Source organism: Aplidium turbinatum, chromosome 3 (assembly GCF_918807975.1).
Source record: "Aplidium turbinatum chromosome 3, kaAplTurb1.1, whole genome shotgun sequence".
NCBI lineage: Eukaryota > Metazoa > Chordata > Ascidiacea > Aplousobranchia > Polyclinidae > Aplidium > Aplidium turbinatum.
The window spans coordinates 30,837,325-30,895,410 of NC_137474.1; the positions used below are offsets into that span (position 1 = coordinate 30,837,325).

Genomic DNA, 58,086 nt, shown 5'->3' on the forward strand with positions numbered 1-58,086 from the left:
CCCAGGTGTACAAGTTCTCTCATTTTCGCAAACGATCATTTTTTCCCGATTAGTTTTCTTTTTTAAATTTCGCTTTCGCCTGAGTTGTGTGATGTTCTAGTTTTTTCCAATTTAAACGAGAATATGACGTCATATGTTAGAATTTACTATTATTTGCATCAAGAATTCAGGGTAAAAATGTAGGACGATTTATGCGGTTGTATATTAGGGTTGTTGTGTGCGACGCGAACACAACAGGTACGGTAGTTAATTGCGCCGGCGACGTCACGATTTTCCTATAGTCCGGCAGAAGTATGACTGAACCTGGAAATTTTATGCAAAGTTTTGTTTTTTATTGATTTTGGTAGCCTAAAGTCTACTCTTTCAGAATCTGCCGGGTGCACTCCGCGCACCCTTGAGCGTTTTGAGAAATTCAAGATGGCGTCCAAAATGGCTGCCGTTTCAGATAACTCCCTATAACTCAGTTAGTATTTGACCTAGGATGATAATTTTGGTGTCTAACCATATGTTTTCAGGGGCAAGGAATACATTGAAACTATTCATTTGACTGGTTGCGGATTGCATCATGTAGAAATGCAATAATGCCGCCAATAGGGCTGCAATATTACAAAATTCAAACAAAAGCAAACAAATTCACTTGTATTTGGTCTAGAATGATAATTTTGGTGTCTATCCGTATGTTTCGTTGACAAGGAATCCATTTAAGGGATTAAAACAGTTGCATATGAATTACATCGCAGGAAAATCCAAAATGGCTGATGATATATTTGCTGAATACTTTATAGAAAATCATTATTTCTGCGACTTTTGCTTGTGAAATACCATATAACATCACTCACAAATGTAACCATTAGTTATCACAAATGTTACCATTAGTAATGTAAAAGCCTCTCTCACAGTCACAAGACAGTCAGTTGTGGTTATCATCTCGTCATTAAGTCACCTAGTCCATAAATCTGTGATGTTGTCCAATTGAATTAAAATGCTAAGTAAGAGTCTGGCTAACACGCACCATAGTTAATAAATATACCTAGTTCGCAAGCTGCCGTTGTTTTAAACTCGGCACGTACGCCCTCTGTCGGTGGTTAACACGTTTTGCTGACTCAGCAAAACCACTATGGGAAAACCTGTAGAAAAATTGGCGAATTGATGGTTGCAGTGTTTGTTAGGTGAGTTTGGGCTGCTGAATGAGGGGGAATAACGCTAGAAAGAAGAAAATGTGCTACAGAAGTGCTAAACCTTCCTTTTAGGCCTTCACAGTGTAATTTTAATTAATTCTCTTAGGCCTAGGTTAGCATGAATATAAGTCATAAAATTGTGGTTTGAGTTTTCAATCTACTAAGCAATTGATAAGTTTAAAGTAGTGGTCTTTAAAGTTAATAAGTTGCAATGTACCAAGTAGGCTACAGTGACCTACTAATTGAAAGGTTTAATTAATAAATATTTGTGGAAGCTTGAACTTTAAGCTGAATTAGGCTTGGAATTACCGTAGTAATTGATAGATGCTTCTTAGCCAGCATCATTTACAAAAAGTATTGATTGATCAACTAATTCAGTTGTCAGTTATTTTAAAAAGGTGTTTAAAGTTGTTTTATTTAGTGATACAACAAAACAGTCATGGCATTCAATCTGTGACACTCAAAATAGCCACTCCCAAAATAATTTATAAACAAAAAGAGCATTAAGATAAATTTGAGTACCGGTAAGTATACTGTATAGGTTCATTAATTTAAAGCACCAATGTCATAACTAAGGTTAAAAGTCCTGAGATTTAACTCAAAACTAGTTAGACTGAATGAAGCACAGCAGAATCAGATAACTTGTTCCATTTTGGGGAACCCGCTTTGCGACATAGCATCTAAATTGGTTATGTACCGTAGACAAAGGTTATGTTTTGTCTATTTCCTTTGTGTTGTAATTTTCTATTAATTAGCAATTATATAAATATCTTTTATTGTTCAAAGTCTTTGCACATTACAGTTCATAATCAAATGCTGAACGCTATTTAGGATCTTGTGAATTATCTTAGTTACGATTATTTAGTTTGATAATGGCACAAGTTAAGCGTAAATGTGATGAACTAAACTGTTGTTTACCACAATGTAACAACACCACAAATATGGGATTTTGTTCCAAAGTGGTGAAAAGTTCCAAGTGGTGAAAAGAAAAGGTTTGCTGTTTCAACAGCACAGTGGGCAGAACAGTTTCATCAGGTAAGATCAACACTATAAAATAGTGTAATTTTATGTTGTACCGTATGCATAATGGTTGATGTTGGTAAATATTAAGAGCTTATGCCTAGTGAATCACGTAATGTGTCACACACGTCATGTTTATTTTTTGTAATTTAAGCAATAAGCATATGGTACATATGGTGCTTACTGCTAATGTACTCGTACCTATATAGAGAAGATTCACTGATCTATCATTCCTGTGTGTGTATAGTTAATATAATTAGTGATGAACACGTGTGCTAATTGTAACATACATTGTTAAATGTTATTTATGATATAGGTCATTGATTTTCAGATTTAATCGGAGATGTCAATAGAGAGAAGATGCTACTAATTGAAGCTTCTCTAATCGTCCCTGTCCTTACCAGCGATAAGTTGAGAAACGTTTGCTGCTCGCAGATTTTATGTACTTGCAAGAATAAAGCAGGATCCTCTTGGAAACTACTTTTCAAAGAGTTGCATGTGATACCATGCCTACAGTTCGAATGTTTAGCAGTACCTCCAAAACTTTAGATATTGTAAAGCAATCTGCAGTGAAGGGATCTAATGTCGTGAGTGAACATTAGACTAACCACCCCGGCATACTGCACTTTACTCGAGACTGCATAAAACAGTGATTGAAATTGGCACTTTGAGAATCCGTACCTACATTGAAGGAACTTCGTAGCCACAATGCATACTGTTATGCTAATTTCCGGTGCAGTCAACCTCACATATTACGTACGGTATGGGTTATGGACGAGAACTTTAATCCTGATGGTTTCTTATACTTTTTAGTTCATTCGGATGAATGGGAGTTATAAGAGTGGTTTACTGTACTTTCACTGCAACTACATCATTGCCGCATTAGCACCTTCTGTGTACTTTTTACAGTATATATTTAAGTTATGGTGTTAATAGAAAGCCTATTTCATTCTTTAAAGTAATGTGTTGTGAAATCAGCTTGAAAAGCATATGTACAATAAAAGTATGCTACGATTTTATTGTACAAAATAAAATACAACAGGAATCCTCCTTCAATGTTTGCTTTTAGAATTGTTTATACTTTTCAGAGTGCTACATAGTGCACTGTTTGGCTTATACGACTGTTTTGCTGTTTTGTTTCTACCATGTAAGAAGTCTTATAGCACTGGCAAAAAATATGACTCCTCATACGCATGACATATCTCTCCAGCACTTTTTTTTTATAAGTTCAGTTTTTTTATTTCTGACCATCACAGCAAAAACAATACACGTCAACATAGCAAGGGTCCAGAAAAGTTCTTCAAAAGCGCATTCATAGAGGGTTTCCAGTTAATAGATTGCCGTATACCTTGCACAGTCCAAGTCCGGCAATAAGCTTCCTTCACAATAGTCATGACATGCAATTATGCAGATTAAGGTTGTTGATTTCATTGCGCAACATGTCGGTGTAATACCACACTTTTCGAAGAGAATTTCCACCTTCCAAATCTTCATTCAACTGTAAAATACAAATAAATTCAGTAATGCACCATCTTCATCAGGTGCCATTAATCTGTCCCAACTTAGGTGACCATGTGATGCCATTGTTCTTTAGCATATGGTACCAGTAAAGTAATGCATATGCGTAAAATAAGTCACGTTCAATTGCTATATGTATATAGTATACAAAAAATGGCATCCAAAGAAGAACGTTTATTACCTCAAAATGTAAATATAGCTACGGAATTATTGAATTAATGCACTTCTAAAGTAGCACCATCATAATGGATTAATAGATTAAAAAATATTATTTTTTGTTGTAACATTGACTGATTATGTCTATCCAAAACTAATATGTAACAACAACAGAGGAGCAGTGCCAACATGAGTCAAGTAAGTTTGTATGCAAATAATTTGTTGTCTCATAGCAATGTTTTGTGGCATTATGATTAATGCTAAGAACAAGCTTATTTAAAACATATATATTCATTCAACTTACCTGATAGGAATTGTCTCATGCTCTTGGTAATAGTCTTGCGTAATAGTTCATTTACAACAGGTGGATTTAGCAGCATTCCTTTTGTTCCAAAAATGCAAAAACATCACACAGTTCAAAACACTCAACATGGGAAAGAAGACTGTGCACAGAGTCAGCATCATCTCCATGCAGCTTAAAGGAGTATCATATATACTGTGATTTTCCGGCAAACAACAGCTTTTGATTGTGGAAGTAAATTTCAAATCACTTTTGATAGAAATGCTGTATTGTGGCACACCTTTACATAATTGCATTTGCATATATCATTAGCTTCCCAGTACCAGTAGGTAAAATGTAGCCATTCAGATGCAATGCTATTGCTTGAACCAGCAGAGGTTGAGGTAGTATGTATTCTCCATTTGTAGCCAGTACATATAGTTTTTAGTTATATAAAGCTCAACTCAATATCAGATAAACTGGAATATAATTTTTTCTTGTGGGATACTGGTGATACTTCATTGTGAAGCACAATTCTACGCCTCTCTGGAACTATTTTGCATGGTATCAATTTCTCAGGGACATTCAAACTTGGCAGTGCACCAAACTTTAACCAACTTCTTTGTGAAGTTTTACAAATATCACCTTCATTGAAATGCATATTACAAACGAAAGCTTTACCATCATCAATTCGTTGCTTGAAGGAAAGGTTTGTAGGTGGCCTGTATTTGAACAAAACTTGCAAAAACTTGTTTTTACATCTGCAGCCCTTCCATAGCGACCATGATTTTTTTCCGTTGGGAACAACAAAGAGTGAAATGTCAGGGTATGAAGAAAAATTGGTACATCCTGGCATACAACAATATTTTCCAAGACAAGCCATAATACATATATACAGCTTAGCTAGAGAAAAATTAAGAGAAACTTTAATAGCTGTTTTTACCTAAGAATACACATCGATCAAAATCGCTCACAAAAATGCACTAAAAGTATCCAAATGCTGATATGCTTTAAAACTAATTTTTAATATTTACATTGCAAGTCACTCTTCGTCAGGTAGGAATCTACTGTAAGTATGCAACACTGCTAGCAGCTGAGATGGGCTATACTAAAATGTGTAAGACTGCATGGTGCAGGTTTTCGTGTGGTTTACCAGTAATATTGGCCATTTAAGTTCTTGGCCATAAAACTGTACTAAGTCGGCTATTCTGAAAACCACACTAGCCTTAGCCCAAAATTTAATAAAATGTGTATAGCTGTTAGCTATGTTGCTGGTAACCTAGCATCCTGCTGAAATAGTAGCTGTGGAAAGCTACCAGTGCCTTTCTGCCTATATGACTCAACTTGGTGCTGCAAGCATTCTGAGGAAAACGTGCTCATGGACTGTTATATTTTAATTAAAATTGCACTGTGAAGGCCTAAAAGGAACGTTTAGCACTTCTGTAACACAGTTTCTTCTTTCTAGCGTTATTCTCCCTCATTCAGCAGTCCAAACTCACCTAACAAACACTGCAACCATTTAATTTGCCAGTTTTCTACAGGTTTTCCCATAGTGGTTTTGCTGAGTCAGCAAAACGTGTTAACCACCGACAGAGGGCGTACGTGCCGAGTTTAAACGGCAAAATTCGTATTCAGTTGGCGAACTAGGTATATTTATTAACTATGCACGCACAGAATATTGCACATTTCAAAACATCCCTTGTGCAGCTGCAAAAAAGCGTTTTGCAGGGGTTGTCACTCTTGCATCCACATCTGATCATGACAGTTTCTGGGGTGAGTTCAACATTTACCGGAAGGAGGACCGGATAGCGTTTTAAGTTTCGAGTCTTTCACCCATCCGTACATTTCTGCATCAAGTTCAAGCGGATTGCTGTCTTCCAGTGAATGCCACACAATGGCTTGGTGATGGGCCCGTCTTACATTCTCTTTAAAGGCCTCACTTGTAGGAGGAAGGGAACAAAGTTTTGGTGGTACCACGGAGGCCTGACCCGTTTTGGATGCCCATACCCTCCAGCGTGCTTCGGACATTGATTTACTCGTAGTATATTGACCGTAACAGGCTGACATGAATGTGGTTGCCTGCGCAATCACTGATTCTATGGGAGAATCAATGACCCCTAAAAGTGACAGTGAGTGACCATCTTTCAGAACCTTCAATGCTGTACCTTTGCCAACCCCATAGCAGCATGCTACCGTATCACACCAAGTAAGAGCATGAGCTGGCAGGAGTTCATTCACAAAAAACACATGCTTTTCTACGGTTTTTCCAATGTCAATGACTGTTCGTTCTTTAATTGGTGATTTCATGTTCTGTAGTGACAAGTTTTTAGTGGTGTATCGCGTTGCACCCCATTTTCGACAGCTTTGAGGCTATTTTTACAGAAATACAATTCTCGAATAGACGTTTCCTGAAAAGTGTTTCTTTTCGGTCATTACATACAGACGAACAGATCTGGGAATCTTATGTTACAATTTTCCCACGAAGAGATTATGGTTTACCGCTGTGACCACCACTCGCCTACCTCCCTTGCTAACAAATTTACACCAGCTTGCAATATTCAGACATTTGTAAATTTACCTCTGGCTCTGAATACCCCCACACTAGCCTGTATAATATACATGTTTAAATAAGTTTCTACATTCTCAAATGCATATATCTGAAATGTGCATCCTAGGCAAAGGCTGCTCTTCATTACACTTCCTTATCTTTTCCATAACCAGATCAAATCCAATATGCCAAAGGCATGGTTGTCTTGCACAATCTTAAAATTTTTCAAACCGCAAACTTACTATCTCCATCTAGCGGTTGATTTTTGAACTTTCATTTGTCACATGGCGCTAGAGTATTACTTCCCGATTCCATTGATGTTTCACTGGTCATTCTAGGCTCATCAGAAGAGAATTTACAGCAAAGTTAGTGCAGACGGTCAGAAAGTTGTAAATTTGATTTGGGAAAGGTATTTGGCCCTAGGTCAAACATTTGCTGATTGTTGAAATCTGAAAAACGATTTTGGTCTAATTTTTAGTGCAGAAATAGTGAAAGCAATTTTTTTACCTGTGCCATGTTAGTTTTTGAGTTTAAACAAACAAACTATCCTGTTTATTTTGAAATTCGTGTTTCTGGTTATTTCACTAAATATTCGTGGTTAGGGAAATCACACATAATATTCATACACAAATTTTTGTTGAACAATTAAACATGCTCTCAGAATGCACCAAATGCAAAGTAGTTTTTCAAAAATTTCTGAGGCAAGCCTCCCAGACCCCCCGCCGCTGGGTGTCGCCTACACGCCGTCAGGCTTCGCCCACCGGCCGTCAAAACCCCCCTTCCCATTTCAAAATAGCCTACCTAGCTACGCTATTGAATTGGATCATTGTCATTGGGGCCCGCAAAGCATACTCCGCACAGGGCCGAAATACCTATCACTGCTGATGCCGCCCCTTGTCTCCGAGTGACTACCCGGGGTTCCATGTAACCATTTCTTGACCAAACACGATCATTTTGACTGTTGAAATGATGCTAGGCTAGACATCAAATTTCTTCTCATCGCTGAACACAAGGTTTGGCAGCGTGCCTCCTTCAATGTGTGAGAGCAGAATTCTGGCTCTGGAGAGACGTTTTTCAATAGTATTGACATTTAGCAACTGTTTCTTCGTGTATTTAAATTGGTTCATCTTCAAATCCTTTTTGAGAACTGTAAACATGGTTTCGTAGTCCACGTTCGCCTTCTTTGCCAGTTTTCGAATTGGATCTCTGTAACGTTAATTATTGATGACCCATGTAATAGCCCAGCAAACATTGATTGCTGGGCCAGCGTTGGCTATATGCTGGGTATGTTGGCACAACGCTGGCAATTTTGTCCAACATGTTGCCAACATTGCCAACATTACGCCAACAATTTCAATACTTCTTATTATGAGTTCAAAAAGGTCTCAAAGATGTTATTTCAGGTTTATTTGTTTTAAACTTTAAAAATACTAACACAAACCTCTTTTCAAGTGCTATTGCTTCAAAACACAGTTGTGTGATTGGCTAACATCGGTCAGAAGCATTGCCAGCGTTGTGCCAATTCATAACAATTTCAGTGTTTTCTTTAAACTTATGCAAATGTATACCATCATTTTGCTACAATTTTAAATTTTAATAATAGGCTATCAATGCTGTTATTATTTTCTGATACCGTACAAGTATACTATGAATACTTAAGACCAGCGTTGGTCAGAAGGGTTGCCAACAAAGTAGTTTCATTTCAGTTTGTTTATGCCAAAAGAAGCAGAGGTCTAGAAAAAGGCAGGAGCAACAGAAACGCGAACGTGATTCCGTGCTTGCTACTGAAACAGTTTAAGTTTCCGTTTGCCCTACGCGTTTCCACAAAATAAACAATTGCAATGTCGGCTATATCCTGGATGTGAGGGCACAAGATTGGCAATTATGTCCAACATGTTGCCAACAATACGCCATCACTTTCAATAACTTAATTTCTTATCATGCGTTCAAAAAGGTCTCAAAGATTTTATTTCAGCTTTATTTGTTTTAATCTTTAAAATTACTAACACAAACCTCTTTCATGTGGTATTGCTTCAAAACACAGTTGCGTGGTTGGCTAACATCGGTCAGAAGTGTAACGCTTCTGAGTTGATAGGTAACGCTGCTGGATTGGAGAAGAAAAGCTTCTGAGTTGAAGTGTAAAGCTTCTGGGTTGAGGGGTAGACGTTGCTGGGTTGGAGGTGACTTAAACGCAACACTAGATTTGAGAATTCATCTTTATTGCGGCAATCGTTGCAGCGATCAGAGCGGATTCAGAAACGTCACTGACTTCCCGTGGCGAGAGCGTAGATCGAAAAGGGAGAAGATTACCACACCAGTATGTTTTATAGGCGAAATCAGTCACCCATGGCGAGTGCTGCCAGACGCAATGCTATTAATATTAAAACTTGAAACAGTTGAATTATGAGAACTTCACTGCAGAATAATGGCTGGTGACGAATATAAGACAGCAGTCGGTACATACGTTGGCCCCAGTCAAAACGACATTGATACGTAGGAGAGATGTCGTGAATGACGAAAACAAATTAAGTTATGATTGAGGGTTAGAAACTGAAATTGAATACTGGGGCGCAACTGTAATTGAAAATGCAATGATAGTAAAATTTACAAGTGTGGTGGACAAATTAAGTAGGCTACATAAGCAGGTAAGCGTTCATGGCTGTCCATGTCCTGCCTCCGAAGAGATAGGACCCGACACCCATGGAAGCAAACCAGAATGGTAAAAAAAATGTATCCTAACGGTGTGCGCGCGGTTGTGCGAGAAGGATGTTCTAAAGTCATACTATTAGTTCGAGTATTTTGATGAGGGAAGACGAGACGACAGCAGTTGATTTGGAAGTTCGGTGATGTATATGATGAGCACGACAGCAGCTGATTTGGAAGTTCGGTGATGTATATGATGAGCACGACAGCAGCTGAGTTGTGAGTCCGTTGATATTAGACGAATATGACAGGAAAGAGGCCAGCTTGTATAGTTGCAAGCTGTGTGACATGCAGCCATTGCATGTCGAAAGTGGCGCAAAATAGCGGCACTGGTTGGGTTGACGTCGCGGTGTGCTTCTAACGTGGAGAAGGCTTGAAACGTCGCGGTGTGCTTCTGACGTGGAGGAGGCTTAAAACGTCACGGTGTGCTTCTGACGCAGAGAAGGCTTGAATGATGAACGATGCAGCAATTGCACGTCGAAGGTGTGTCGCAGGGAGTAGCGACAGATATGGGGTTAACCATATTGGTGGCGTCGGTGGCTGTGGATAGCCGTGTTGAAGGTCATCTCCGTGGAGGCATCTCGTGGTTGAGGAATGTGATGAGGGACTGTTCAACTCAGTGCAAGTCGTGGAGAACATGGGGTGCTGTGGTGCCATGTTGAAGTGGTCTCATCAGTGAGCTTGTCGTGTCATCATCGTGGTGTTGAATTGAAGTTTCTTGAAGTCTCGCATCAACCTCTCGCAGCAACCGTGTTGATAGGCAGGTCTGAAACGAAATTGATACAAAGTAGCGACCGCTAGAAAGTTACACATAAGCAGTTCAGACACATTAAAAAAAGCGATACATGCGGGGATACAAGTTATTAAATTGGTGAGGCATGGCAAGGCAATGCCGGCTGGATAGGTAGGAAACGAGACAAGAAACTATGAGAGTCGTAGTATAAGTACGGAGTAGGCTCAGCACTCATTAAAAAAAAGCGACAAACACGAGCATAAAAAGTAGTTACAACGTCACATGACTGTAGTTAAGTGAGTGATTATAAAATGAATGAATGGATGCAGTTTTCGCGTCTTGCTCAGGACGGTAAGCTACAGAATGGATGCAGTTTTGACGTCTTGCTCAGGACGGTAAATTGCTGTGATAAAACTAGCGGCAAACGCAGGCTGAAGCGGTGTACGAAGCTGTGATGTAGGCTACATACCGAGATGAAATCGGTAGGCTGACAAGTGAGTTTGCAGCATGTGAAACAATACAGTAGGTGTATGGCGGTTGCTTATGTAAACACAGAAATATTTGCGCTGGCAGTTGACCAGCGCGCAATGAGACATCATGACGTAGTTAGTTGACATTGCAGTGGTTAGGCTACGTCATGAAGGCGATAAACTTGATTATGAAGACACAGAGGTGGATCCGTCACCCTTACATTGATGCAACGTCAGCAAACGTTGAAGCAATGTAAGTATGACGAATACCGTTGTATGGGGAGTGACGCCACGAGAAACTGTAGGGAAACGAGGCATAGTGGGGAAATTAATGAGGAATAAGGGCGGCAATAAGCTACTTGCAATTAGTTAAAAAAAATTTATACAGTGGTTTTTATAGCAACAGTAAAGATAAGGTACCGTAGAAAAAAATGGAAGTTATAAACGATGCATAAAGACTACCGTGGATAATTACGTAAGGTTAAAAAGTTTTAGCATGCAGTGGTTTGTATGGCAACCACAAGGTTAAGGTACCGTAGAAATAGAAGTTAGAAACTATGCATGTCGACTAAAGTAGGAGATGACCACAAAAGTTAAAAAAATTTGGCATGCGGTAGTTTCTATGGCAACCACAAGGATAAGGTATCTAGGAATAGAAGTTAGAAACTATGCATGTAGACTACAGTTAGAGATAATTTCAGAAAGTTAAAAAAAATATTTGAAAAAACGTGGTACATTACCAGGTGGCGTGGATGTCGTTGTTGCAGGTCGTGAGTTCGAAAAATGTACTCGGGGTCACCATTGTAACGCTTCTGAGTTGATAGGTAACGCTGCTGGATTGGAGAAGAAAAGCTTCTGAGTTGAAGTGTAAAGCTTCTGGGTTGAGGGGTAGACGTTGCTGGGTTGGAGGTGACTTAAACGCAACACTAGATTTGAGAATTCATCTTTATTGCGGCAATCGTTGCAGCGATCAGAGCGGATTCAGAAACGTCACTGACTTCCCGTGGCGAGAGCGTAGATCGAAAAGGGAGAAGATTACCACACCAGTATGTTTTATAGGCGAAATCAGTCACCCATGGCGAGTGCTGCCAGACGCAATGCTATTAATATTAAAACTTGAAACAGTTGAATTATGAGAACTTCACTGCAGAATAATGGCTGGTGACGAATATAAGACAGCAGTCGGTACAGAAGCATTGCCAGCGTTGTGCCAATTCATAACAATTTCAGTGTTTTCTTTAAAATTATGCAAATGTATACCATCATTTTGCTACAATTTTAAATTTTAATAATAGGCTATCAATGCTGTTATTATTTTCTGATACCGTACAAGTATACTATGAATACTTAAGACCAGCGTTGGTCAGAAGGGTAGCCAACAGTTTGCCAACAAAGTAGTTTCATTTCAGTTTGTTTATGCCAAAAGAAGCAGAGGTCAAGAAAAAGGCAGGAGCAACAAAACGCGAATGCGATAACGTGCTTGATACCCAAACAGTTTAAACTTTCCATTAGCCCGACACGTTTCCACAAAATAAACAATTGCAATGTCGGCTATATCCTGGATGTGAGGGCACAAGATTGGCAATTATGTCCAACATGTTGCCAACAATACGCCATCATTTTCAATAACTTAATTTCTTATCATGCGTTCAAAAAGGTCTCAAAGATTTTATTTCAGGTTTATTTGTTTTAATCTTTAAAATTACTAACACAAACCTCTTTTCATGTGGTATTGCTTCAAAACACAGTTGTGTGGTTGGCTAACATCGGTCAGAGGCATTGCCCGCATTGTGCCAATTCATAACAATTTCGGTGTTTTCTTTAAAATTATGCAAATGTATACCATCATTTTGCTACAATTTTACATTTTTATAATAGGCTATCAATGCTGTTATTGTTTTTATAATACCGTACAAGTATACTATGAATATTTAAGACCAGCGTTGGTCAGAAGTGTAGCCAACGGTTTGCCAACAAAGTAGTTTCATTTCAGTTTGTTTATGCCAACAGAAGCAGAGGTCTAGAAAAAGGCAGGAGCAACAGAAACGCGAACGTGATTCCGTGCTTGCTACTGAAACAGTTTAAGTTTCCGTTTGCCCTACGCGTTTCCACAAAATAAACAATTGCAATGTCGCCTATATCCTGGATGTGAGGGCACAAGATTGGCAATTATGTCCAACATGTTGCCAACAATACGCCATCACTTTCAATAACTTAATTTCTTATCATGCGTTCAAAAAGGTCTCAAAGATGTTATTTTAGGTTTATTTGTTTTAATCTTTAAAATTACTAACACAAACCTCTTTTCATGTGGTATTGCTTCAAAACACAGTTGCGTGGTTGGCTAACATCGGTCAGAAGCATTGCCAGCGTTGTGCCAATTCATAACAATTTCAGTGTTTTCTTTAAAATTATGCAAATGTATACCATCATTTTGCTACAATTTTAAATTTTAATAATAGGCTATCAATGCTGTTATTATTTTCTGATACCGTACAAGTATACTATGAATACTTAAGACCAGCGTTGGTCAGAAGGGTAGCCAACAGTTTGCCAACAAAGTAGTTTCATTTCAGTTTGTTTATGCCAAAAGAAGCAGAGGTCAAGAAAAAGGCAGGAGCAACAAAACGCGAATGCGATAACGTGCTTGATACCCAAACAGTTTAAACTTTCCATTAGCCCGACACGTTTCCACAAAATAAACAATTGCAATGTCGGCTATATCCTGGATGTGAGGGCACAAGATTGGCAATTATGTCCAACATGTTGCCAACAATACGCCATCATTTTCAATAACTTAATTTCTTATCATGCGTTCAAAAAGGTCTCAAAGATGTTATTTTAGGTTTATTTGTTTTAATCTTTAAAATTACTAACACAAACCTCTTTTCATGTGGTATTGCTTCAAAACACAGTTGCGTGGTTGGCTAACATCGGTCAGAAGCATTGCCCGCGTTGTGCCAATTCAAAACAATTTCGGTGTTTTCTTTAAAATTATGCAAATGTATAGGCTACCATCATTTTGCTACAATTTTACATTTTTATAATAGACTATCAATGCTGTTATTATTTTCTGATAACGTACAAGTATACTATGAATATTTAAGACCAGGGAAGTGTAGCCAACAGTTTGCCAAGTTTGTTTATGCCAAACGGAGCAGAGGTCTAGAAAAAGGTAGGAGCAACAAAACGCGAACGCGATAACGTGCTTGATACCGAACCAGTTTAAAGTTTCCATTCGCCCTACACGTTTCTACAAAATAAACAATTGCAACGTTGGCTACTTCATTTCAGCTTCACTGGATTTATTCTTTGAAAATATTAATAGCCAACAATAAAATGACTCTTTAACTAAATGACTCATGTGGTTTAGCGGAGAAACACAGTTTCTTTAGCATACCGTATTCTTGTACCAACAACGCCATGATAAAAATCGTTTGTTCATATTCAATTGATTCAGATAATTTAGTGCAATAAATGTCTTGTGATTCAGAGGACACTTCCAGAAAGTTTAGGCTTTGGCGCCTCCAATACCTAACTAGCATAATCCGTTCTTTTTACATTGATTCAACGTCTGCAGACGTTGGTAAGGTAACTAACAAGCGATAAACTTAAAAACGTGGTTGCTAATTCAAGTTGCCAGGTCTTCATTTTTTTCTTGTGTTCAACAAAAGCTTTTTTAATTTTCAAGTTTAACTATACTAAAATGTGTTGTAATATTTTTGAAAACATTTTTTCAGGACTAACCTCAAAATTTGCGTGCAGTTCAAAAAAATTTAAAACAACTTGTAAGCTTAATCGAATTCACTTGTTGATGTTTGGTAGCGCTCGAAACAGCAGCATGATTGTGGTGATCATTGAGTTGCAGCTGCACTGCCGCCGCGCTGCTGACCTGTCTGCAGACGCTGAATCAATGTAAAAAAAAATCGATTGATGCGCTATCACTTATTGATTGTGTTCTGAGAGCAGTCTCGCTCACTGTTTGTGGATGAGATTCTCGTGTCGCCAACAAAGGGACGTCTTTACTTTAAATGTAGCAAAGCTTGCACAATAGGCCAGCTTCAGGAGCAGTCATGTTGCGTCGAAATCTCTCCTCAATTTCTTGAAGCGAGATTTCACAAAACGATCGCTACTTTTACTTTCAACGATCCGCGAATCGTTTTTTCTTCTCCCGCGGTGCATAGAACAATACTGCAGGCACAATAATTGTTGTGAAAACTCCATTATGACGTCACTACTTAAACTTTGACTGGGCAATATGACGCGTTGAAGTGAAATAGGCAACAAAGCTTTAGAGCTTTAGAATGCGGCGATGTGTTATATCAACGTGAGGAGATGCAATTTAGCAGAAGAACTTTGTTTTTTTTGATGAAGGAAGACAAAGGCCATGACTTAATCCTTTGCTAAAGGGATTATGACGTCACTCGATTCACTTCGACTGTTCAAACATGGCGGTTGTGCGCAATACACAATTACGTGGAGAGCCGAAAGTATTTGCTTATGTGAACAGCGCTAAGAGGAATTTTCGCTTCTTGCATCGAAAATATAAAAAATCGAATTCAATTGAAATATTATGGCCGAAAGAAGTTTTAGAAATGATCAAAATGAAACTATAGGAATGACTTACGACAATGTTTATGAAAACCTGGTAAGTGAATGTCTTTTATTCATTGAACCTGAAATAATTGTGTAAAGTCGTTTTTGTCACTAGGCTACGTTTACACAATTTAAAGAAAGTTATAAAACTCAATTTAGAGAAAGTTATAAAACTCAATGACCAACGGAAAACTTTCATATGAAATATTCTCGTGACAAATTTAGTGCCAGTGCTCCTAGATGAGTGCTAAGAAGATATCAGCAAAGTAGCAGAGCTTGTGATGTCCCACAACATGTGTAGGGTTTTGCTTAATCTTTGATTTTGCTGCTCCGGCAGTGTTTGCCTGACTGCTTGAATGTGTTTGTATTTTTATGTCGTGTGGATAGGTCTGTGATGGTTGTAGAGTATTTGCAAATGTAGCTTTCATTGCCGTCAACTGAATAATAATAACATGTTTTATTTTGCGCCCATTGCGACAACATAGCCTACAGTAGCCTACACTGCGACTTACATACGCAACACAACAGACGACTGGAATCCCAAAATAAACTTTAAACGTTGGCTGTCATTTGTAACAGTCGAAAATTTCTGTAACAAGTGCTGAAGCTTTTTAATATGATGGATGAAACCCCTGTCATTACATTCGATTTACATTTTGCAGGTGGCAAATTTAAGTCAAGTTGTTGGCAAAAATGCAAGCGATTGTATCAGTGGACTTATTCCAACTATTATTATCGAACACAACACAGTTCAAGTCATGTCGAGAACAAAGAAAGAAAAAAAAACATCGTAAAGTCTAAGCACTCGTTTGATTGTTTAAAAAAGAATCTGAAAAAGGTTGTTCTTGGTGAGTACGCATAAATGTTTCTACTATGACTAAATGATTATGTCATAACTATGCCATTTTGCTCTTTTGATTAATGTATGATGTAATTGTGAAGAGTATTGAGTAATGTATGAAAATGTTTTAGTGGTGTAATCGCATTGATGTGAACAACGAACATGGTGGTTAGTAGGCTATGTCGGCATTTATATACTGATTTAACACTTCTTTTTTTACTTTCATGATTAGACATGGTGATGGCGCACGACAAAGCTGCTGCCGTGCAGCAAATTGAGGAAGAGTTTCAGAGTGATTTCGAAATTGGAAGGACAGACAAGGTGGCTGAAAACGGCAAAAACTAACTTTTGGTGAGCTTGTTATATGTTTGAAAGACAACAGCGAATGTGTTGCTTTAGTTGTTGAATAACTACTGTACACGCAATTAGAATGTATTGGAACTTGATTATCGCTCTGCGTGGCGCAGAATCGAATGATAAGTTTTTTGTCACGCACGTTGGAGAAAGGGATATTACATTGATATTGCAGATTGTCAATTAACTTCGTATTATCCTGGACGACAACTGATCAAAATCCTACACTGTTGCCAAACAGCCCTCTTGAATTAGATATTTTTGTTTCATTCGCAGGAATTCAGAATGATAAAGATACATAAGAAAAAGCTGATGATGTGCAATGAATCTCCATCTATCAATACGATTTGATGTGGCTTGTTTCTAATAAATGTGAAAGTATACGAAGCTCGACTGTTACTTTGCTTTGTCACAAAGGGAGTAGTGTTGCTTATAAATCCGTGTTGCTGCTGTTTTTTCGCCCAAGGATTAACTAGGTTCAACAATAAACTTTTGGTGATGAGCGAGGTTTAGGTACAGAGACGTTTGGCAAATGTAGATGCCAATGCTATTCAGATGTTTTATGCACCAGCTTGCTTCGCATGGCCAACCTTGGTCAAAGCGCGGGCATCACAATAGTCAATAGGTCAGATGAAGTAGCGTCATGGTGCATAAACGTCAACCAGAATTTAGGCGCCGGATGAAGCAAAAGGTGCACAAGCCATCTTGCCAACGTTGGCCAGATACATATGCCAACGTTGGCTAGATGCAGAAGTCGACGTTGGCTAGATGCAGACGCCAACGGTGGCAAGATGCAAATGCCAACACTGGCCGGATGCATCCAAATGGTGCATAAAACATTTTGCCAACGTTGGCAAGATGCAGAAGCCAACGTTGGCTAGATGCAGAAGTCGACGTTGGCTAGATGCAGACGCCAACGGTGGCAAGATGCAGATGCCAACGCTGGCCAGATGCATCCAAATGGTGCATAAAACATTTTGCCAACGTTGGAAAGATGCAGAAGCCAACGTTGGCCAGATGCAGAAGTTGACGTTGGCTAGATGCAGACGCCAGCGTTGGCAAGATGCAGACGCCAACGCTGGCCAGATGCATCCAAATGGTGCATAAAATATTTTGCCAACGTTGGCAAGATGCAGAAGCCAACTTTGGCAAGATGCAGAAGCCAGCGTTGGCAAGATGCATAATCCAATGTTGGCAAGATGCAGAAGCCAACGGTGGCAAGATGCAGACGCCAACGCTGGTCAGATGCATCCAAATGGTGCATAAAACATCTTGCCAACGTTGGCGTCTGCATCTTGCCAATGTTGCGGCCAACTTCTTGCCAATGTTGCCCCAACAATCAATGTTTACTGGGAGATAAGCCATTAGGTTAGCTATTCAATCACAGTATAACAAATAATTCAGCAAAGATAGCTTGGGCTCTTTTATAGAACTCACCACAAGACCTGAAACATGCGCATGATTGGCTAGACTGTTTTAACAAATAGGTTGAAGCAACAGTCCCGTTGCTTTGATATTTTTGCTTCAATAATTAACTGTTGCAAGCAAGTAGGCCTATAGGCCCGGGACTGTCGTTTTTAAGCATAAAACAACAATTTAAACGCTAGAATTGTAGATTTGAGAAAACAAAATTTTTCATTAAATAAAAGGGAGAGTTGAACCATGTGGTTCAACTCTCCTTGACGTGATGGTTTAACTCTCCTAATCGTAGCCATTTTGAATTTAGCGTGGATTTCTTCAAAACGCTTTTAAGAAGCTGCGTGGTAATTGTTGCATACAATCACCTTTTCCAAAGGTACCCTGCACTATATTTGTAATTTAAATATCTTTTATAGATCTAGAGTTATTTAAGCAAATGCTGAAATTTGTCAAATCTACTTTTTGATACATTTTTTGCATTTTCAAAAATAACTTTCCGTGGCTATATCGTGAAGCCTTCTTGACAACAACGAAGCTGTAACAATGTTTTTTCATACCACTAGTGACAGTAGAGTGCAATTATGTTAAACAGAATTTCTGCTAGAGGTGGTGGTTCAACTCTCCCTGTGCCTCAACTCTCCTGCATCTCCCCTAGGCTATTCATCTAATGCAGGGTTTCCCAAACTGTGGTTCGCGGATCATTGGGGGTCCGTGACGACTGCACAGGTGGTCCGTGGCGATAGGACAAGAAATTAAAAAGTCACACATATGCATTGTACAATACTTACCCTGTCAAAGATAATTGCCGCAGTTTTTTACAACTTAAATGATTTCGAAAACTTTTGCTATCCAGTATCGTAAATCTTAGCCTACTTGCTGCACCTTTGTTGCAGTTAAAAAATTATTTACGAAAAATTAGTGGTCCGTGGTCCAAAAAAACTCACAAATAGTGGTCGTGGCCCAAAAAAGTTTGGGAAACCCTGATTTAATGCTCATAGTCAAAAAGTATCAGGCCTAGATGTGATGTGTACTTGCTCACTTGGGATTGCTTTTCATATCATGAAAACTGGTCAAAGTGTGTGTGCAAACTTACAAGCAAAATGCATTGTGTAAACGAAAGAAAACAGAAGCATAAAAACTTCCATTGTTAAGACTGTCATGTTCGGTCCCTCAAGTAACCTAACATCCTTTTGGGAGGACGAAGTAGACATGGAAGTTTTTGAAGCTCGATTAATTTTGCATTGACGCCAGAGATGAAAATTAAAAAATTAATTTTGCCCTAGTGATCAGGATCGCCCAGTATGCAAGCCTAATGGTACAAAACATGATTCCTGGATATTCAGCAATATACTTTAGTCTATGATAGGCTTACCATATTTTCATCACCCAAAAAGAGGACATGTTTAGAAAATGCAAGTGGATTTTTACGTTTAAACAATTTTTTACTTTTTAGATGATTATAAGCCAATGTAGCAAAAGTGACAACTAAAAAACATGACCTAGCCTACATGTATTTATTTGTCAGATACTGGCGATGAACATTTTGCTGTTCATTTAATTTACCTCACAGAAAACATGCTTTTTACATTTGCATTTTGAGCCATAGTCTGTTGCACAGGGGCGCCGGAATCGGGGAGGTGGGCAGGGGGGGGGGGGGCGATCGCCCCCCACCCGTGCCCTAAAATTGTCTCTGGATAGGGGGCAATGGTGCCCTTTTAAGGTTATGTGAGCTACTGCACATTTTTCAATAATAACAATTTCTGCTATTCGCTTTTAGCCTAATTACAATCTTTCATTTTGCCTCAAAATAATATTCACACACAAAATTCTGTAACACAGTAGCATGATGCTCTTCCGTGCCATTGTTCTTTGTACACCGGTATGTAGCTCTTGTATCATTACTCGATAATGAGCTATTGTGCAGGTCACAACTCACAAACATAATTTATTGCAATTCTACCACTCCTATGCTTCTTCAAAGACGGTTTTGTCACAACTATGTTTGATGCTACCACCAGCTATGAAAATCAAACGGCAATGATTCGAGGCACCACTAACAGCCGTTTTGCATTGCATAGGACCAAAGGCAGGGCTGGATGGCCGGGTATTTGTTGATGGCTGACTTATGAGAAAAAAAAATGTTCCTCGTGGTCTGGGCTTTAGTTAGAAAAAAGATCTGAGTGATATAGAATTGTAGAAAAGTTAAGGAATGGTAACCTATAAACGTCTTGGCATAGCAAAGAGCGTGAGAACCTGGAAATTAAAAATTTTTAGAAGAAAAAGTGAAGTAAGCCGTTATGATATAGCGTCAAATTAGGAAAGGTGAATGCTGAAGGCAGTTTTATCGCCATGAGGCGTGTAAAAATGTTGCTTCGTACCACAATGACAGACAAAAGTTTAAACAACGGACTGTTTGCGACTATTTACAAACAGGTGACGGACACCATTGACTTAAATGCTGTTGCAAATAAGCTCATTCGAGCAACCGGCGCGCGTAAAATGTACTTCAGATTGGTTTGATATTTGTCTACTCTCTACTGTCGGCCTATATACACTATACAAATTATCCCGTGGACACATTTTATACTTTGCAGCAGATTGTGACGCTATGAACGTGAAACTTATCTTTCGTTTCTTCTTGTTCAACCTATTTCAATATATTTCATTCATTTATCTTCATCTGTCTCAACTGTCGAACTCAACAGTCGAACATATGTCGAACTGCCCAGCAGTATCGCTATATCTTTTTTTCAAACTTTAAAAAAGTGCCCTTTTTTCATAATCCTGCTCCCCCAGTCAAAAATCGTTCCGGCGCCCCTGCTGTTGCAGTCGAAGAATTTCTCTATTTTTAACGATTCATTAAAAAGATCCATAGTTCTGCAATGTTTGAACTATTCTGTCCATTTTCTAATGTGCCATCATTTAAAAAAAAGCTAATGTTGGCTAGCTCTCAGGTTTAAGACACCTTTGCACTAGCTTTGGTACATAGATCGAACAGTTTAGCACAGTGGTTCTTAACCTTTTTTCTATCAAGCCCCCCTTCAATAATGGTCGTGTGCCTCGCGCCCCCTAAAATTTCAAATAAGTATCATACCAAAAAAATTGCATTTTTGTCTGTTTATTGTGCACATCAGTGAGATACTTGACACTGCTTCTTAGCGACTAGATTGCAAGGTTTAACTCCAGAGAGTGAACAACGTAAGTCTCTTTCAACTCTCAGCCTGTTTCTGTACTTGGTCTTGATAGAAACGAGAGCAAAAAATGCAGCTTCACAAAGATACGTGGATCCAAACATTGTTAGAATTCGAAGAACCCGAGTTGCGATACGAGGGTAAACAGGAAGGTAATTGGCCCAGAACGTCTCAAGTTAAGAACCACTGGTTTAGCATCACCAATGCCAACATTTTTCTCTGAAAGATACTTCACACCTCACTGAAAAGCGTTATCCTATTCTTTGGTGTAAACAGAATAAGCATCCAATCAAAGGATGAGAACTCGGAAAAATGAAATTAGTGATCTATTCATCCAAATAAGCAACATAAGAGTCAAACAATAGAAATACATCTGACATAGTCATCGAGTAACACTGCCTTCGTTTGCCACACAAATAAATGTATCTACCATATCCACAGCAAGCAATGTATTGTCAACTTCAAAGTAAATAAACACTTGACTTAAACAAGGAGAGCCTACTTATGCCACAGCTCACAAAAAACATACTTACTTTTACTTTTTGGTATCGTTGCTTAGCCTTATTTAGCTTTCGCCAAACGTCACACAAATATAAAACCCTGTTGAAAATGATAGCAATGCAAAAAAGAGGACATTTGAGCATTTTCAAGTGTCCTCGGAGGACAGTTCATTTTTTACGAAAAAAGAGGACAAATCCTCCTAAAAGAGGACATATGGTAGCCCTAGTCTATGATAGTGCAAGAGATCGTCATCAAGGCTAACGAATCGTTTGTGTCTTTCATTTTGCAGCAATCAAGTAGAGATTCACAGTAGGCTACGATATCACCACTCGATAACAATATTATTACTTGTTGCACGTCATTGCAAATAAATTAATCGTTTTTTGTTTTTTTTTTTGTTTGAGGCTCATCGAACTTCATATTTGTGCTAACGGCTCAAACACCAAAGAAGTTTGGCCATCCCTGCCCTATGGTCCCTGGAGCATACGCTTAGCCCACGCGTTCATAAAGTACGCCAGACTCAAATTTTCAAAATAACATGTTTTATTTGAAAACCTATTGAATAATGATTAATTAAGCAAGCAAAATCACAAAAAGTTTGATTTAAAATACAATAAACACGTTTCAAACAAATAATGCTTGAAACATTTACAAAATACAGTAGGCTACAAACACATTACGAAAATGTTTAAAATTATAACAAAATCTGAGCAATCACAGCTTTAAGCCTGGTCGTCCATTGGAGCATCTTCAACAGCTGGTGTTTCTTCTTTTTGAATGGGAATTTCTCTTTCCTCCTCTTTGGGAGCAGTGATTGCCAACAATGGAGCTGTTATGCAAAGCACGCCATCAGCATTAATTGTCGATTTCACATCTTCAGGCTTGACATGTTTTGGCAGGACCAAAGATCTGTGATAGTGGCGGTGACAGAACGAATGACAACCTTCTTTGTGTTCATTTACTTCGTTTTCTGCCTCCACGACAACTTTTTGACCAACAGTTTTCAACTTAATGTCTTCTGGTTTAAATCCACTCAAGTCGAAGTTGTACACAAAATTCTTGTCGTCAGAAGCATGGCCTATTGCAGCGTTTTGTTCTCGACTCTTTGACTTTGTAGCTTGTGCATTCCGTTCTCCAGCGGCCAGCATTCTTTCGAAATCATTGAATGGGTTCCATGTGTCTTGTCTTCGCCATCGAGGAGTCAAAGAAGAAAACGGAAAAATATCAAAATCATCGTCATCTTCAGCCCAAAAAGGGTGAGCAGGGTAGACCCTCCAAGGATGAAATCGTCTGAGACTCATCTCAACAATTTGTTCGTTCGATCAGATAACTTGCAGTATTTATTCGATTCAATGTTGAGAGGAAAATACCGCGCGCTTATATGTGTAATGAGAACATTCCAGAAAGCGCGACGAAGTAGCGAGAAAAGAAGCTTCATGAAAGCTGGCAAGTCACGTTTTATTGTTTTACACTGCGCAACAAAACTATTGTAGATGTTGCTGATATTGCAATGTATTCTTGAGCTTATTTACTGACTTACGCAATGCTTTCGTGTAGTTTCTAAACAATTAACAATTGTAAATTATACCATTTCATGTATCACTCTAATGGTGGGTATAAAAACAAAGTGAACATTTTTTTGTGATTAATCGATTTTTCTATTGACATAGTTTTTGATGGATTACTGATTTTTTTCAGTTTGACAAAACAATCGTGAAACTGGAACAAAAAGTGATTGAACATAATTTTTGTTAAGCAATGAACAATAATTACAGTTTAACTAGTACGATAGATAACCATTGCTAAAACATTTCTTATCCCCTGAACGTTTGAGGATTTAACTTTAAAATGTAGTCTATGCTAGGGTTACCATATTTGGTGATGAACATTGCACAATCTCTGACAAGTTTGTCTCAGTGGCGTTGACAATTTTTTATGTGCCAAACACCTTTATTATAGCAGCCTAGAGTAAACCCTGGTTATTAAGCCCAGTAGCGTAGCCAGGAATTTTGAAAGGCGGGGGTTTGACGACCCAGCGGCGGGGGGTCTGGGGGGCCTCCCCCAGAAAATTTTGAAAAATTGCTTTGAATTTGGTGCATTCTGAGAGCATTTTCAACAAGAATGTGAGTATGAATATTCCTGTAAAATGGTGCTGTCTGGTGGCATAGAAAAAGGATAAGATAATGTTTTCTTCGGCATTTTTCGGAAATAAAGCTAAGTCTCTATGTTTTCTTGTTGCTAATTCCTGGCTGAGATGTTTGAATGTTTGGTATTGGCAAAACTCGATCTTTTAATGCAGTTTTGTTTAAAATTAGGCAATTTTTTTTTTAGACTGAAAGCATCATTCTCAATATCGTGACGTCACACGTGTGCCAAAGGGGGGGGGTTGTGACCCCCAAACCCCCCCCCTTGGCTACGCCACTGATTAAGCCCACTTCAGGAACGAGAGATTTTGAGAGCGGGGGACGAATTTCTACCACTTTTATACGCATAATTGACTTTGTCCGACTGTACTATGGTTAAAAGTAGCTAAACCTTGATTTTGTAGATTCAAAACAACGGAATAAACTTTCGGTTTGAAATACAAAAAAGTAAAAATTTTGTTGCTCAGAGTACCAACAACAACAACAAAACGTGACGCGTTTTTCTCGAAGCTTTTTTCTAGCGCGTTCTCTTGCTTTCTAGAATTTGCTTGCGTCGCACAAATAAGCTCGAGTTTTCACAATTCCTCAATTCATTTTATTGAATTACAAGTATATATTTTTTTGTTTAAACAGAAGTCTTGTTGTGCATTGACCAGTGTGGCGCTCGAGAGTTCTTTTTCTCTGACGTAACGTGCGTCACTTCACTGACGTCAAGTCGAATTCTGGAATATTCTGCTCGAATTAACAAATACCGCGTGCTCTCGAAATGCAGTTTTGTAATCAATTTTCGCATTATGCCTGAATAGCATTCCTACTGTACTTCATCGACACGTAGATCTACCGTTGTGTTGCGTTATATGGTCGCGTGTAGAGTTTGCGATGCCTGTGGCTGCGCGTCTCTAATCAAAACCAGAGTTTTTTTTAAGAAACTGAAACTATGATTCCTGATGTAACTTGTAGAATGTGGTGTGAAATGTAACCTGAAAGATGTAACTTGCAAAAGGTAATATGTAAAACAGGGGTGTCCAACCTTTTTGGCCAAAGGGCCACATGTAGTTTACGAATGGTTGCGCGGGCCACTTGAGTATTTACTGCTAATTTGTAATCTTAAAAATGACAGTCTGATAATTTCTAATTAAAACCCTCACACCCAAATTCTAATCTTAGAAATGTGTTTGTACATTTTATGGGTTATATAAAAAGAGTGAAGTTGGTTTTAAAATGGTTTAAGGTTTTTAGTTGAAAGTAAGCCAGCAGCAAAGCGTAAAAAATGTCAAATTGGCAATTGACACTTCTGATGTTGCCGGAACAACGGAGTTGCGCGTCCGGTAATATGTTGTCCGGCTGTCCCTAGGTTCATCCACGAAAAACTTTCTCGCACAAGTAAGTGCTACCGAATAATGATGTCACGAAAACTGCCAATCTATCAATCCTCTGATCTTTTTCTTAAGAAACATTTTTTTTGTAAAATTTTAGCAATAGAAAGTTTTGAACTTCTCTCGCTAAAAGCAAGAAATATTGCTGATTGACTGACTCTTGATGCACCAGTACTATTGTGTGGAAAAGGGTGGACGTAACAATGTGGAAAATGTGATGCGTAACAATGTGCATTGTGATACAATAAAATTAACTTGAACAATTGCGCACCCCATGCACTAGGGATTATAGAGTAATAAAGAAAGAAAGCAAACAATAAATGCCAATTTATCGGAATGTAAGTTCGCCATAAATTACGTTGGCGATTGAGTTGAGTATATAATATATGTCATTTTGAAAAATATCACGCGGGCCACTCAGAACCTTCTCGCGGGCCACATGTGGCCCGCGGGCCACGGGTTGGACGCCCCTGATGTAAAATGTAGCTATGAAACTAGGATTCCAGATGTAACACGTAAAATTCTATTTGTAATCAAGTTGCAATTGTAAATGAAAGTGAAAACGAAGTTCTTCAATTCCGAAGTTAAAGTTCTTTCCTTTGTAATGAAGTTAATAATGTAGTACGCCAGTACGCTGAACTAAGTTTTGTTGGTGGAGTTATTAGTCGTTCGGTGTTATCATTTTTGGTGTGTTTGGATTCTGTTCTTCGGAAGTTAGAAGTCAAGTTAACAAACAACGCAGTCTTGAAGAACTCTACTTCTGATCAAGCATTATTCTGTTAAACCCAAAACCCAAAGTATTTTTATTAGTCAGTTTACTGGTCATAAGTGGTCAATGCACAACAAGACTTCTGTTTAAACAAAAACAATACTTGTAATTCAATAAAATGAATGGAGGAATTGTGAAATCTCGAGCTTATTTGTGTGACGCAAGCAAATTCTAGAAAGCAAGAGAACGCGCTAGAAAAAAGCTTCGAGAAAAAACGCGACACGTTTTGTTGTTGTTGTTGGTACTCTGAGCAACAAAATTTTTATTTTTTGTTTTTCAAACCGAAAGTTTATTCCGTTGTTTTGAATCTACAAAATCAAGGTTAGCTACTTTTAACCATAGTACAGTCGGAAAAAGTTAATTATGCGTACAAAAGTGGTAGAAATTCGTCCCCCACTCTCAAAATCTCTCGTTCCTGAAGTGGGCTTGGTCACAGCGGTAAACCATAATCTCTTCGTGGGAAAATTGTAACATAAGATTCCCAAATCCGTTCGTCTGTATGTAATGACCGAAAAGAAACACTCTTCAGGAAACGTCTATTCGAGAATTGTATTTCTGTAAAAATAGCCTCAAAGCTGTCGAAAATGGGGTGCAACGCGATACACCACTAAAAACTTGTCACTACAGAACAGATTACTTGGATAAAAGACGGAATAATTTTCGTCCAGCTGACAAGCACTAAGCAAAACAGTTAAACATGCGACCAACCTCTTCAAGCAACAATTTTAAAATGAATGACCAGAATAGATATCAATATCTCAAACTCACGTACGCAGTACTGTGACGTAATAGTGAAAGACATTGTCACGCAATTCAAACAGGTGTTCAAAGGTGATGATGCAATATTTCATGTTTAAACAGGTTTGACACAAGTCTTACGAACGATGGTGCAATTTTGGCTCATTTTTAGGAAAAATTCCATGACGTAATACGCTAGGATTTAGTAGACCTGAACGTTTTTATATGACGTTTGATTAGGTGAACAAATGTCTGGAACAGGGCTTAATAACGGTACCCGGTCAATTGGTCGAAAGACATTTGGTCGACAGTCATTTGGTCGACAGACATTTGGTCGACAGGACGTTTGGTCGACAGACAATTGGTCGACAAGACATTTGGTCGACAGGACATTTGGTCGACAGACATTTGGTCGACAGGACATTTGGTCGACAGACATTTGGTCGACAGGACGTTTGGTCGACAGACATTTGGTCGACAAGACATTTGGTCGACAAGACATTTGGTCGACAGGACATTTGGTCGAAAGAACGATTCATTTTAGGGTTAACTAATACCCTAACCTAACCTTAACCCTAACCCTAACTCTAACCCAAATGTCCTGTCGACCAAATGTCTTGTCGACCAAATGTCTTGTCGACCAAATGTCTGTCGACCAAATGTCTTGTCGACCAAATGTCTGTCGACCAAATGTCTTGTCGACCAAATGTCTTGTCGACCAAATGTCCTGTCGACCAAATGTCTGTCGACCAATTGTCTGTCGACCAAACGTCCTGTCGACCAAATGTCTGTCGACCAATTGACTGTCGACCAAATGTCTTTCGACCAATCGACCGGCCACCTTAATAACCAGGGTTTACTCTAGGCTACTATAATCAGGGCCACTGAGAGAAATTTTCACTGGGGGTACGAAGAGTCATTCCGGCCTCCCCTCTCACTCCGGGTCTGTGCTCCGGGCCCCCTTTGTCTTGGGCAAAAAGTGTGATGTTTGTTTAGGCATATTGCACACCACACAAAATTTTACTGCAGAATTGGACATCTGTGCGCAATAATAGCAGATAATAGTATCAGACTGCAATAAAACTATTATTTTGTGTTGTGCATATCATGTGATCTGTCCCTCGCCAATTTGTGCATCCTGCATTGAATTCGTGAATCAGTTGTTGATGGTGCTGTTGAGAGGTGTCGCTTATTGTACATCTTTAATGTAAAATTTTTAAATTCGTTTTTTTATTTCACTTAGATGTAGCTTATAATTATTTCTGAAGAGGATACTATGTGGTGTCGAAAACGTTGGATTTGGTAGTTTTTTTCATGTTCTTTTCGTGTGTTAGAGTGATACATGAAATGGTAGGCTATAATTTACAATTGCTAATTGTTTAGAAACTACACGAAAGCATTGCGTAAGTCAGTAAATAAGCTTAAGATTACATTGCAGCATCAGCAACATCTACAACATGGCCACCTGGAGATGCGGCCTGATTTGTCACATTTTGCAGATTTTGATTACAGCTACTGCTAAAGCTTGACTGACATTTTTGCGATGTTTTTACTTTTTGCAGTTTCCTAATGACATAAAACTTTTTTGTTGCCTTGGGGAAGCAGTAGCAAATGAGAAAAAGTAAGTTGAAAAACGCTAAATCAGACTGTTATTAAAGATCAACAGTCTGACTAAAATCTTCGAAATCAAATTTTCTTTGTTTTTCAACACGTGAGAATGTTAAAACCTATTGTGTCATCTGGGGAAAAGAATAAAGAAAGCGTAAAAATCAATTTTTTAGAAAAATTCATTTAAACGTTCGCCCAAAGTTAGAAAAACCTGGCAATTTCTGCAAAATGTGACAAATCAGGCCGTATCTTTAGGTGGCCATGTCTACAATAGTTTTGTTGCGCAGTGTAAAACAATAAAACGTGACTTGCCAGCTTTCATGAAGCTTTTTTTCTCGCTACTTCGTCGCGCTTTCTGGAATGTTCTCATTACACATATAAGCGCGCGGTATTTTCCTCTCAGCATTGAATCGAATAATATTGCAAGTTATCTGATCGAACGAACAAATTGTTGAAATGAGTCTCAGACGATTTCATCCTTGGAGGGTCTACCCTGCTCACCCTTTTTGGGCTGAAGATGACGATGATTTTGATATTTTTCCGTTTTCTTCTTTGACTCCTCGATGGCGAAGACAAGACACATGGAATCCATTCAATGATTTCGAAAGAATGCTGGCCGCTGGAGAACGGAATGCACAAGCTACAAAGTCAAAGAGTCGAGAACAAAACGCTGCAATAGGCCATGCTTCTGACGACAAGAATTTTGTGTACAACTTCGACTTGAGTGGATTTAAACCAGAAGACATTAAGTTGAAAACTGTTGGTCAAAAAGTTGTCGTGGAGGCAGAAAACGAAGTAAATGAACACAAAGAAGGTTGTCATTCGTTCTGTCACCGCCACTATCACAGATCTTTGGTCCTGCCAAAACATGTCAAGCCTGAAGATGTGAAATCGACAATTAATGCTGATGGTGTGCTTTGCATAACAGCTCCATTGTTGGCAATCACTGCTCCCAAAGAGGAGGAAAGAGAAATTCTCATTCAAAAAGAAGAAACACCAGCTGTTGAAGATGCTCCAATGGACGACCAGGCTTAAAGCTGCGATTGCTCAGATTTTGTTATAATTTTAAACATTTTCGTAATGTGTTTGTAGCCTACTGTATTGTGTAAATGTTTCAAGCATTATTTGTTTGAAATGTGTTTATTGTATTTTAAATCAAACTTTTTGTGATTTTGCTTGCTTAATTAATCATTATTCAATAGGTTTTCAAATAAAAGATGTTATTTTGAAAATTTGAGCCTGGCGTACTTTATGAACGCGTGGGCTAAGCGTATGCTCCAGGGACCATAGGGCAGGGATGGCCAAACTTCTTTGGTGTTTGAGCCGTTAGCACAAATATGAAGTTCGATGAGCCTCAAACAAAAAAAAACAAAAAACGATTAATTTATTTGCAATGACGTGCAGCAAGTAATAATATTGTTATCAAGTGGTGATATCGTAGCCTACTGTGAATCTCTACTTGATTGCTGCAAGATGAAAGACACAAACGATTCGTTAGCCTTGATGACGATCTCTTGCACTACTATAGACTAAAGTATATTGCTGAATATCCAGGAATCATGTTTTGTACCATTAGGCTTGCATACTGGGCGATCTTGATCACTAGGGCAAAATTAATTTTTTAATTTTCATCTCTGGCGTCAATGCAAAATTGATCGAGCTTCAAAAACTTCCATGTCTACTTCGTCCTCCCAAAAAGATGTTAGGTTACTTGAGGGACCGAACATGACAGTCTTAACAATGGAAGTTTTTATGCTTCTGTTTTCTTTCGTTTACACAATGCATTTTGCTTGTAAGTTTGCACACACAATTTGACCAGTTTTCATGATATGAAAAGCAATCTCAAGTGAGCAAGTACACATCACATCTAGGCCTGATACTGTATGACTGTGAGCATTAAATCAGGGTTTCCCAAACTTTTTTGGGCCACGACCACTATTTGTGAGTTTTTTTGGACCACGGGCCACTAATTTTTCGTAAATAATTTTTTAATTGTAACAAAGGTGCAGCAAGTAAGATTTACGATACTGGATAGCAAAAGTTTTCGAAATCAGTTAAGTTGTGAAGAACTGCGGCAATTATCTTTGACAGGGTAAGTATTGTACAATGCATATGTGTGACTTTTTAATTTCTTGTCCTATCGCCACGGACCACCTGTGCAGTCGTCACGGACCCCCAATCATCCGCGGACCACAGTTTGGGAAACCCTGCATTAGATGAATAGCCTAGCCTACTCAGTGGCGGTCTTAGGGTATTTCGGCCCTGTGCGGAGTATGCTTTGCGGGCCCCAATGACAATGATCCAATTCAATAGCGTAGCTAGGTAGGCTATTTTGAAATGGGAAGGGGGGTTTTGACGGCCGGTGGGCGAAGCCTGACGGCGTGTAGGCGACACCCAGCGGCGGGGGTCTGGGGGGCTCTCCCAGAAATTTTTGAAAAACTACTTTGAATTTGGTGCATTCTGAGAGCATGTTCAATTGTTCAACAAAGATTTGTGTATGAATATTATATGTGATTTCCCTAACCACGAATATTTAGTGAAAAAACCCGAAACACGAATTTCAAAATAAACAGGATAGTTTGTTTGTTTAAACTCAAAAACTGAAATGGCACAGGTAAGAAAATTGTTATCACTATTTCTGCACTAAAAATTAGACCAAAATCGTTTTTCAGATTTCAACAATCAGCAAATGTTTGACCTAAGCCCAAATACCTTTCCCAAATCAAATTTACAACTTTTTGACCGTCTGCACTAACTTTGCTGTAAATTCTCTTCTGGTGAGCCTAGAATGACCAGTGAAACATCAATGGAATCGGGAAGTAATACTCTAGCGCCATGTGACAAATGAAAGTTCAAAAAATCAACCGCTAGATGGAAATAGTAAGTTTTGCGGTTTGGAAAATTTTAAGATTGTGCAAGACAACCATGCCTTTGGCATATTGGATTTGATCTGGTTATGGAAAAGATAAGGAAGTGTAATGAAGAGCAGCCTTTGCCTAGGATGCACATTTCAGATATATGCATTTGAGAATGTAGAAACTTATTTAAACATGTATATTATACAGGCTAGTGTGGGGGTATTCAGAGCCAGAGGTAAATTTACAAATGTCTGATTATTGCAAGCTGGTGTAAATTCGTTAGCAAGGGAGGTAGGCGAGTGGTGAATGGTTAGCTTTCTTAATTTGGCATGCAAGACCTGACTTCACATCTATGGTTGTTTAAGCCTGATAGAGTTAGTTAGTTTGATAGAGTTTTAGTCACGCAGTGGTCACAACGGCAAACCATAATCTCTTCGTGGGAAAATTGCAACATAAATTTTCCGGATCTGTTCGTCTGTATGCAATGACCGAAAGAAACACTCTTCTGAAAACGTCTATTCAAGTATAGTATTTCTGTAAAAATAGCCCCAAGGCTGTCGAAAAATGGAGGCAATACCGTACCCACTAAAACTTGTCACTACAATACAAATTACTGAGATAAAGACGGAAATTTCGTCTAGTTGGTATAAGCATAAACAAAACCGTTTTAATATGCGACCAACCTTTCAAGCAACAATTTTAAGAATGACGAGAATAGATTGCAATATTCCAAATGCACGTAACCATCTTCTGTGACATAATAATGATAAGCATTATGAAGCTATTCAAGCACCTGTTCAAATTGGCTTTCACCATACCTCGTAATTCAAGATTTAACGATGATGTAATGTTTCAACAGGTGTGACAAAGGATGCAATCTTCGCTTCTTTTTTAGTAATATTGCATTACGTCAGGCGCCAAGATTCGGTAGACCTGAACGGTTTTATGTGACGTTTGATTTGTACAGATATTGTCCGTAACACGCAGAGCGACCCTAGTTATGACAGTCTAACATGGCATAACTAAAAATGAATTTAAGGACAGTCGTGAGCCAATAATTAAAACACACGATACACAAATTGTTTGAATCACTCACGGTTATAGGTTAATACGCAAATACAAAGGGCATGCAAAGAATGAACAATAAGAATAATACGCGATGATACATGAAATTGGTACCATAGATAGGCCTACACGCTATATACAATGGTTGGGATAATAACCGACTGTTCTGGGCTCAGACAAAGGTTGACCACCGCATACAGAACTAGGCTCAAACCCTTACACTTAAGTGTTCTTTACGGGGGCGAGGCACGAAATATCCCTCAACACACAGTCTACTTTCACTTCCCCCGTACTCTCATCATAGTTGCAAACGGCAACGTTAGCTCTCCCACCACTACAAGTTGACCAGGCTACAAATCCTCGGTCATTTTTAACCATTTTTTCTGGCCCTGAAGCCCTGGCAAGTAAAAATCTATCCATTTACTCCAAAACTGCTGAGAAAGTGACAAATTGAACCGATAATCCCTTCTTAATTGGTCACGATCATGTGGTCGCCCAACAGCACAGTATGGGTCTAAATATGGGGTCAACAGTGAGGCAGGGGTGATGACAGTAAAATCCCTAGGGTCGTCTCTCAAAAATACCAAAGGGCGTTCGTTCACGATCCGAACGGCACTGCCTGTGTACGGAAGCAGTTCAATAAAATTGGGTTTACGTATTGAAGTGTCCAAAATGTGAAAAAAGTACTTGGTCATATCGGCCACTAAACTAAATCTACTAAGCTGAAATCTAGCCAAGAGATCTGCCAGAGGGTTTAACAAATCAGGACCCAAAAAAACATTACATCATTAACACAAGTTCCTCGGAATTCAGACTTGCCATCGTAAACAATGCGCTTTTATAATTGTGACGTCACAAAGTATGATAAATACCACTCAACTCCCTTTACATTTTCTGCTTCACCAGCACGCTCAATATAACCATTAGATTTAAGATCTTTCATGGTGTCAGTAAGGAAATCACGAAGTTCAGGTTGTTTTAAAGCCTTCTTTCTTAAAGCAGCAGCTCTATCTGACGCCAACACAAAATTGTTAGGTAGATCAATATCTTCCTTCAACAATACAGGTATCTCAAATCGACCATCTTTCAACTCAATATTCGGTTCAACAAGTTCTCTAGCCAAAATGTCACTGCAAAACAATTCACAGGTTTCATTTTGCCATGTCAAATCCTGAATGACTTTATTCAGGTATGCTATTTCCATATCACGAAACTCAATTTTACGCTGAAAGCCAGAGATAACATCCGACTCTGAAGACGTCGTTGCACTCTGCACACATTTGCAACGCTTTCATCTAAGGGTGACTTACCACCACAAGCCAACCAACCGAGAGGGGTGAGTAAAGCATGTGATTCACTGCGATTTTCACCAACACGCTCTTCTTTAGCCCACATCAAATAAGCGTTGTCGTTGCCAATCAGTACATCTACAGTACTACAATCATTCAAATGAAACATATTCACGCCATGAAAATGACGGAAACCACTTAAATCCTGCTTATGCGGTAGAGTTTTAACATCGTTAGCCTGTAACAGAAGTGATGAAAGCAGATTTCATTGTGACAGAAGTGGTTAAGCTAACATTCTGTATACATAGATCAAGCACTACAGTTGCTTCTCAAAAAGTCTTCTTTATTGATTACGCAGCATTTGTGTCGATGTTCCCAGATATCCAGGACGAAAGCACAAGACGCCAAGTTGTGTCAATTTGAAAAGGAAGGAAAAAAGGGCGAATCTTGCCACGCTAGTCCTTTTATACGCCAAAGTATTCATCCGCCGGTGCTGCCAGGCGCATTGGAAATGAATTAATAAAACATGAGCGTTGGCTAAACAGTAGAATTATGGAATTATGAGAACGTTGGACTGCACTGCAGAAAAATGGCTGGTGACGAATATACGACAGCAGTCGGTACATACGTTGGCCCCAGTCAAAACGACATTGAAACGTAGGAGAGATGTCGTGAATGACGAAAACAGATTAAGTTATGATTGAGGATTAGAAACTGAAATTGAATACTGGGGCGCAACTGTAAAATCAGCCATGAGAAAAAAAAATATTTACAAGCGTTTTTAGAGAAAAAAATTAAGCATGTATACAAACAGGTAAGCGTCCACGGCTGTCCATGTGCTGCCTCCGAAGAGATAGGACCTGACACCCATGGAAGCAAACTAGAAAGGTAAAAAAAATGTATGTAGCCTAAAGGTGCGTCTACACGACGACTGTTTTCTTGCTTAAGCCACCAAAACTTCTTGTTTGTTTAAGATAATCGCACTTTGTGACGCTTATTTTTAAGAAACTGAGCGAGTAAGCGAGTGCCCGAGAAAAAATACGCTCCAGAGCGAAAAACTGGGCGCTTAAGTGAGTTCTCTTGCTTAGAAATCTTTTCGCGGCAAAACCTCAGGTCTACACTCAGTAGTCTGGCTGCTAGTCAAGCAACTAGGAAGTTTGTAGTTGTTGTTTTGTATTTGATGCTTCCAGTGTTCTCTGGCCACGCCTGTTTCTAACTTTTTAACTTCACTAAGGTAGGCCTACCATATTTTCATCACCCAAAAAGAGGACATGTTTAGTAAGCAAGTAAAATGCCAGTGGATTTTTACGTTTAAACAATTTTTACATCTTCTTAGATGATTATAGGCCTACGTAGCAAAAGTGACAAATTAAAAACATAACATATTTATTTGTCAGATTCAGTCAATGAACATTTTGCTGTTCATTTGATTTTCTTCACAGAAAACATGCGTTTTGCATTTTGAGCCATAGTCTGTTGCATGCTCGATTTTTAACAATGCTGGATTTTTAACAATTCATTAAACAAATCTATAGTTCTGCAATATTTGAACTATTCTGTCCATTTTCTAATCTGCCATCATTTAAAAAAAAACTAATGCAAGCTAGCTATCAGGTTTAAGACTAGCTTTGGTACAGTATTGTTCGAATTAATTGAAGCTGGGATGTTTATGCTAACTAGGAATATTTCTGCTAAGTGGAAACTGGGAAGGGTGTTCTGGGGAAGTTTTAGCCACAGCGGGGTTGAATCACTGTTTCCGGTGAAAGGAATGACGATTTCTGAACGATATATCGATGTGATCACAAAAAAAGTTATCCCAGACCTGCGAAGGGCATTTCCAGAAGGTGGGGGCATGTTTTAGCAGGACCTCGCACCATGCCATTCTTCTGAAAAACACTAATTTTTTGAAAAAAAAAAAAAATTATCGTGTTAGATTGACCTAGCAATTCTCCGGATTTAAATCCTATCGATAATTTGTGGAGCATAATCAAGGCACGATCACGCAAGAAGGACTGCACCACCATAAGGAAGCTCATGGAGGCCATCATTCAGGTGTGGTTTCGGATCCAAAAAATTGTAGAGAACTGCAAAAAAACTAACCGAATCCATGCCAAACCGTGTTCGTGCAATATTGAAAGAAGCTGGAGGCCATATTAGGCATGAAACTACAGTAGAACTCGGTTAATCCGGATTCGATTTGACCGGCGATTCCATCCGGATTAGGCGAAGATCCGGATTAACCGATGACGGTTCTATCAAGCCTGACGCTACCTAGATAGAAGGGTATCGGTAAAAATCACCGAAATTGAATGCATTAGTGTAGTCATCTGCCAATTCCAAGACGCGCGATCACCACATTAGCGATAGAGTTCTTTTGAAATGCAGTATGCATGTAAAATGAATGTATTTGTAGACTCTGCGTCTAACGCAAGAACACACTGGCAAAAGTTATATCTTCAGACATGCGTGTCGGAATAATCTGTAGTCACTCAAAACTTTTGAAAACAGTTACGGAAGACGAGTTTCTATGGAAAACTTACAAAAAATCACGGTCAAACAAAGTCTTCTATTGGAAAAACGTCACCGACATTACGAACGAAAATTCCTTCGATATCTTTTCAAGTTACAGTACGAGTTTGGGCATTTGCGCACAAATTTGCGTTAGCAGGGAATACTGTTCAAGAACGGAAGAAATCCGTAATAATTTATTGCGTCACATTAACGGAACAATAGATAAGAAATTTCTCGCAATAAGCCACGTTACGTTTTAGCTTAAAATGGCAAAACTGTCTGGAAAATCCGGATAAAGCGATAGAGAAAGCGCAACTTTTGTCCGGAATAGGCGAAGATCCGGATTAAATAATCCGGATAATCCGAAGCTGTTTCTCAAGAAAAAGATTACAATTTCATTTGTACTTCCAGTTTTATCCGGATTAGGCAAAGATCCGGATTAACCGAATCCGGATTAACCGAGTTCTACGGTATACACATCTGTTAAATTATCGCAATAAACCAAATATAAGATACACAAATTCAGCCTGTTTTCTTGACAGTTTCAATTAATTCGAACAATACTTATAGATCGAACAGTTTAACATCATCAATGCCAACATTTTTCTCTGACAGATACTTCCACACACCGCTGAAAAGCGTTATCCTATTCTTTGATCTTCTTCATCGTGTGTCACACGGCCGTAGCCCAGAGCATCACGCAGGCTCTTGCTCTATCGTTGAACTCGGCCAAATCTTGTCCAGAGCACCTTGCTTTTAGGTCAGGGCATTCGAGTAGATGTTGCATCGTTTGCTACTGTCTGCATTTGCAACTTGTGCTCCCCATTGAATACCCCCAGTCTCTCATCAAGGTTTTACACCTGCCAATACCAGTTCTTAAGCGGTTGAGGCATCGCCAATGTTGATTGGTTTGTGACAACCTGTAATCAGACGGCAGCTTTGGTTCAATATGGGGTCAATTTTCTTGGCATGTGCTGAGCTTTCTCACACTGGGCAAGCATATTCTGCAACCGAATAGCATAAGGCTAAAGCAGTTTACCGTATTGTGTCAGGGAGGACACCCCAATCAGAGTTTCCGAATTTCTATAAAATATTATTTCTAGAAGCCACCTTAGCTCTTACTTTTTCGATATGGGATTTGTATGTGAGGGACCTATCTAGTTTGACACCGAGGTGTGTTGGATTGATGCAGTGTGCCAAGTTGGTTCCATTCCAGGAAATGTTTAGTTGGCGTGATGCATCCCCGGATCTAAGGTGGAATGCGCAGACTTGAGTTTTATTGGGGTTGGCATGCAGGTGGTTGTCCGTGTAGTATGTTGTCAGCCCATCCAGAGCATCGCTAAGTACTCTCTCCGTGGAAGTGAAGTGTTTGTGTTGTGTTGTTATACACAAATCGTCAGCGTATATGAAGCTTCTTGTACCAGGATGGATTGGTTGGGTAGACCATTTTTCTGCTGTCTCCATCTGCTATTCTTTGGTGTAAGACAGCATAAGCAATAAGCATTCAATCAAAGGATATGAACTCGGAAAATGAAATTAGTGGTCGGGTCTATTCATCCAAATAGGCAACACAAGAGTCGAACTATAGAAATACATCTGACATGGTCATCGAGAAACACTGCCTTCGTTTGCCACAGAAATAAATGTAGGCTATCCATCATATCTACAGCAAGCAATGTATTGTCAACCTCAAAGTCAATAACCCTAAACACTTTTCTTAAACAAGGATAGCTTACTGTACTTCTGCCACAACTCACAGAAAACATACTTTTCTTTTTTGGTATGGTTGCTTAGCCTTATTTAGCTTTCGCCAACGTTACATCAAAATAAAACCTTGTTGAAAATGATAGCAATGCAAAAAAGAGGACATTTGAGCATTTTCATGTGTCCTCGGAGGACAATTTATTTTTTATGAAAAAAGAGGACAAATCCTCCTAAAAGAGGACATATGGTAGCCCTACACTAAGGTGTCGGAACACTTCTTTCTGAAGTAAATTGCGCGCTTGCAACCTTATCTTTTTACAGCATTTTTTACACAAGTTGAGTTCAGTTGCTTTTATTTCTGACCATGACCATCACAACAAAAATAACACACGTTAACATTTGAAAGCCATTTGAAAGCCAACAACTCAAAGTGCCAGCTCACTGCGACTGCCGACTAGTTGTTAAAAAACAGTTGGTTTGCTTCTTGCTTTGGCGCGAACTTTTTGAAACGTGACGTCATTGCGGTTGAAATACTCACGTGACCGCGTTCAAGCAAGCAAAATCTTTTTTTGAGATTGTGAGTGTAGACGAAACAAGCTTAAAAACTAGCTTAAGCAATACTAGCTTAAGCAATACTCTATGATGACAAAACGAAAAAGTGGAGACGAAATGGTACCAGAAAGTGGAACCTCCAGGCTGGATGGTACCAATCAAGCTACTGGAGAAGAGCAAAGAGAAGGTCAAATGAACTCAAGTACTAATGACATGAATAGGGCAAAGCCTTTTGGACCCCTAATTGCTGAAACGGCTTGCAGTGAAATTACCACTCTACGCTTCACTAAACCATACAAAATTGGAACATGGAATGTCAATAGACTAAGTACAGGAAAACTGGAAATCATAAAAAACGAAATGAATCGACTCAATATTATCATCCTTGGGTTAAGCGAAGTGCATTAGATTAGCAACGGTTTTTTCAACTCTGATGAACACATTGTTTATTACTCAGGCAATGATACAACAAGACGAAGAGGGGTTGGGTTTATTACAACGAAGAAAGTGTCGAAATGCATCGAAAACTATCAGGTATTCAGTTACAGAATAATGATCATACGAATTCGAGGAAAACCTTACAGTGTTACAATCATCCAGGTATACGCTGCCACAGCAGATGCTCTAGAACAAGATTTGGATAACTTCTATGAGGATCTACATATACTTTGAAGCAAACACCTACAAAGATATTATATACATTATGGGAGACTTCAACGCTAAGATTGGAAGTACATTAGAACCGGGAATTACTGGCGGGTTTGGTTTGGGTCACCGAAACGAATCGAGAGAAAGATTATTTCAATTTTGCCAAGAACATCAACTTTCAATAACCAACACTATGTTTAAACAACCTAAAAGAAGATTATACACTTGGACTTCACCAAACAGACAATACAGAAATCAAATTGATTATATTTTATGCCAACAAAAATGGTCAAGCTCCACTCTGGCGACAAAGACATATCCGGGGGCTGACTGTGGAACAGATCACCAGTTGCTAGTAACCAAACTAAAAGTAGGCTACGTTTTTGCAATGCCGGTACAAAACAAGAAAAAAGAAACATGATATATGACACAGAACAGATTGGACCAAATTATATAGCCGAACTTGAAAACAGTTTGAAATTTCTCAACACTGAAAATAAGCAAGCTGATATGATATGGGACAATATAAAGGAAAAGATCTTGGACGCAGCTGCAAATAATGTACCGAGTAAAAAGACATCCAAATCTGCTCAATGGATTTCCCCAGTAACAATTAAACTAGCAGAACATAGAAGAAAAGCAAAAGCAAATGGAAACAGAATACAATTCAAAAAGCTAAATGCTGAATTCCAAAAACAAGCTCGGAAAGATAAAAACATATATTGGGAAGAAAAATGTAGGAAGATGGAATCAGAAAGTAAAACTGGGAACATGCGAGAGCTTTACTCACAAGTAAAGAAAGCAAGATCCACCTTCAAGGCCAAGAATGCTACAGCACAAGGAGAAAATGGAGAAGACCTGCATGACAAACAAGCAATTTTGAATCGGTGGAAGGAGTATGTTGAGCAGTTATATCAGGACCCTCAACTGCAACCACAGATTGAAGAACATAAAAGTCAACAGTTTGACCTTGAACCTGACATACTGGAAAAAGAAGTTATCTGGGCAAGAGACCAACTATCTAAACAAAAAGCTCCAGGAGTCGATGGAATTCCAGCAGAATTATTAAGACATGTGCCAATTCAAATACTATTGGCCTTATGCCAATGTATTTGGAAATCACAAAAATGGCCAAAAGATTGGAAAAGATCAATATTTATTCCAATTCCAAAGAAAGGAGACATACGGACATGTTCAAACTATCGAACCATAGCCTTAATACCTCATGCAAGCAAAATTCTTTTGAAAATCATCCAAAAACGACTGGGCTCAATTATTGAAAGAGAAATGCCAGATGAGCAGGCTGGTTTTAGAAAAGGCAAAGGTAGGCCTACCCGTGACCAAATTGCAAATCTCAGATGGATTATGCAAACCAGCATGGAGTACAAAAAAGATCTGTATAGCTACATGTGTTTTATTGATTATTCGAAAGCTTTTGATGTTATCCAACATAACATTCTTTGGAGTAGTCTGAGAGACATGGGAACGCCAATGCACCTGCTGGAACTCATAAGGTCATTGTATGAAAATCAAGAAGCTACAGTTCGAACAGCATACGGAAATATAGCTTGGTTTAAAATTGAAAAAGGAACATGCCAAGGGTGCATTTTATCTCCTTCTGTATTTAATATGTACACAGAAATGGTCATGAGGAGAGCAGGGTTGAGTAATTCCAATATAGGAGTGAAAATCGGTGGCAGAATTATAAACAACTTGAGATATGCAGATGACACTACCCTTTTGGCCGAGAACGCACAAGATCTTGAAGACTTAATCATCAAAGTGAAAAAGGAAAGTGAAAGGGCTGGATTGAAACTCAACATCAAAAAAACAAAAATTATAACAACTGGTAAAGCAGATAACATAAACATCAAGATCGAAAATCAAGAAATTGAAACAGTGAATGAATTCATATTTTTAGGCTCAAAAATAAGCTGGGACTCTAATAACTTACCAGAGATAAGGAGAAGAATAGCGCTGGGAAGAAATGCATTTGTTGGAATGAATAGCATTTGGAAGAGCAAGGATATAAAATTAGAAACAAAAAAGAAGCTGATCAAAACTATAATATTCCCAATTGCAACTTACAGATGCGAAACATGGACAATGAACAAAACAGACAGAAGAAAGATTGATGCATTTGAATTGTGGTGTTGGAGAAGGTTACTGCACTGTTAATCAAAAGGGTGGAAACCTTGGGGTGGAAATTTCCATGGGTGGAAATCTCTCGCGGCAAGGGTGGAAAGCGAAAAGAATGGTGGATATTTCCACCGTTTAGTATTCAATCCACCCTAAACTGTGGAAATACACACGCTGTTAACAACGAGGGTGGATAAGCTGAGTTGGAAATTATTGAGGGTGGTTATTTCTCGCGGCAAGGGTGGAATGAAGGAAAGGGTGGATTGTTCCACCCATCTGAAATTTGTTCACATCACAAAATAGAGACAATTAACGTATAGCATCAGTAGCTTTGCGGTAATCATTCTTTTTTTTAATTTAAATTAAATTTTAATGCAACGTTATATGATTTCTTGCGAATATGAATAATTTGGAATAATTTTTTTTGCAAATTAAGCTTGATAGAGTTCCTATTTCTATTAGCGTTCAGCGTTCCTAGCAATTGAATTTGAACCACGAATCTATCGGAAAATATTCTAACTTATTTTTCATGTGTAGGGTACGATCATATTTTGTCGGTGGTTCAGGTTTTTGACGATGCTGACTGCACGTTTGGCTCACCATCGGAAACAACAAACACAGTGATGCAAAACAATATAAGGATTGTGAATTTATGTAAATATCGAATGACTAACTTTGAACTTACAGAATCAAGACCAAAACAAATATTGATTGCCAAAGCCTATTGCTCACCATCCCTATGGAAAACCATGTTCTGCTGACACATAAAGTGTTCCGTGGCTCAAAGAAGGTTGAAAAACACTTGTGCAAGCAGGGCCGGATTTAGCTGATGTGGGGCCCGGGGCACTTTTAGATCGGGGGGCCCCCTTGCAAAAAAATTTTTCGCGCCTACGGCGCGAAAAACCATCTCTACGTTTACAGTAGCATCAGTCCAGTACTGCACAGCATTTTGCAGAAACTTTAAAGGCCAAAAGGAAAAACATAACACAAAATCACATTTTTTCCACATAGGGGGGCCCTTCAAAAGTCGGGGGGCCCGGGGCAACTGCCCCCTCTGCCCCCCCCTAAATCCGGGCCTGTGTGCAAGGAACACTTTTCACGCAACCTGGCGGATTGGGAGGTAGAAATACAACGAAAAAATACAGCAACACGGAATTTTTGCGATAAACAAACGGTCTGAATTATAGAGTGGACATTTCCACTTCAAGCAAAAGGAATAAGGTAAAAATAGGACCATCCTAAAGGGTGGAGCACCGGTGGCTCAGTGGTTATCGCCTTCGGCTCTGGTGCTGGTAGCCCTGGGTTCGATTCCAGGTCGGGTCATACCAAAGACTTCAAAAATGGTACCGATTGTGTTCTTTCTTGCATAAGGCAGTGAGGATAAATCGGGTAATAATGTAGTGACATATCATCCTCTTCCAATCTGCCTTGAGCCAGCATGGAAGCAGTACGGCTCATAAAATCACATGGAACCCTGTCAAGTAACCCATGTTGATGCGCAATCTGCTGCAAGCGGAGATAGAGAATGATTATTAAAGGGTGGAAATTTAGACAGCCTGAGAGTGGATGCTGCTGAGGTGGAAATTTCCACCTCAGATGAAGGGTGGAATTTTACAGCTTTTGTGATGGAAATATCCACCCTATAAGTGTATAGGGTAGGTGGAAGTTTCCACAGTTTAGGGTGGATTTTGTTGGGGGTGGAAATCTCCACCATTGGTCAAAGGTGGAAATATCCACCATTTTTGGTGGAACGATCCACCCTACAAACGCATAGGGTGGAAAACAGAGACCACCCCTAGGGGTGGAAATTTATACACCTTTCACTTAACAGTGTGCGTGTTCCTTGGACAGCCAAAATAACAAATGAGAAAATTCTTGAACAAATTAAACCGGACATATCCCTAGAAGCTAGAATCGTCAGGCAGAAACTTTCATATTTTGGCCACATAATGAGAAGCAAATCAATGGAAAAAGACATCATGCTTGGTTTGGTGAGCGGAGGAAGAGGAAGGGGGCGCCCGAAAACAAGATGGCTTGACACGATTGTAAATGACAGTGGCATGGGAGTGCATGAATTGAAGGAGGCTGCGTGGGATCGAGAGATGTGGAGAAAGATGACGTATAGAGTGACCGAGAGTCGTAAACGACTGAACGGATGATGATGATGATTAGTTCGAGTATTTTGATGAAGGAGGACGAGACGACAGTTGATGTGGAAGTTCGATGATATATGATGAGCACGACAGCAGGTGATAAGCAGTTCAGTTAGTAGTCCATTGATGGATGACGAGCACGACAGCTGTTGAGTTGTGAGTCCGTTGATGTGTGCCGAATATGACACGAAAGAGGCCAGCTTGTATAATTGCAAGCTGTGTGACATGCAGCCATTGCATGTCAAAAGTGGCGCAAATAGCGGCACTGGTTGGGTTGACGTCGCGGTGTGCTTCTGACGTGGAGAAGGCTTGAAACGTCGCAGTGTGCTTCTGACACAGAGAAGGCTTGAATGATGAACGATGCAGCAATTGCACATCAAAGGTGTGTCGCAGGAAGTAGCGGCAGATATGGGGTTGACCATATTGGTTGCGTCGGCGGCTGTGAATAGCCGTATTGAAATCATCTCCGTGGAGGCATCTCGTTTTGAGGTATGTGATGAGGAACTATTCAACTCATGCAAGTCGTGGAGAACATGGGGTGCTGTGGTGCCATGTTGGAGTGTTATCATCAGTGAGTTTGTCGTGTCATCATCGTGGTGCTGTATTGAAGTCCCTTGAAGTCTCGCATTCCATCTCGCAACAGCTGTGTAGGTGGGCGCGCCTGAAATGAAATTGAGACAGAGCAGCAACCGCTAAAAAAGTTATACATAAGCAGTTCAGACACATTAAAAAAAGCGATGCATACGGGGATACAAATAGTTGCAATATGTTGCATGGCAGTGCCATGGCGGCAGACGCCGGCTGATGATAGGACACATAATGAAAAAAAAATATAGCGATACATGCCGGCATACAAGTAGTTGCAATATGTTGCATGGCAGTGCCATGGCGGCAGACACCGGCTGATGATGGGTAGGAAACTAGGCATGAAACTATGAGAGTCGTAGTACATGGGTACTGAGTAGGCTCAGCACTCATTAAAAAAAAAGACAAACACGAGCATAAAAAGTTGTTGCAACGTCACATGACTGTAGTTAAACGAGTGACTGTAGAATGGAAAAATGGATGCAGTTTTGACGTCTTGTCCAGGACGTAAGCTACAGAATGGATGCAGTTTTGACGTCTTGCCCAGGACGGTAAATTGCTGTAGAATGGATGCAGTTTTGACATCTTGCCCAGGACGGTAAATTGCCGTAGAAAAAATTGGTTGAGTGGAGGTTAGTCTGTAAACCTGGAAGGTTGTACGATGATGCGTCCACTACGAGTTGCTTTGGGCTGAAAGCGAATGAATGAAGGTTCGCGCACGATGGATACTGATTGGGGGAAAGGTAATTGAGAGAAGGTAGAACAGTTGTCTTTAATATTAGATGCGGATGGTGGACGAGGTGTGTTTGTAGGTAAAAGGGTGACGTCAGGTGGTGCATGCGGGTAGAATGGTTTAAGTCTATTTATGGATACGGTGGAAATGCGCGAACTGAGGTCTAAAGTGAAAAATTTGTCAGAACGTGATTGAACACGAAAAGGCTCTTGATACGGACGCTGAAGTGGAGATCTAACTGCGTCGTCGCGAATGAAAACATGGGAGTACGAGAATAAGGCATCGTCAATGTGAGTTTGGCGGTTGCGCGTTACGCGGGTAGGAGCATAACGCAACGCGGCCATGAACTTGATGAAGTCATTGACGAGTGGGGTGTGAGATGAAGGTGTGTCATCGGAAGAAGTAAAAAAATGGCCCGGCAGACGGAGTTGTGTGCAAGGGTCAATTCTGCGGCAGAACAGTCGATTTGTTCTTTCAAAGCAGAGCGCAAACCTAATAAAACCCATGGAAGGTTGGAGACCCAGTCTGCAGAGGTAGTTTGTGCTTTTAAAGCCCATTTAATCACGTGGTTATATTCTTCAACGGCGCCCTGGCATTGAGGATGATAGCTAGTGGAATGTGAGAGCTTAGATCCAAGAAATTGGGCAATATCTTTCCATAGAGTGGAAGTGAATTGAGCGCCCCGGTCAGTGGTAATTCGGGCAGGCACGCCGAATCGGCTGACCCAGTGCATGAGAAAAGCGTCTGCGTATGATTTTGCAGTTATATCACGTAATGGAATGGCCTCGACCCAACGAGTGAACCGATCCACAATGGTGAGAATGTAGGAGAAGCCCTGGGAAGATGGCAGCAGGCCAATGAGGTCCAGGTGAATATGAGCGAAACGACCAGCTGGCGGTTGAAACTGCTGTAGGCTAAGGGTGAGATATTGTGACGAAAGATTTTAGTTTGCTGACAATGTATAAGCAGGTGCGGCACCAGTCGCGAACATCTATTTTAAGCTTAGGCCAGAAAAAGCGGTCAGATAGTAAACGCTGTGTTTGTTTGATGCCTGAATGAGCCAGAGAGTGGATAATGTCGAATACCTGGCTGCGCATGAGCGGAGGAACATAAGGGCGAAAACGGCCGGTAGATGTCTCGCCTAATAAGGAAAGGCCATTCGGGGCAGGTCGAGTGGTCAGATTCAGCGATGAATTGTCATGTAGAGGCGGAGGCGTATTGTCTTGATTCTGCAGGATAGCCATATGATTATAATCAAGGGACGGAACGTCCTCAAAAATAGCGGCTATGGGAGGGCGGGAGAGCAGGCCCGTAGCCAGCCGGGGACCAGGGGGGGCCTCGCCCCCCTGAAAAAAATTTTGCCCCCCTGGCAAAATCCCAACATTCTTGAGCAACAGCTGCAATTATAATGATTTTGCCCATTTTCCCGTTGCAGAGCTCCAACTGGCCCAATTAACTACAATTGTTTTGTTTAGTTAACAGCTATGATGATTAAACAATTTCGCCCCCCCCCCCTAACTCCTCCTTTGGCAACCTCAACAGGTTCAATTCAACCAAGGCCAACACGTGTTAGGTTGGTAAAAAAATTGTCAGAAACTGTGTAAAATAAAAATGTTTTGGGAAAGAATGATAACCTAACAAAGAGGGAATGGATTTCCAGCAGGCCTACAAACCGGTACAAATTAGGCTATACTTAATTCTTACTATTCTTAAATACTTACCATAGCCTACTTAATTGATACTTAATTCATACCCATTACTTACCATACTTAATTCTAAGGGTCAGTGATAACCAATTTGTGCAGTGATAAACCAAATTTGTGCAGTTAAGCAGTGTTTATTTTTTTTTCTTCAATTAATCAGTGTAAATAAATTTTGTTTCTAGTTTTCTGATCTGTGAAGTGTTCAACCTTGCAGCAGATATTGCTACATTTGAATCTAGCACTGCCGTTTGTGAGTGTGGATTCTCAGTGTTAACAAGGGCTGACGCTCCCACTAGACGGAGCATGTTACAACCAAGACAGGCAAACTTAGTGCTTACGGCCTTTGAACATTCTGTATCAAAATCTATCGATTTAGACTTGTTTGTGAGACGGCTTGCATCCAAACATCCGCGACTGCAATTGCAATAGACTAGCTCACGGTTGTATAGGCGGAATGTAACCATATTCGACTCCAGCCACCCGCGCACTTGTTGTTGTTTCTCTGGGCAAGAAACTTTACGATAATTGCCTCTACCTAGTGATCGATTTCGAGTAATGGGTAGTACCAAATTTAAGTCATAAGTAGAGTAGACAACCGGAAACAGACATTGTCGTCGGCTGCAGCGTGGGTCAGGTGTATGTCGGAAGGCGTACACCGATGCATAGCGCTCAAGTCCGCTTTCCCGCAATGCAGGATAAAGATAAACAAACAAACAAACAAACAAACAAGTACCGCTATTTATACAACAAGTCAACAATTGCTTTGTTATGTTGGTCATTGTAATATGGTTGCCGTGATAAGAGACCAGTGTTGGTCTTAACCAGTGGCGTAGCCAAAGGGGGGGGGGTTACAACCCCCCCTTTGGCACGCGTGTGACGTCACGATATTGAGAATGATGCTTTCAGTCTCTTTATGCTTGAGCATGATGCTTTCAGTCTAAAAAAATTTGGCTAATTTTAAACAAAACTGCATTAAAAGAGCGAGTTGTGCCAATACCAAACATTCAAACATCTCAGCCAGGAATTAGCAACAAGAAAACATAGAGACTTAGCTTTATTTCCGAAAAATGCTGAAGAAAACATGATCTTATCCTTTTGCTATGCCTGTCTAAAACGTTTTTTGCCTAGACTGGATAAAGTGCAGGCCTTACTTATTAGAAGAAATGGTGTATTGAAAACGACAATAATAAAACGAAACAAACAGTTGCTTACCGAATTCTTACATATTCCCTAGTCACTCCAAATCTCCAGTTCTCCAGATTTATAAAACAATGACCACTCCAGTCCATGCCAAAACGTAAAAAGAAAGATCAACTAGCAAAAATTGTTAATGCATGGCCGGGTCACTCAAGCATGAAAATAGAATGGAGCAGAGATACAACAATAATATTAAATGGGCGGGGAATCGTTTCTAACATACCCACCCCCAAAACCAGAGTTTAACAAATGAGGGTTTTACCACTGTAAAACGATTACAACGAAGCAAAATACAAACCAACTAATTGCCACAAGGTGGCCACATAAACGACAATTGACATGAATTATGCAAATGTCGACCAGAATCAAAAATATTCGCGGTTAGCAAGGATCACAATTGCAACATAAAAGCTGGCTTGCATTACACACAAACCTAATAGAACATGCATAACAGTAGCCTACAGAAGGACATCGAAGACACGCCCAAGAGGAGTTAAAAAACCCTTTTGACCAACATGCTTAGCGATTGCTAAAATTAAGCACAAAAACATAAGTCTACCGACAACTGGAAGTCAGCATAAACGGATACACGAAAAACAAATGATAGCATACATGGTACCAGTGGCAGAAGTGGGGATATGGCATAAACAAAAGCACACATACAACCTAATACTGCACAATGCTATGACCAGCGCAAGTGACATTAACGTCAGAGCAAAAGTAGGCTACCAGAAAAAACACGCGACTGTTAAGTCGAGTCGTGATAATTAAGCAATGAATTGACAAAACACAAAAAATAATATCGCACATAGCAAAAGCATTAGTAGTGAGACAGGTGTGTGACATAGTCAGACCAAAAACAGAGCTAGACTGCTACAGTGTAAATAACTGCAGGATGCAAATAGAAACAACACTATTAATGGGAGTCAATAACACAGTTATGGCAGAACTGCTGGATCCAAATGCATCGACGACGCCGCGCTAGCTGCGGTAGTGAGGAGCACAAGAATAATAATAGTAAAACACAGACACGCAATACAATTCAAAACTGAAACCTAAGTAGCATGAGAAATGTCCGTTGTGCAATCGTGCCAACCAGCCAGCCTAGAAAACAAAATTGTCATTTTAAGAGTCCATACTGCCCTCTAGCAGGCAGATCTTTCTGATGTCGCGAACAAACTCTGTACCGTCAGCAACCTTTACTCGCACGCGTCTGACAAGTTTGTTAGTGTCCGGCATAACTTCCTTTACAATAGCCTTGGGCCAGTGCCCACGTTTAGTTGCCTCGTCCGCTACCAGTACCAAATCGCCTGGTTTCAAGCTTGGAGATGTGCCAAACCACTTTTGTCGGGGCTGCAACAGGGGGAGATATTGCAACAGCCATTGTTCCCAAAACTTGTTTGTGAGGTATTGGGTCTTTCTCCAAGAGCGTCGATAACCGTCAGCCTTCATAAAAACATCTGGCGGTAGGGTGTCACAAGCTGATCCGGTGAGTATCATACTTGGAGTCAGGGCTTGCAGATCATCTGGTGACGATGGGAGCGAAGTGATGGGACGATCGTTTAAAATTCTTTCAATCTCTGCTACCAGCGTTAGAAGGTCGAACTCATCCAACGTAGCGTTTCCTACCAGCGACCGCATCAATTTTCTTAATAAACGAAAAAATATTTCGTAGAAGCCGCCTTGATGTGAAGCACGCGGAGGGTTGAAGTGCCAGTTCGTTTCATGCCGAAGTAAGGCATCGGTGACTTTCTTTTGATGGAGGTTCTTGAGTCCTTGCCGAAGTTCGCGGTCTGCAGCAACAAAGTTTCCTCCGTTGTCACTGTACAGATCAGTAGGACAAACGTTTCTACGGCTGCAGAATCTTCGGTAGGCTTGAATGAATGCACTTGCCTCCAGGGATTGCACGACCTCAAAGTGCACAGCACGGGTCGCCAAACAATTAAAAATACAAACATATCGCTTAACACTGCTGCGGCCGCTCTTTACCATCAATGGACCAAGAAGGTCAGTGCCAGCAGCTTGAAAAGGAATGGATTTGTTTACGCGTGGAGCAGGTAAGTTGCCCATCTGCTGTTTTCCGGCGGTAGCTTTCCAAAAACGACAGTTCATACAGGAATGCAAGACCCTTTTGACAGCTGATCGCCCTTTGACAATCCAATAACGGGAAGCAATGGCGGTAAGGACTTGTGAGCATCCCATGTGTCCTTCTCGTTCGTGATACCTCATGATCACTAGATCGGTGATTGGGTGCTGATATGGGAGAATGATCGGATGCCTTCTTCCGCTTGACAGAGAAGATTGTTGCAATCGCCCACCAACTCTTAACGTTTCGTTAACAACATAGGGGTTTAGGGACTGTAGCTCCTTCAAAGCCACATGCTTCTTCAACTGCAAGTCGGACACGAGTTCCACCGGGGCGTCAAATCCTGGGTGGTTATGGAGAACTGCGAACACCGTCGGGTATGCTTGATGCTGGGCGGCTGTGACAATGGCAAGTTCAGCTTCGTCCATCTCCTCGACACTGAGCGAATCTGTCTTAACAGTCAAGGAGTCATCTCGGCATTTCCTTTTCAGGTACAATTTGTAGCGAAGCAACCATGCAACCGTTCTTTGCAGATCGTGGAAACGCGAGTAGCGGGTAAACAACCGACATAGAGAGTCTGAGTCCGTAATCGTGTGTTGCTGAGCTGAGCAACGTTCAATGTTTTTAACCTCTGGATCGTCTGACGAAATTCCGCCAACAAAGTCGGGCTGGTTTGGCCAATTGCTCGTGACATCATGCAAAAACTTAGGACCATTAAACCAAAGCTTAGCGGTATTAACTTTATCAGGCCAAACTCCCCGAGACGCGAGGTCAGCGGGGTTTAAAGTAGTCGGTACATAATGCCATTGATTGACACTGGTAAGCATGTGAATAGTGCTCAGCCTATTAGCCACAAAGGTGTGGAAACGAGTCGAAGTATTATTAATGTAACGCAGCACAACAGTTGAGTCTGTCCATAAGACAACACAATTGAATTTAAAATCACACTCCGTCAGGATAAAATTGCAGACTTTGGCAGCGAGCACAGCAGCAGTGAGCTCCAGGCGAGGTACGCTAACAGGCTTTAATGGAGCCACTCGAGCCTTGCCAAATAGAAAATTACAAATTACTACAGAATCATCATAAAACACTTTAACATAAAACACGACCCCATAGCCACTGGTACTGGCATCACAAAAACCATGCAATTCAAAGCGGATAGCACATTTACCAAAAAGAGTCAGGCTTCTAGCGATGGAAACACATTCAAGCTCTGGAAGGGCCTTTAACCAAGCTTCCCAATTAATGTTTACTGGCCCAAGGCCATTAAGGGGTTCATCCCAATCAAGTTGAGCGTCACATGCCTGCTGCAGGAGTTGCCTAGCAGGTAAAATGAAGGGTTGTATTAGACCTAGTGGGTCGTATGTTTGCGAAATCATGGAGAGAACGCCTCTCCGGGTGTTAGGCTTTTGTTGGATACTCACCCTCACCTCCATGCAATCGCTCGCAGCATTCCACACAACACCAAGGGTTTTCTGCGTTGGAAGCTGGCACTGAGGCAAATCGACCTTCGACGCCAAGTCTTCCTGCAACACAGAACTCAAGACCTCTGCACTGTTAGACAGGAATTTAGTTAAATGGAAGCCGCCACTTTGTAATAGTTCACGCAGTTGTTGTATTAGTTCGATAGCCTGATCCGGCGATTCACATGAATGACAAATATCGTCAACATAAACATTTTTTAAAACTGTGTTAACAGTGTTTTGATCAGCACCTGCTTCATTGTCTTTGGCAGTCATCCGAAGTGCGAAGGCAGCACAGCATGGCGACGACTTTGCTCCAAACACATGAGTTTGCATACGGTAGTCGACAGGTTCCCGCTTGAGATCATCGTCCGGATACCATAAGAATCGAAAGGCATCCCTGTCTCCTTCGTCTACACGTACTTGGGAAAACATGGCCTTAATATCGCCCACAACAGCGATCGGATGTTGCCTGAAGCGAAACAATGTTCCTACAAGGTTATTGGTGAGATCTGGGCCATGAAGCAGCTTGTCATTTAATGACACGCCTTTAAACTTCGCGCTGCAGTCGAAAACGACTCTAAACTTGGCCGCATTGGTCGTGCAGTGATGGGGCACATAGCACGTCTTCCCTGGTGTGTCTACCACACCAGTTTCAAGTGGCACAGCATAGCCACATTTAACATATTCCTGCATTTTATCACGATACTTATTGAATAACACCGGGTCAGTAATAAATCGGCGCTTCATTCCCTCTAGGCGCTTGAGTGCCATAGAGCGATTATTGCACAAGTCCGGGTCTTCATCCTTCCACAACAGCCCTACAGAATAGTGTCCATCCACCTTCTTCACCGTGTCCTGCATGATCTGCAGCGCACGTTTATCCTCAATTGAAGGACAGGGGGCCTGTGGCTCATCGATGTCATTAAAATCCTGCAACAATACATTTAACATTCTATCGCAAGACTCCTTTACGCTAAGAAAGTTTACCATTACTGGTGAGTTGAGTTGCCTATCGCCACCATCTTTCCCATAAATGGTCCAACCCAGAAGAGTGTGCAGTCCACATGGTTCTCCTGGTGCGCCAGTACGAACTTCCTGCAAAAGATAAGCCTGGTGAAGATCGCTACCCAATAACAACTCAACCTTCCTATCTTTTAGTTCAGGGAACTTTAAGTCCTCCAAATGACTATATGCACTACTAAGTGCTTCGGTGGGAATACTGTGGCTGACATCCACAATCTGGTCCATCACCAGAGCATCTGCAACGGAAAACACAGCCTGCTCTTCCATTCCCTGCACAGCCAAAAAATCAATTTTCTTGTCATGAAAGGAGACAGCATTGGTGGTCAGCAACTCCACATTGCTTTTTGTCGCAGCAACCCCTAAGCGTGATACGAGGCTTGAGGAGCATAGACTGACGCTAGAACCTTCATCGATAAAAGCATAAGTATAGGTATAGTTGGAGGGGTCCCCAGCCCATACCTTAACTGGCAAAACCTTAAAAATTGTTGTCCCAGATGTTGCTGGCACAGTTGCGGACGTTGTTGCTGAGATGCCCTTCTTCAGAGCAGAGGGGCTTTCCTCTTCCACACGGTTTACATGCAGAAGTGAATTATGCCTCGATCCACACGTTGCACAAGATTTCTTAAATCTGCAATCAACCACTCTGTGGCCTGCTCTCAAGCAACAAAAACACAGTCTATGCTTTTGCACCAGGGTTCTTCTTTCTGCAACAGGCTTTTGTTTAAACATCTCACACTTCCATAGTGCATGCGACTCTGCACACAAACAACAGGACTCTTGCTTATGGTTAGCAGATTGGGAAATCTGCTCTTGGGTTGTGCAAACCGAAGCACGCTTGTAGCCACCTTGCGGATTAGATCGAGCCATCGTTGGTTGTAGAGCTCTCTTAACATCTTTGCCTGGTTGCATAAGATGGCCATATTGGCTGTCGGCTCGAGAGGCTGCATCCTCGACCAAGACTCTTAAATCGCCAAACGTGGCACAGTCCGATCCCAAGTGATTAACATTAACAAACTGCTCCTTTAACTTATAAGGAAGTCGCAGGAACAGCCGTTGAAGCACCTCATCACTGTTTAAAAGATGGGACTTACCCCAGCCATCGAAACTGACTTCACACTTATACATCTTGTCGCAAAGCTTTGTGAGGCCCGGCGCATCCCACTCTGAAATAGGGGGTCCTTGCAGCAAATCTTCCTTCACTTTGGCCATGAGTTTTCCAGGGTTGCCAAACCTTTTTCTCAATCTATCCCATGCCATTCCATATGCTCTTTCACTATTTTGCAAGCAACTCAGGCCAGAAATTACTTCCAAGGCCTGGCCTACACAATTGTCCTCCAAAAAGGCGATGCGATCTTCAAAGCTTAGATAGTTTGACTCAATGTATCGTTCAAAACGCCTTTTAAAGTTAAAGAACTTTAACACATTGCCGTCAAACTTCTCCAGCGACAACCGAGGACCATGAACATTTTGAAACCCTGCACTGAGCTGGGGTTGAGGCACGACGATGGGAAATTCACTACTATTATTAGCTTCAGTGCGAAAGGGAGATGTGTAAGGATTAAGAATATTACTAGCACTACTGCTGCCCTGAAGGATACCCTGTTCTGCTTTTACAGGTGGTATCTTTACACCACTCTCACGGGGTGTCACGTGACTGCTAGACTCAGCAGCTTTGCCTGTGTCACTGCCTGCATCCATAACTACCGATGATGTTTGATGTGACACTTGCTTAGATTGTTCTCGACAGCTTCGAATGAGGGTAGAGCATGCTTCAAGCAAACCATAAATGCTTTCCCCCATACGGTTCATCCTAGATTCTATTGAGCCTGATTGCTGTGGTTTGCATTTGAGTAAATCTAAACGTTTAAGGGAGAGCTTCCTTTGAAGTTCGAGGCATCTTTTCTTTACCTCCAAAACTTCAGAAGAACTCAGGAAATCATCACTTGAGCATAGCTCCATGTCGATGGAAGTTATGCCAAGCTCGATTTCAACCAGCTCTTGTTCTAACACAACGAGACCTGGCAGCTCTTCGCTACTGTCATGTTGACCACTAATATTAGAGGCGGCCTCATGCTGCTCTGTTGAGCCACTAGCATAACCATTTGGCTTACCCCGTCTTGGGGTTTGCTTGGGCTTTTTACGAGCCATAATTAACACACAGCAATATACAAGCTACAAAAAACAAAATCTGTACGGTACTTACCTTAGGTGAGGTGACAATTGACCTTCACGATATTACGGAGAATGTCAGTAAGCAACCTACTAAAATTACAGGGTTTAACGGTAACCAGTTCTACCTGACTAGAACAATGGCCTGACAGAGTACAGGCTTAGAAGCTTCAATCTTTGGCAGACCTGACAAGACTGCCCAAAGTGAAGATCTATTTACAAAATTTAAACAAAGTTTACAACGTGGCAGGCTCAAAGGCACAAACCAAAAAATGAATCCTTGGCAGACCTGAAAAGACTACCCTAGGATAACAAACAACTAGTTACAAAGTTCAAAGAAACTTTACAGCATGGCAGGCTCAAAGGCACAAACCAAAAAAAATGAATCCTAGGCAGACCTGAAAAGACTACCCTAGGATAACAAACAAATTACAAAATTCAAACAAACTTTACAGCATGGCAGGCTCAAAGGCACAAACCAAAAATGAATCCTTGGCAGACCTGAAAAGACTACCCTAGGATAACAAACAACTAGTTACAAAGTTCAAAGAAACTTTACAGCATGGCAGGCTCAAAGGCACAAACCAAAAAATGAATCCTTGGCAGACCTGAAAAGACTACCCTAGGATAACAAACAACTAGTTACAAAGTTCAAAGAAACTTTACAGCATGGCAGGCTCAAAGGCACAAACCAAAAAGTTAATCCTTGGCAGACCTGAAAAGACTACCCTAGGATAACAAAACAAATTACACAACTAGCTAAAGTGAGCTAGACAAAGGCACATACCATAAATGAATCCTTGGCAGACCTGAAAAGACTACCCTAGGATAACAAACAAATTACACAACTAGCTAGAGTTAACTAGACAGGCATAACCTTGCACCAAGCAAAGGTATGTTTTATAAATGATGTCTAAAACGTTTTTTGCCTAGACTGGATAAAGTGCAGGCCTTACTTATTAGAAGAAATGGTGTATTGAAAACGACAATAATAAAACGAAACAAACAGTTGCTTACCGAATTCTTACATATTCCCTAGTCACTCCAAATCTCCAGTTCTCCAGATTTATAAAACAATGACCACTCCAGTCCATGCCAAAACGTAAAAAGAAAGATCAACTAGCAAAAATTGTTAATGCATGGCCGGGTCACTCAAGCATGAAAATAGAATGGAGCAGAGATACAACAATAATATTAAATGGGCGGGGAATCGTTTCTAACAATGCCACCTGACAGCACCATTTTACAGGAATATTCATACCCACATTTTTGTTGAAAATGCTCTCAGAATGCACCAAATTCAAAGTAATTTTTCAAAATTTTCTGGGGGAGGCCACCCAGACCCCCCGTCGCTGGGTGTCGTCTTAGGCGAACACGCCGTCGGGCTTCGCCCGCCGGTCGTCAAAACCTCTCCTTTCAAAATTCCTGGCTACGCTACTGGTCTTAACACTAAACTGACATATTGCAACTTTTGTGGATACTGGTGTTTAGGAGGTTAAAATGCCAAAATCATTCAAATTTTTTCGGCCGTCCCTAACGAAAAGTTGGCCCCCCCTTGCTCTGCGGTCTGGCTACGGCCCTGCGGGAGAGACAATCAGCGGTTACGTTGTCTTCACCGGCGAGATGCTGAAGATTCTTAGTGAATTGAGCTATATAAGACATATGGCGAATCTGTCGCGGCGAGTGTGATGCGGTGGGACGGTGGAGAGCACTGATAAGGGGCTTGTGGTCCGTGAGGGCGGTGAAGGTGCGACCTTCTAAAAAATAACGAAAATGTTGTATGCCGAGGTAAACGGCTAAAAGTTCACGGTCGAACGTTGAGTAGCCTAATTGCGTTGTGCAGTAGTTAGACATTTTGAGAAGAACGCTATGGGCCGGGATTGGCCGTGTACGGTTTGTTGCAGTGCGCAGCCTATGTGAGTGGCAGATGCATCTACCGCAAGATAAGTGGAAGCTTCGTGTGCGGGAAATGCGAGAAGACACTCCTTGGATAAGGACGATTTAGCTTGAACAAACGCTGCTTCGGCTTCAGGCGTCCACGTGAGTCGTTTACGACTGGCTTTGTTATGTGAGAGCAAAGCATGTAGCGGTCGCAGTGGTCGCAGTGTCAGCACAGTTGGAAATGAATTTGGAATAAAAAGCGATTATACCTACAAAACTGCGTAGTTGTTTCATCGTAATTGGTTGAGGAAACGATTGAATTGCGTCTACCTTTTCAGGATTGGGTTGAATACCTTGCGATGAGAGAAAGTCACTTAAAAAGGTGATTTGGGGTACCGCAAATGTGCATTTGTTTTTGTTAAGGGTTAGGCCAAAGTTGGCAAGTCGTGAAAAGACTTCTTGCAGGTGAAATAAATGCTCTTCCTGCGATTTTAAAAAAATGAGTCAGGGATTGAGTCAGAGTCACATCCCTGAAATGAGTATATCGTCAATGTAGCAAAAAATGAAAGGTAAGTCGCGTAGAACTTCATCCATGAGGCGCTGAAAGGTTTGTGTCACAATCAATGTGCAAGGCCTCGCGTCGGGCTGCTTTGCGTCTTGACAGAATGTGCTGTTTTCATTATGGAATTTTGAGCGATGTGTTATTATCGGGTATTGACCTGAAGTAACCTTTGAATGAGAAATCTGTATTATGTAACGCATGTCCAGAATCGTCTGTAAGCATGCAAATCTGGAATGTTCTGTTGTTTTTCATAATTTCTGAGCGTCGTTTGTCATGACGTCATAAGGGTGTTTACCAGTAGATGTCCGATTGCGAAATATTTATTATGTAAGAATCTTTTACCCTACGTGACATTCTTTAGACTTCTTTAAGCTTCTGCTTGTTGATGTACTACGTTGAGAAGGTGCATATTGCACGGGAAAAATGGAATAAGGACTAGCCTACCTGCAGGCGCGGATTTATGGGGGGGAGCCCAGGAGGCCCGGGCCCCCCCCGAAATTTTGTGAAAAATTGTAGAAATTCTATGTTTCCGCATCAAATGGTTTGATATGCTTCTAAACAGCTGATATTAGTCCCTCGGCATCACAATTGATGAAAATGGTTGTTTTAATGTCTATTTTATAGCATATCGTATATGTCGTAGTATCATTGTTCATATCTGTTTAGCTTTTTCTTTCTTTTTAATTGATTTTCAAATTTTCTGGCCCCCCCCGAAAAAAACTCTTAGATTCGCGCCTGCCTACCTGTGTCAATAAGCCATTTAAGCTGAGTAATAGAATCGTAAATGTAAAAAGGTTGAGGTGATGAAGGATGTAACTCCGTGGATAGCCCCGCTGTGAGTCCTATTCTCCCAAGTTGAACTTTATTTTAATTCTCAACTAAACTTGAGTAATCTTTATTCTTTGCCTTTATGAGCCAAACCCAAACTGTCAAGTTCTGTTAATCAGTAACTGAACTTGTGAAGACCTTTGGAATTGAAAAAATAAATAAATAACTTTATTTGCCAATCAGGTTCTGTAATTGTACACATTAGGCTTACATTACAATAGCATACATCTCACAAGCACAGGGAAACGTTAAAGTACCCTTTGTAATTGTATTGAACAATTTAATCTGATCAGCTAGAAACAGATTTTGGCTATCAGTATCTAGTCCAGCGGTTTTCAAACGTTTTTTAGACTAGGCAGTAGGCAGTCAGAGTCTACCCCGGAAAATTGACTTTCCACATCTGCGTTTTTTTTTAGGAAGTGGCTATTATTCCACTTAAACTAAGAACTATGCAGAGAGCACATGAACGAATCATGATGGGTTTAGCATGGCGAGATAAAAAGACTGCCGAATGGATCAGAAATCAAACGAAATTACGAGATATATTAAGCACAATCAAGAAACTAAAATGGTCATGGGCAGGTCATATAGCAAGATATCAGGACAATAGATGGACTAAAAAATTAACAACATGGACATCACGAGAAACCAAAAGAAAGAAAGGAAAACCAAAAGTAAGATGGAGAGACGACATTGACAAACATTGCAGTACAACCAATTGGTACCAACTAGCACATAATCATGTAAATTGGCATGAAAAGGGGAAGGCTTACGCTCTGCAGTGGGCTCTC

At 40.3% G+C, this 58,086-nt stretch overlaps 4 protein-coding genes across 4 annotated transcripts; 1 reads left to right on the top strand and 3 right to left on the bottom strand.

Moving 5' to 3' along the window:
- Positions 1-22,040: 22,040 nt before the first annotated feature.
- On the bottom strand, positions 22,041-22,847 carry LOC145767365 (alpha-crystallin B chain-like). The gene has a single exon (XM_082579176.1). It carries the CDS (start codon positions 22,807-22,809, stop codon positions 22,231-22,233), a length of 579 nt encoding a protein of 192 aa, XP_082435302.1. The 5' UTR covers positions 22,810-22,847; the 3' UTR covers positions 22,041-22,230.
- A 5,714-nt stretch (positions 22,848-28,561) lies between these two features.
- On the top strand, positions 28,562-29,367 carry LOC145767429 (alpha-crystallin B chain-like). Its single transcript, XM_082579247.1, has one exon. It carries the CDS (start codon positions 28,600-28,602, stop codon positions 29,176-29,178), a length of 579 nt encoding a protein of 192 aa, XP_082435373.1. The 5' UTR covers positions 28,562-28,599; the 3' UTR covers positions 29,179-29,367.
- Positions 29,368-44,280: 14,913 nt separating this feature from the next.
- LOC145766695 (uncharacterized) lies at positions 44,281-44,937 on the bottom strand. Its single transcript, XM_082578405.1, has one exon. It carries the CDS (start codon positions 44,935-44,937, stop codon positions 44,281-44,283), a length of 657 nt encoding a protein of 218 aa, XP_082434531.1.
- Positions 44,938-48,405: 3,468 nt separating this feature from the next.
- Positions 48,406-54,003, bottom strand: LOC145766696 (uncharacterized). Its single transcript, XM_082578406.1, has 2 exons — positions 50,538-54,003; positions 48,406-50,276 (listed from the first exon to the last, which is right to left on the bottom strand). Exons 1-2 carry the CDS (start codon positions 54,001-54,003, stop codon positions 48,406-48,408), a joined length of 5,337 nt encoding a protein of 1,778 aa, XP_082434532.1.
- Positions 54,004-58,086: the final 4,083 nt, after the last annotated feature.

What these genes read in the sequence shown, in the direction of transcription:
- LOC145767365 (XM_082579176.1), bottom strand. Translation starts at nt 22,809, where the DNA reads ATGAGTCTCAGACGATTTCATCCTTGGAGGGTCTACCCTGCTCACCCT.
- LOC145767429 (XM_082579247.1), top strand. Translation starts at nt 28,600, where the DNA reads ATGAGTCTCAGACGATTTCATCCTTGGAGGGTCTACCCTGCTCACCCT.
- LOC145766695 (XM_082578405.1), bottom strand. Translation starts at nt 44,937, where the DNA reads ATGGGCTTTAAAAGCACAAACTACCTCTGCAGACTGGGTCTCCAACCT.
- LOC145766696 (XM_082578406.1), bottom strand. Translation starts at nt 54,003, where the DNA reads ATGGCTCGTAAAAAGCCCAAGCAAACCCCAAGACGGGGTAAGCCAAAT. An exon ending in TAGAAGCCTGACTCTTTTTG is followed by an intron (nt 50,277 to 50,537) that starts GTAAATGTGCTA and finishes TCTTATGGACAG; the next exon opens with ACTCAACTGTTGTGCTGCGT.